Here is a 60,948-nt window from a genome sequence, read left to right on the forward strand (position 1 = left end):
CAGGTGTCTGTCTTTCTCTCCCCATCTTTCTTCCCCTCCTTTCTCCATTTCTCTCTGTCCTATCCAGCAACAACAACATCAATAACAACAATAATAACCACAACAATGATAAAAACAAGGGCAACAAAAAGGAAAATAAATAAATAAAATATTAAAAAAAAAAGTCAGGTTGATAAAGAGATGCAAAGCCATACAAAAGACTTCCTGCCATTTTCCTTTCTTTTTTCTTTTTTATGGGGGGATTAAGTTTATAGACAGTAAGTACAGTTATTGGTACATGTGTAAAAATTTCTCAGTTTTCTGCAAAACTACCCCCTGCCTAGGTCCTCCTCTAACATCATGACCAGGACCTGACTCCCCCCACACCCAACCAGAGTCCTTTATTTTGGTGCAATATACTAAACTCAGTGCAAGTTCTGCTTTGTGTTTCTCCTTCTGTTCTTATTTCTCAATTTCTGAGTTAGATCATTCCATATTCATCTTTCTCTTTCTGGATTATCTCATTTAACATGATTCCTTCAAGCTCCATCTAAGATGAAGTGGAAAAAAAATGAATTCACCATTTTTAATATCTAAGTTTTATTCCTTTGTGTATATACCACAACTTGCTCAGCCACTTATCTGCTACAGGACACTTGGGTTGCTTCCAGGTTTTGGCTGTTACAAATTGTGCTGCTATGAACATAGGTATACACACATCCTTTTGTATGGCTATTTTAGGCTACTTAGAATTATATCCCCAGTGGTCCAGGAGGCGGCACAGTGGCTAAGGCACTAGACTCTCAGGCATGAGATCCTGAGTTCAATTCCTGGCAGCACATGTACCAGAGTAATGTCTGGTTCTTTCTCTCTCTCTCCTCCTGTCTTTCTCATTAATACATAAATAAATAAAATCTTTAAAAAATTATATCCCCAGAAGAGGAATTTCTGGGTCATGGGGTAGGTCCATTTCTAGCCTTCTGAGAGTTATGGGGGATTGAACCTGGGACATCGGAGCCTCAGGTATTAAGAGTCTCTTTGCAAAATCATTATGCTATCTACTCCTGCCCTTGGAGCATTTTTTCATATGTCTGTTGGCCTTTTGGATCTCTTCTTTGGTGAATATTCCGTTCATATTTTCTCTCCATTTTTGGATGGGGTTGTTTTTTGTTGTTGTTGTTGCTGAGTTTGGTGAGATCTTCATATATTTTGGTTATTAGCCTTTGGCATGTAAAGATTTTCTCCCATTCTGTAAGGAGTCTGGATAGTCGTTTCTTTTTTTTTTTCTTAATATTTATTTATATGTTCCCTTTTGTTGACCTTGTTGTTTTATTGTTGTAGCTATTGTTGTTGTTACTGATGTTGTTGTTGTTGGACAGGACAGAGAGAAATGGAGAGAGGAGGGGAAGAGAGGGGGAGAGAAAGAGACACTTGCAGACCTGCTTCACCACCTGTGAAGCGACTCCCCTGCAGGTGGGGAGCCAGGGGCTCGAACCGGGATTGTTACGCTAGTCCTTGCGCTTAGTGCCACATGTGCTTAACCCACTGCACTACCGCCTGACTCCCCTGGATAGTTGTTTCTTTTGCTGTGCAGAAGTTTGTTAATTTGATGTACTTCCTGCCATTTTTCACAAAACCTAGTGCAGGAGGTGCATATGCTTGTGTACCCTGTATGCATGTATATTTTAATAATGTCTACTTTTTGAACACATGGAGGAGACCCAGAAAACCAGAGTAACTCGTGTGGCCCTTGACATGCTCTTAAATAGCTTTACTAGTACAAAAGAAGAAAGTGGGAGATCAAGGTCAGTACATAATTTGGGAGGTGGTGGCAGCAGCTTCAACTAACTTGTAAACACGAGGTCCTGAGTTTGGAACCAGAGGGATGCTCTGGTTCCATGTGTGTGTCTCCCTCTTTTTCTCATAACTAAATCTTTTTTAAAAAGTTATGAAGAGAGCAAAAGTAGGACAGAAAAATGTAGACCTGAGGTTTTAAATTTGAGGTGGTGCAGTGGGTCTCTCAAGCATGAGGTCCTGAGTTCACACTCTGGCATTACATATGTGTCTGTTTCTGTCTCTCCCTCCATATCTCCCTCCTTTCATCAATGTTTTTTTTTTAAAGTCCCAGGGGCCAGATGGTGCACACACATTACAATGTGCAAGGACCAGGGTTCAAGCCCCCAGTCTCCACCTGCAGGGGGGAAGCTTCATAAGTGAAGTAGAGCTGCAGGTGTCTCTGTCTCTTTCCCTATCTCCCTCTCCCTACTCTCTGTCTCTATCCAATAATAAATAAAGAAGAAATTTAAAAAAAGTTCCGGGGGTTGGGGGGACCAGGTGGTGGTGCACCTGGTTAAGCTCACATATTACAGTGTGCAGGGACCCAAGTTAAAGCCCCTGGTCCCCAACTGCAAGGGGAAAGCTTCATGAGTGGTGAAGCATGGCTGCAGGTTGTCTCTCTGTCTCTTTCCCTCTCTATCTCCCCCTCCCCTGTCAAATTGTCTCAATCAGTAATAAAATAAAAAGATTAAACATAAAACAATTCTAAAAAAAAAAAGTTCATAGGGGCAGGATTGTTGAGGAAGCTTCAAGAGTATTGAAGCAGTGTTGTAGGTGTCTTTTTGTCTCTCTCCCTCGCAATTTCTCTTATTAAGATATGTTATTATCTTTACTTATTGAATAGAGACAGTCAGAAATCAAGAAGAAAGGAGGAGATAGAGGAAGAGAGACGCCTATAACACTGCTTCACCACTTGCAAAGTTTTCCATTTGCAGGTGGGGACCAGGGGCTTGAACCTGGGTCCTTGTGCATTGTAGCATGTGTGCTCAACCACGTGCACCACACACACACACACATCATCATCATCATCATCATCATCATCATCATCATCATCATCATCATCATCTCTTCCCTAAGGGAAACAAGCCTTTATCTCAAAGGTAACCTTCATTCTACCTCCAGGAACCCCTTGCAAAATTAACTTTTTGAGAAAACATATTTGGGGGATGGCAGATTCCTTTCTCCCATACACTTGTATAAGATATGCATATGTAGGACCTAGGAAAACATAACCTGTTTCATGACCACTGAATATAGCTACTGACAATTGTAGCTATTTTGTTAGAATATCATTCTTTATTAGTGCTCTAACCTGAGAATTGAAAAATCCCTGAACTGTTAAATACCCTGAATTGTTCTAAACATTACTGAAAAGCACAACTACCATGTATAAATTTTATGGTAACACTTACTAATAGATTTAGTGTTTCAAGTGACTGTAGAGAACAATCATTGATAGAACCCCTTTTGTTGGTTTAAAAAATTATATTTATATATGATTCTGGACATTCTACGTTGAAAGAAATTTTTTAACAGAGGGTGAGAAATAAAGGAACAGACAAAAGATACCTACAGGACTGCACCACCTCTTGTGAAGCTTACCCTCTGCAGGTAGGGAGCAGGAACTTGACCCTGGATACTCACACATGGTAAAAATGTGCTTTATCAAGTGAGTCACCACCCTGAAATAAGTATATAGTCATCAGGGCTATTGCTCAGAGGGTCAGTGTTTGTATGATGAATTCATGCTTCTGTTTTTGTTTTTTAATATAAATTGAGGAGGGGTGGGGAAATTGAGGACAGATACTTGAAATACTACTCGGCCACTCATGAAGGCTTCACCCACTACAGATGGGAATTGGGGGGCTGTACCTGGGTCCTTGCACATAAGGTGTGCTTTCTACCAGGTGTGTTACCACCTGACCCTTGAAATAAAATTTTTTAAATTTATTTATTCCCTTTTGTTGCCCTTGTTTTATTGGTGTAGTTATCAAAGCCAGTCTGCAGGTGTGCTTTCCCCCCTTGCGACTTGTCTCAATTTCTCTGTCTCTATCCAAAAGAAATAAAATGTTTAAAACAAATGATACAGTGATGGCAAATTTAATTAGTGATTAGAAAATGGAATTTGACTGCAGTAAACTTGGTATTGACAGGATTAATGCTCTGTAGTTGTTTGTGTGTTTTTTTTTTTTTTTTTTTTTTGCTTCCAGGGTTATAACGGGCTCGGTGCCTGCACTATGAATCCACTGCTCCCAGAGACCATTTTTTCCCATTTTTGTTGTCCTTGTTACTGTTGTCATTGCTATTGTCATTGTTGTATAGGACAGAGAAATTGTGAGAGGAGGGGAAGACACAGAGGGGGAAAGATAAGATACCTGCTTCACTGCTTGTGGAACGATCCCCCCTTGCAAGTTTTTTAATGCCACAACATATAACTATTTAAGTTTGCCTTAATAGCCAAAAACTTAAAAATATTTCTTCAGTAGCTGGGGAAATAGCTCGGTTGGTAAAGCATCAGACTTGTGCCTGAGGTTCCTAGTTTGATCCTGTGTATACCAGGTGGTGCTCTGGTTCTCTCTCCCTCCCTCCTGCCTTCAATCTCATGTGACTCTCTTTCATATATAGTACACCTTAAAAATCCAGATAAATACATACATAAAAATATCTAGGATGAGAATCAGTTAAGTTTTAAGAAATGAGACATCAGACTCTGAGGGAAGTAGGTATTGTGCTATGTTCCTGGCCGTATTTCTTGTTTATCTTTACAACTACACGTTTTTGTGTTCTGTGCTGGTTTCTTCCTGATTATCAGCAGCTTTGCTTTCTTGCAGCTGTTTCCACTAAGAAACCACTTGTGATCATTCTTAACTCTATAACTGAAACAAGTTGAAGGAGTAGCAGTGTTAAAGAGTCCAGGATTTACTTTACTTAATGCTTTTACTTTGCATTTCTCTTATGTTATTTTGTTGTCTTTATTAATAAATGTCACCTTTCCTTTAACCCAGGTATTTGAGAATTTTTATGTTACATGTGTGAACAATGTTGGAAGTCATTTTTTAGAAGTTAAAAAACTGTAGTAAACTTGTATACTTGTGTGAATGATTTATCTAGTTGAAATTTCACATTACTCCTAGCATTCTTTCTAAGATAATGTCCAAACATATCGATAATTTGTTATGTAAGGAACTATAAAAACAAGACCTCTTGATCTGCTTTTACTAAATTATCAAATTAGTAATATTTTGGTTTATTTATTATTATTATTTATTTGATAAGAGAAATTGAGAGGGGGAGAGAGAAAGAGAGAGACACCTGCAGCACTGCTTCACTACTAATGAAGCTTCCTCTCTGCAGGTAGGCAACAGGGGCTCAAACCCAAGTTCTTGTGCATAGTGATGTGTTCACTTAGCCAGGTATGCTACTGTTCTTCCCCCTAGTTAGTAATGTTGGAATTTTCGCTTTAAGAATGTAGCTGTTGGGGGAGTCGGGCTGTAGCGCAGCGGGTTAAGCGCAGGTGGCGCAAAGCACAAGGACCGGCATAAGGATCCCGGTTCGAACCCCGGCTCCCCACCTGCAGGGGAGTCGCTTCACAGGTGGTGAAGCAGGTCTGCAGGTGTCTATCTTTCTCTCCCCTTCTCTCCCTTCCCCTTCTCTCTCCATTTCTCTCTGTCCTGTCCAACAACAACTACAACAATAAAACAAGGGCAACAAAAGGGAATAAATAAAATAAATATTTAAAAAATAAAAAACAAAAAACAAACAAACAAAAAAGAATGTAGCTGTTGGGTTGTTTGGAAAAATCATGATTTGTTTTTGTATAGAAAAATGTGCTGGTAGCACAGCAGGTTAAGCACATGTGGCGCAAAGCTCAAGGACCGGCAAAGGATCCCGGTTCAAGCCCGGATCCCCACCTGCAGGGAAGTCGCTTCACAGACGGTGAAGTAGATCTGCAGGTGTCTTTCTCTCCCCCTCTCTGTCTTCCCCTCCTCTTTTCATTTCTCTATGTCCTATCCAACGATGACAACAAGAATAAGTACAACAACAAAACAACAAGGGAAACAAAAGTATAAATAAATATTTTTAAAAAAGAGAAAAATGTGTCATGGGCAGGGGTAGATAGCATAATGATTATTCAAAGGCACTCATGTCTGAGCCTGAAGTCCCAGGTTCAATCCCCCACACCACCGTAAGCCAGAGCTGCTTAAATAAAGTCAACCCTTTAGAAAAGAGAGAAAAATGTGTTAGTGACTTTCCTGATAACCCAATAATTTTTGTAAATATTGGGTTTACAGTGTTAAAAATGGGATAGTAGTCTTAAGCGTAACAGGTGTAGGAAAGCAAAATCTGCCACCTTGTTAAACATGTCTTTAACAAAAAGTTAACTTCAGGGAAGCTCTACAAGTAGTGAAGTAGAGCTGCAGGTGTCGGTGTCTGTCCCTCTCAGTCTTCTCCTCCTTTCTCAATTTCTCTGCCTCTATTCAATAATAAATAAATGAAATAAAAAAACAATAAAGGGCTAGGTCAAGATAGCATAATGGTTATGAAAAAGAGACTTTCATGTCTGAGGTCAGATTCAATCCCCAGCACCACCATAAGCTAGAAGTGAGCAGTGTTCTGATCTCTCTGTGTATCTTTCCCTCTTTATCTTTCTCATTAAAATAAAATACTAAAAAACACACAAACAAAGTAAATTTCTTTGGAGGGTCATGGAACTTTTGATATAAAGTCGTCTTCTTTCAAAATGTAATTAAAAAAAAATTATTTGTTATTGGATAGAGACAGAGAGAAATTGAGAGAGAAGGGGGAGATAGAGAGGAAGAGAGACAGGTGGGGAGCCGGGGGTTTGAACCACGTATGCTTTGCGCCACGTATGCTTAACCTGCTGTGCTACCGCCTGACTACCGAAATGTAGAATTTTAATGTGGCAAGGGAGTGAGAGAGAATCCTATATTCTGTCTTTTAATACAAGTTCAAAGCTCTTATCAGAGTAATAAAGTTCTTGGTGTTATAATGAAAGGCAGTGTTTTCTACTTCCAAAAGTCAATTCCTAAAAAAATCTTGGGAAGATGGACACTAGTTTTACTAATCAGTGGTGCACCGTGTACCATATCTAGTTCTGTTGGGAGGACTTGACTTCTTGTGGATTGCTGCAGCAGTAGTATACATCTGAACTACTCAAAGCCCATTAGAAAGGGTCGATTCTAACTTTCCATTGATGACCTCTATTGGACAACAAGTGGGCTATTGGGGGCTGGGTAGTAGCACAGCAGGTTAAGCACACGTGGCACAAACCGCAAGGTCTGGCATAAGGATTCCAGTTTGAGCCCCTAGCTCCCTACCTGCAGAGGGATCACTTCACAAGCAGTGAAGTAGGTCTGCAGGTGTCTGTCTTTCTCTCTCCCTGTCTTCTCCTCTACTCTCTATTTCTCTCTGTGCTATCTAACAACATGCACTTAACCCGCTGCGCTACCTCCCAACGCCCTGAAGACTGTATTCTTTGTGATCCTTGTTCTGAATGTTTTTTTGGGGGGGAGAGTCTTGAGTTTATAAGAGTAAAATTATATAGCATACTAACCATCTTTGCTTTATTTTGAAGTAATGGTACTTAAGATTAAAAGATACACATTAAGTAATAAAATGTTATAAATCTGGTTACTATAAATTCCATCTATACTTATTTTAAAATAATTTTTTTTTTGCCTCCAGGCTTATTGCTGGGGCTCAGTTCCTGTACCAGGAATCCTCTGCTCCTGGAGGCCACTTCCCCCTCCCTTGTTGTTGTAGCCTTATTGTGGTTATTATGGTTGTTTATGTCGTTCATTGTTGGATAGGACAGAGAAATGGAGAGAGGAGGGGAAAACAGAGGGGGAGAGAAAGACACCTACAGACCTGCTTCACCGCCTGTGAAGCGACTCTCCTGCAGATGTGGAGCCAGGGGCTCAAACAGGGATCCTTTACCAGTCCTTGTGCTTTGCACCACGTGCGCTTAACCTGCTGTAGTACCGCCCAACCCTCTAAAATAATTTAATAGCCAAGTTTAACAAGGGGAGTGGAATTTTCTTGGCTATAAGTTTTTGTTTTATTCATTTTTAAATGGCCTACATTGTTATGAAGATTTATGTGGTCAACTTCTGTTTTTTCATAAAGACTTCAGATGAAAATCAATTTAGCTGAAACCTAATAGTGAAACTTTTGAAAACTGGCAGATGTTATCTTAAAGCAGGGTAAAATAGTTTGCTGTATGATGATCGTCTAATGGAAATTTTCATAAGCTTTCCTTTGTCCTAATTCAGAAAAGTATATGTCAGAGTTCTGGAATAAGTCTCTAGCCAAGAATTTTATCCACCTAAATATGTTTATACTATATATAAAGCAAAAAAAAAGGAATGTGACTAGAGAGCAGCAGTAGGGCTTTGCTAGTATTACCTGGTGTTTGCCAAAGAAACATGAAAGATGAATCATTTTTTAAAAGCACTATGGCATTCCCTCCAGGAGATAATAAATTTCAAGGGCAAGTAATTTATCTTTTGTGTCCCCAGCAACAAGCATAGTATTGCTGGGCATATAGAAACCTCTTTAAGAAAAGTCTAAAACACGCATGTATGTTTTGCCTATCCAGTGACTATCTGAAAAGCAGAGAACTTCACATGCGCTTCTCTTAAAATCTTTCATAGCAGCCACCATGGTTGTTAGGTTAAGTCAGTAAGCATATGCTTGAAGCCTAATTTTTACTGGATCAACACATTCTTCTTTGTAGAGGTCACTATACGGTGGGAATGTTCTGGCCCTAGTTCACACTATATTGAGATGCTGGACATAACAACTAGATTGTCTGGGTTTGTTTTCTGCTAAATGACGAAAATTTAGCAGGTTATACAAGGATGAAATAAAGCACCTCATATATGTAGACTACAAGAGGGTGAAGAACATACCTGGCATTATGGTTTGTACTCAGTCCTGCTTCCTACATAGCTGGTTCCAGGATGGAATTAAAAAGCAGGACATCATGGCCAGCTTGTAGTCTTCAAACATTTTAGGAAAACATGGTTTTGATATTCAAAATGGGAACACCGCCTTGGTCTAACAGACCATATATACTCAGGGCCACTTTTCTCCTAAAGAACATGCAGTTTGGTTTTAACCAAGCCAGAAGGGCTAGAATTCCCCTTGACTTTCTCATAAAGTCAAAGGCAAGGCCAAGAACTGGATAGTCTTTTTCAAGGAGAAACAGTTCTTGGTTTAAAAAGAAACCAATGGGAGGGATTGCCTAGGGACTTAGGTTCTATTTTGGAAGTTTCCTGGTATCTAAAATTAATCAGGAAACTTACTGTTTTTATTTTTATTGATTTATCATTCAAGTTTCTCCTTAAATTCTTAACATTTATGAATCTACTAACCTAACTTTGCAACTTAGTAAGTATGGTATATTGAACATAACAGAATCTCTGTTTATAGATTCAAGGCCACTTGGCAGGGATGCTGTAGAGAGGATTCCAGCATCAAATGGGCAGTTGAGTCACATAAACATTAAGATTGCCTTCTGATCTGACAGTCTGGAGTCTGAACAACTTAGTTGAATTTGTACTTATAAAACCAGTTGTCACTGGGCAGTATGGAAGTAGAACCAGGTATAGTCTGCAGGCAGTGGAGCCAAGATACTCTGGCTCTGCCACTTGCTAACTTTCGAACAAGTTACTTCTCCATCTCAGTTTCTTAGTGCAAAATAGGTATAAAAGTACCTCTATCCTAGGTTTGCTTGAGAATTAAGAGGTAATAGTTGATACTTGAACAATGTGGAGTCTGCAGAGCTCTGATACAGTTAGAAATCCATATAAAGTTTTATTGACTGGAGGTCTTACAGGTTAAATATTGTTTGTTACATGTGCTGTGTGTATATTGCTTAGCTCTGGCTTATTATGATGGTGCCAGGACTAAAACTCTCATCTCCCCATGAAAGTGTCTCAAGACTCTCTTCCCAACCTAGATTCTTTCTCACCATCATAGACCAGTATTCCAGAACCCCTCCATCCCAACCCTCTCCTTCCTTCCCCACAGCCCTTTGCTTTGGTGTAGCACACCAAACCCAGTCTAGCTTTCACCTTGTGCTTTCCTTTACTGTCCATGTTTAAGTTACACCTATGAGTGAGATCATCCGGCATATATCCTCTTTCTAGCTTATTTCATTCAACATGACATCTTCAAGTTCTAGCAAAGATGGCAGAGATGACCCTGTCATTTTAATAGCTGCATAGTATCCCATTGTGTACATACTAGCTTGTTGGCAAAGTCATGACACAATTTTGCATAAGACAGAAAAACTTCATGACTTTCCCGACAACTCAATATACTACAGCCACAAGAAGTTGTGGCATATATACATACTATATTCTTTTTTTAAAATTTTTATTTATTTTTATTTATTTATTCCCTTTCGTTGCCCTTGTTGTTTTATTGTTGTAGTTATTATTGATGTTGTTGTTGTTGGATAGGACAGAGAGAAATGGAGAGAGGAAGGGAAGACAGAGAGGGGGAGAGAAAGACAGACACCTGCAGACCTGCTTCACCACCTGTGAAGGGACCTGCCTACAGGTGGGGAGCCGGGGGCTCGAACCGGGATCCTGACGCCGGTCCTTGAGCTTAGCGCCACCTGCACTTAACCCGCTGCGCTACAGCCCGACTCCCACATACTATATTCTTAAAGTACACCAAAGATTAAAATCTAAAGAAAAAAAAAAATACATTTATAGTATTGTACTAGTTACTGAAAATCTCAATGTAAGTGAACTCACACAATTTAAACCCATGTCATTGAAGGGCCAACTAACTATACATCAAACATATTTGGCACAATGTACTTCAAAAAATCGAGTTCATTCTACTTTGTATTGCTTACCATGTACCACACTACCAGATACTGCTGTACAGTGTTTCCTTAAAGGCTTAAAATAAGCTGCTAGCATAGGATATAATTTACTATAAATTGAACAAGGAAATTGATATCCTCTTTAGATTTTATTTTGAAGAGACAGAATCAAGAGGGAAGGGGGAATAGAGACAGACACCTGCAGCATTGTCAGTGCTTGTGAAGCTTCCTCCTGCAGGTGGGGAGCAGGGGATTGAACTCAGATTCTTGTGCACTAAAATGTGTGTGCTCAACCAAGAGGACCACTGCCAGGCCCCAGAAATTGATGTTCTTATAGGATGAGTACCTTCCCCAAGGTCAGTACCTCACACAGGGTACATATCCAGAGCCCTCAGCCTCTCAGACCAGTTTGTCCCCATCACAGCAACGCTTTTCCCAGTCTGCCTTAATTGTGTGTACAAAGCTCAGTTACATTTATGTTGACCTAGTATCTACCCTGTAAGCAGCCTTCAATAATATTCCCTGGCACTTGATTTTTTTCAACAACACTCTCATTCTTAAGGCAGGGTAGAGAAGGAACTCCATTAGAAGTGTAATTAACCATGGTTTACTTATGCCATGAGTGTTAAGGTGAGTGAAGTTCAAGTAGCTAAATAAAACCCAATAAATTGTGACTCTTCTTCCACCTGTTTGTACTAGATCCTTTGTTCTTTGCACAGGACTACACAACTTTGCCTGTTATACATCCCAGATTTTTTTCATCTTTATTTATTGAATAGAGATGGTCAGAAATTGAGAGTAGGGGGAGATAGACCACTGCAGCACTGCTTCACCACTCTCAAAGCTTTCCCCCTGTAGGTGGGGACCAGGGGATCACACCCAGGTCCTTGCACATTATAACTTGTGCTCAACCAGGTGTGCTGCCACCCAACCCCCATTATAGTCCGGTTCTTTTTCTGGATCAAGTCCCTTGACTAGCACTATTGTAAGTTTCCTCTTACGATATGCTATTTAGGGTGCATGTCCTGCCACTCAAAAATGGTGACCACTGAACTCTTGCTATCCCTGAAGTATTTTATTCAGAAGTAAACATTATTGGGGTTTACAACTACTTGACAGTTTAGATCCCAGTGATCCAAAGCAGATGCTAGCAGCATGGTTTTTCCATTCTTCAACAGCAGTCCAGTAAAAGAGATGACATAAGAACCTTGAAAAAGAAATCCTACAAGACCAAAAGAAGGTCAAGGACTAGCCATGAAGAGCTTTGTGTTTTGGGGAAAAAAAAAAAAGAGGTGAAGCCTCAGTGAGTCTGGCAAGAGCAAAGATGGGTGGGGGGGATGGTATTTAGGGTGTAAAGGGAGGGGATTCTAGAGTTAAGGTGGGTTTGGATTAGAGACCTTATCCAGTTTTCTTTGGCTAGAGAACCTTGGTACAAGTCTGTGGGTGGCCTACACAAAAACAGGAAAAAAAAAATCTGGACACAGATACAAGTGGTAAGAAGTGTCATGTGGCAGGGAGTGGCAAGATTCAGTCCTAGATGCAGTCATTTGGGTACAATGTGCCCTTCAGTAAGGGCACGGTGACAGCATGGGCTAATTTACAGAGCCGCCAAGGCAATAACTCAGAAAGTAACAGTCTTCTCACAAAACAAGGCAGCCCCACAGTGTTTCATGGTGGTAAAAGTTGCATTACAGCATGCTGAGATCCCAGAACCAATGAAAGGAGACACATCTACCCAAACGAGTCTTGACACAGAGTACGTTTCTGGCAAATGCATTATACACTCATTCTGCTTGTGTCCTGGAGAAACTATTTAGTTTCCTTATATGGCCCTTCTCTTCAGCTCTCTCCTGTGTAATAACTAATGTCTTCTTGGAGAAACAAAGATAGAAAAAATAGGACTGTTTTGCTTGCCACCCTCCTCCCTCAGCTGGATGAAGGCTGGATGAGGGGAGGTGAGAAGTGGCTCATCACTGAGTGTGTCAGAAAAGAAATGTCAGCTTTTAAAATCACTTGCTAGAGAAGTTTATGTTGATGAGGAAAGACAAGAGAATACCACAGTTATCTATGCAGAATGCCAGAATTAAACAGCCTTGCTTTAACCATGACATATTTCTCTAATCCCATCATGCCTTTACTGCACTACACATGCATGGGTAGAAATACTCTGGTACACACAACCAAAGAAAATACCAAATGTCACTCAGTATTAACTTCTCATGTTGCTCTCCTTTCTAAAATTTTCAATTGCCCCTCATAGTCTTCAAATAAAGTCCAAACTCCCACCTCCTTCCTGTGACTTTCCTAAGTCACACAGCCCATTCCCTACCTCTGTTCTTCTTCCTGAAAATTCCTTTGTTACTCTACTTGGTAAAATTCTACTTATCCTGCAAAAAACAAAAACAAGTTCACGTGTTTTCTTCCATTCCAGGATTTTTTTTTTTGTTTTTATTACTATTATTTCATTTTTTTGCTTCCAAAAAGTATCACTGGGGCTCGGTGTCTGCACTATGAATCCACTGCTCCTTGAGGCTGTTTTTCATCATTGTTGGATAGGACAGAGATAAATTGAGGAGGGGAAGCTGGGGGTGGGGGGGGTGGGGGGGAGACATCTGCATACCTGCTTTACCACATGTGAAGTGACCCCCTTGCAGGTGGGGAGCCAGGGGCTTGAACTGGGATCCTTTCACCAGTTCAGTTTCATGCGTTTCACACCATGAGCACTTAACCCGCTGCGCTATCACCCAGCCCCCTCATTCTGGGGTGACTTAACATCACCCCTCCTCAAAGCTCTCAGGGAAACCCTGACTTTGCTGCTCTCTCACTTACCATACAGACTTCATTTCATTGGCTTGTCTCTTCCACTGGACCCAGAGGACAAGCCCCAGATCCTAGACTTCTCTTTTACCTTCTAGTGCACAGGCCAGCGGATATGGGGACATACACAGCAGGCATATAAAACAAAGGTTTTAGTAAGTAGAGCCAACTTAATATGAAAATAATTTTTTTGTTTTCTTTTTCATAAAATAGTACTGTTTACAACAAATTACTTTAAAAGAGTATTAACTTCTGGGGAGTCACTTCATAGGCAGTGAAGCGGGTCTGCAGGTGTTTATCTTTCTCTCCCCCTTTCTGTCTTCCCTTCCCCTCTCCATTTCTCTCTATCCTATCCAGCAACGACAATAATTACAACAAGGGCAACAAAAGGGAATTAAAAAAAAATTTTTTTTAATATTTTATTTATTCCCTTTGTTGCCCTTGTTGTTTTATTGTTGTAGTTACTATTGTTGTTGTCATTGTTGGATAGGACAGAGAGAAATGGAGAGAGGAGAGAAAGATAGACACCTGCAGACCTGCTTCACCGCCTGTGAAGCGACTCCCCTGCAGGTGGGGAGCCGGGGTTCGAACCGGGATCCTTATGCCGGTCGGTCCTTGTGCTTTGCGCCACCTGCGCTTAACCCGCTGTGCTACAGCCCGACTCCCAAAAGGGAATATTTTTTTTAAAAAATCTTAAAAAAAAAAAAAAGAGTATAACTTCTGAGTTAGGTTGGTAACATGTCAGGAAGCTAGCAGCTGGCTCCATCATATATCACATCGGGAAGAAAGCCACCATTTGTATACACCTATGTACTGTCACTGTATGTTGAATTTATGCTTGTCTTGACAATCTTGTCACTTGCTTGAAGTTCTATTTTGATTAAGAAACCTAAGGTGCAGACATTTACTCGAGGCCACACAGCTGGTAAGTGGTGTGAAAGCTGCTTGTACAAAATCAAACTGTACATTATGCAATGTCAGAACAAGCTTTTCTTATAAATGAACTAAACATGAGGTGTGAGGTAGCAAAATAATTTTAATTCTATAAACTGAATAAGCCCTGTCCATGTTCAGAGTATAATTGCAGACACTGCTGCCATCCTCTCACACAACAGACCCGTCATTCAGTTTAAAGCACCATTTGAAGACAACTTCTCATATTTATTTAACATGGATATACCATGGTCAAATTTTGTACAAAGAGGACAAGTCAGTCACTACTAGACTTAACCTTGCAGACAGGACAATGAGCAAAATGACCTCAGAGTTGCTTTTTTCAAAGAGAGGATGCGAACCAGCACTAGGTTTCCTCAATTCAAAATTCTGCTTTATTCATAAGGCCTGGGATTTATCCCCAGCATGACATATAAACAAAAAGTAAACAAAATCCAATTTTATTTAAAGACCACCCCCCCCATCAAAAATTAGACTGTTGCTTTAATTCTGGAAATTATCAAAAGTAGCCACTTAAAAATTTTTGGTTTTTTTCCCCTACAGGTTTATTGCTGTGGCTCAGTGCCTGCATCACAAATCCACTGTTCCTGGAGGCTACTTTTTTTCCTTTTGTTGCCCTTGTTTAATGTTGTGGTTATTGTTGTTGGATAAGACAGAGAGAAATGAAGAAAGGAGGGGGAGAGAAACATAGACACCTGCTGACCTCCTTCACCGCTTGTGACGCAACTCCCCTGCAGGTGGGGAGCCAGGGGCTCAAACTAGGATCCTTACGCTAGTCCTTGCACTTTGCGCCATGTGCGCTTAACCCATTTTTTTTTTAAAGGCCAGGCTTTCCACCTTTCTAATTCTAAAAAGAAATTAGTGGGGTGGGGGGTTTGCACTTGAATAGATTCTTTTAATTTATTTTTTTTTTTGTGAGAGATGGATAGAAAGACAGTGAGAAACACCAGAGCACTGCTCAGCTCTGGTTTATGGTGGTTTGGGGGACTGAACCTGGGACTTCTGAGCCTCAGGCATGAGAGTTTCTTTGCATAACCATTATGCTATCTACCCCCGACCTAAATAGATTTTTTTTAAAAAAGATTTTTATTAATGAGAAAGAAAGGAGAGAGAGAAAGAACCAGACATCACTCTGGTACATGTGCTGCTAGGGATTGAACTCAGGACCCTCATCCTTGAGAGTCCGATGGTTCATCCACTGCGCCACCTCCCGGACCACCCTAAATAGATTCTTTATTCAGTTAGTTGCAAACACAAAAGCCTCTGTCTTCAAATCCTAGATGTAAATCCAGGACTCACCATCCAAAGCTTTGGTGTTGATCACCACCACCTAGCAGCTACCATGGAAGTCCCTTAAGAGTTATCACTGGGATAGATGGCTCTTCATACTTCAAAATGAAAAGTGAGGGGGCCGGGCAGTAGTGCCGCATGTTAAGTGTATGTGGCACAAAGCTTAAGGATTCCAGTTTGAACTCCTGGCTCCCCAACTGCACAGGGGTTGCCTCACAAGCGGTGAAGCAGGTCTACAGGTGTCTTTCTCTCCTTTCTCTGTCCTATCCAACAACAAGGGCAACAAAAATGGCCTCTAGGAGCAGTGGATTTGTAGTGCAGGCAGAATCCCAACAATAACCTGGAGGGGTTAAGAAAAAAAAAGTGTTTGGGGCTAGGCAGTGGCACACCTGGTTGAGTGCATGTTACAATGTCCAAGGACCGAGGTTGAAGCCTCCTCGTCTCCACCTGTAGGGTAGGAAGCTTCACAAGTAGTACTATAGGTGCCTCTCTCAACTTCTGTTTCTATTTAAATTGTGTTTTACTTGCTCTTTATACCTACTAACAACTCAGTCTCTTCTTGGGGAGCCTGTACTTATGCAAGTGGGAATTTTAAATATACACAGGAGCAACATGTGTCCAAAATGTGTGCGCTTTTTCTTCCTGGAAGTAGGTAGACACCTACTTCCTACTGTTTCCTTGAGAAGTTCTAACTGCACACTTCTGTAGTTTTAGTTCATTGTATGGGTTTTACTGTCTAGGCAGAAAGAAGGGAAGAGATTAAAAAAAATCACACACAGAGTATAAAGCATGCCCTGTGTCAGCAGCATGACAAGCCCATCCTCTAATATCACCAATGCTGAGTAAGTAATTTCTGGTAGTGCTGAGTACATTTCTGTTTGTGCTTTGCCTGAGGTTTTCCCTTGACCACTAATTGTGAGTGATGGTCTAGAGAGCTTTTGCACAGGGGGCAAAATAGCAGTAGTGTGCTGGTCTGCAGCCAAGGGTCAAGGTACTTCACCGTGGAAGATTGCAGGGGGATTTGTTTTAGCCGTTAGTCCACTTAAAAGAATGGTTTTACACAGAAGTGTGGTAGAAGGGAAGGGATAGCCAGTGAGTGACAAATGCACTGACTAAAACTCAGGGATAATGACACCCACACAACTCTACAGAATACTTCCTAAACCATTAGGTGGGTCATGACAGAGGTGAGCAGGGCACAACAGATTAGCCAGTAAATGGCTTCAGTGAGAATTCGGAAACTTTTTTCAATTTATTTTTAGAGTTAATTTCTCCTATACAGGTCAAAAACTACTTGAAAATGTCATTAGAAGGTAAGTTTTTTTGTTTTTAGTATTCTGCTCTTGCCTCCAGGTAATTTCCTTTTGGTTAAAAACTAAAAGCAATAGAAATGCTACAGGATGTCAGAACAGTCTTTGGACAGAGGTGAGGCGCTCGATGAACTTACATAGTAAGTGAGAGTCTGTTTGTCTTGGTCTAGCAGAGAAGGCAGCTCACTTCTTCTGGAAGAAGCCAGTAATGGACGCTTGTCTACTGGCTTTGCCCAGAGCAGCAGCTCCTTTTTTGGGGCCCTTTCGTTCTTCTTTGGGTTCTTTCTTCACTGTCATGGCAGGGGGTCTGTGTATAGCAGGTGTCTTCATCTTCAGCTCCTCTTCACTATCTGTGCAGGATTCACTCTCATAGACTTTTTCAGTCACTTGTAAAATAAAAATGAGAAAAAAGAAACATAAATGAGTTGAGCCAGAACTTCACTTCATCCCCTCCTCTTGATCAAGTGAGGTGTACCAAAATGTTGATACTGGGAGGTCAGACGTAGTCTCTAGTAGGGGCTCCAATCCCATGTTATTGCTAATTTCTGAGGAATTTGTTGGGTATGTCTCTCAAACACATAAGCATATTAACACCAGGATTACTGCTATGGCTTGGTGTATGTATGACAAATCAACTGTGAAGCTTGCCTTCTGCTGGTGGGGAAGAGGGTCTTGAACCTAGGTCCTTGCTCATGGTAATCTGTAATCTTACCTTTCTGACCTATAGTGCCTGCCTTTCTCAGAGAACACAATAGTCTCAAGCAAATTCCATCAGATGCCAAACTTGATGGTTTTAAGAAAATAAGCACTAATTCCATTCCAAATAGTAAAAGAAATACTGCCTATGAAATTCACTAGAACTGTTAAAAGGATTATACCGGTGGGTCTCTTCAGTATTACCAAACACAGGAGTACAATGCCACCTTCCTGTGGCTTTAGAGAGCTGCAGCAAATGATACAGAAACAGTTTTCCTTAGCTGGACATCACATGACAGCTAAGTCTAAGTCCTTCTCTACCCAAAGTATTTTTTCTCCTACTAAAGAATAGTGATAGTAATTTCTAAGAAATATATCAAGTTTTCCTAGAGGCATATGCTTCGCGACCCACTATATGCGTGTTTTAATACTTTTTTTCACTTGCCTAATCCCCTGGGTTATGTTAAAATAAACATTGCTACTAGGCTGTATTTCCTGAGTTTCAGATTCAGGAGGAACCTGAGAATTAATGTGTGCTGAGGTTATGCTGTCAGTCTGGGCACCAGACCTTGAGAGTCACTCTTTCCTCCCTGTGAAGTGGATGCAACTATGTCTCATTGAATAAGTAGCAATACAAGTAATCTTTAGCAAATAGCTGCAATGCTATTTTTTTAAACAATTTATATGAAAAGTTTCACATGAGATAGAGAAGGGGGGGAGGGGGGAGCCACTCTGATAATCAAATTCCATGCCTGTTATCCTATTTCCCTAGGAGTCAGGTGGTAGTGCAGCGGGTTAAGCATAAAGCTGAGATCAACTGGCTATTACTACTGGAGTGTTCCTCTGCCTTATTAAAGTTGCAAAATTAAGACTTTCCCTTAAAAAAATCCTATGCCATTATTTTCAAGAACCCAGAATTCACTTTGCTGACTCTGGCCCACTTATCTGTGTTGTTTAGGCTATAAGTTTTTTAATAAGTGGTCTCAAAGGTCTTACTACTCAACTATGTCCTGCAGATTACAGGCATTAATCTGTGATGCTATCCCCAGGCCAACTAAATCAGAATTTTAACAAGATCAAGTAATGTTATAAACTATACTCTGCAAGGTTTAAGAAATGTTGCTTTAGGATTAACTTGGGGAGTTTTTGCAACATACTTACTAGTTCAGCAATTATAATCGATGAACTCCACCCCCACCTTGTATGAACTTTTAAAAGCATTATGTAACTGAGTTATTTACTCAGTGTCTCAAATTAGAGAAGTCTGAAGAACCACTAAGAAAAAAAACCAATCTTATTACTGGTTGTTGGTATAAGACTTCTTCATAGGCTACATAGTCTGTATTCAAATGGCAGCAGGTCTATAATATTAGACTTCCTTGCCAGTTTTGTATAAATTCACTGCTTGGACTTAAACCCATCAGGGCAGCACCAGCACCATTTCAGAAAAGCACACTTGGTATTCCTTAAGAGCCTTTCTATATGAAAGCTATAATTACTTCAAACTAAAGGACCTTAATTTTAGCTGAACACCACCAATTTTCTGGCCTGCCATTAAGAAATAAAGCCCTAGTTTGCATGGTTAACATCAGGATTCAAACCTTATCCACTCCAAATGTAACTCTGTTCACTTCAACTTACAAAAGACAGATCCATTTTTTAAAAGCATAGACCAAGGATTGGCTAAGCCCCTCTGCTGGTACATCTGAAACAGTCAGCAGAGAGGAAAGCAAAATGCCTTTGTTGGTAAAAGCCAAGATTAATTAGTCTGAACTTCTGCTAAAAATCTTAAAAGTGCTATGTGAGCAGTTTTCACTGTTGCATCCAAGTTGTTTTTTAATTATTTATTCCCTTTTGTTGCCCTTATTGCTGTTGGATAGGAGAGGAAGATAGACACCTGCAGGCGGGGAGCCGAGGGCTTGAACCAGGATCTTTATACCCGTCCTTGCGCTTTACCTGCTGTGCTATCACCCAACTCCCTGCATCCAAGTTATAACAGGCCTAAAACTCAAGTACTGTATTTTGAATAACCCATAGGTGATTAGTCAAAAAAATCTCAATGACCTCTTATACAAAGATACACTTGACACTTTTCTTTTGGGGGTAGACGGAGAAAATGGCATTTCTCTCAGAAAGAGAAACTCAAGAGTACTGACTGGAGGGGAGATAGCACAAAGGTAGAGTCTCAGAGGCAACAAATTCAATCCCGGTCTTTCATGAAAATCAAATCATATCCCATGTATTGTCGCACAGAAAAGTATCATAGCTTCCAATCCCTGTGGAAAGCAATCTGGAGAACTCTCAGTGGACCTACGCTACAACATGCAATTCCTCTCCTGTGGATCTATCCTAAGGAACTATCCAAAAAAGATTTATGGATACCTGTATGTTCATAGCAACACAATCTGTAATAGCCAAAACCTGGAAAACAACCCAGGTGTCTAACAACAGACAAGTGGCTAAGTTGTGGTATATACAATGGAATACTACTACTCAACTATTAAAAATGAATTCACCTTCACCCCATCCTGCACGGAGCTTGAAGAAATCATGTTAAGTCAGAAACAAAAGGATGATCTCACTCGTTGAAGTCGAAAAACAAAATCAGAAGAGAAAACAACTAAGCAGAACTTAGACCAGAGTTGGTGTAAGGGGTTTCAGGTCCTGGATCATGATGGCAGAAGTACCTAGTGGGGGTTGTTGAATTGTTATGTGGGAAATGTTATACATATACAAACTATTGTATTTTACTGTCAACAGTAGACCATTAATCCTCTAATAAAGAGAACACACACAACATAGCTTTTCTGACAAATTGTGTCATATGACAAATGAATCAGCCAATGGCTCAAAGTCTACACCTTGGTTTCTCTAGACCTCCCTAAAAGCATATGCTTTTTATCTAAGCTAACTTTCAAACAGGAAACAAAGTTAGTGATTTAGAAGAGTCATTCCTCATTTGTTCTTCAGAGGAGTATAATACCAGTCTCCTGACATTCTCTTCAGATACAACAATCTTGAGGAGCTTCTTTTTTATTTTCTGGGTCTTTAAACCACCACAGATACTGGCAAAATGGGTATTTTACAGATCCAGAACCACCTTCACCAAAAGTGACTTTTATCCCCATGGTTATTTTTGATAGATAGTATAATGGTTATGAAAACAAACTTTCATGCCTGAGGCTCTCTAGTCCCAAGTTCAATGTCACACCATCATAAGCCAGAGCTAAGCAGTGCTCGTAAAAAAGAAAAAACAGCTGTTCCTGTCCTGACTATATAGCTATAGTGTGATATATACAGTAGTCTTCAATATTGTTGTTTGGCTCTGGGGAACTCCAACTCAATGGTGGCATTTCTTTCTATATGGTGGAGATTGAGCTCAAACCTGGGTCACATACACAGATTTTTTTTTGGTCATATCCCTACACAAAAGGATACTGAACAAAATAGTTCTCTTACTGAGGTGAGCCAACTGCACATCAAAGTTTAGGCATACTGCTTTCCAACAGGAATGGTGCTTCTCTTTGCTAATATCAATTTCTAGATTTAGAGCCAAAACTTTTTCTTACCCATACTACCATCTCCGTCTATAAAGGTTTTAGATTTCAGCACGCGCTTCCGTCTTCTTTTGTTTTCTCCACTTGGACTCTGGAAGATTAAAGGACACATATTAAGTTCATCAATGGAGCTAGAGAGAGAGAAAAAAAAAAAATGAAAGTCTTTGATCAGTAACAACCATCTTCCACTATGGTAAGAAGTTGAATGAAGAGCTCTACCAATTCCCTTTCACAGCACCTACCTACCACACAGATATATATTCATGACCTACAGCCAAAAATTTCACTTCAGGTGAGAAGAGTGTGTTCCTTTGTACTACAGAAAGCAAAATGAGACAAGGGCCACCTGCTGGGATTTGTGAGCCATACAACAAACTGATTAAGCACAGCAGTCCTTGGGTGATATATACACATGCTTGATGGCTCACTTGGCTACCTGACATCTCAAAACAATGAAATAAGAACTGTGCTGGGGGAGTCAGGTGGTAGCACACGTGGCATGAAGCGCAAGGACTGGCGTAGGGATCCCGGTTTGAGCCCCTGGCTCCCCACCTGTAGGAGGAGTCGCTTCACAGGTGGTGAAGCAGGTCTGCAGGTGTCTAGCTTTCTCTCCCCCTCTCTCGATTTCTCTCTGTCCTATCCAATGACAGCAACAATAATAACCACAACAATGATTAAAAAAAAAAAAAAGAAAAACAAGGGCAACAAAAGGTCTCCAGGAGCAGTGGATTCGTGGTGCAGGTACCAAGCAATAATAACCCTGGAGGTAAAAAAAAAAACAAAACTGTTGGGTGTTGCAGGTATCATGGTGATCAAGGAACTTAGTAGAGGAGAGGGACAAAGGCTGTAAAAGAGGACATTAGCAGATAAAGCTATCATGCATGGAAGTTGCCTTGGTCACTTGCCCTTGCTGTTTCAGCCTTTATTCAACATTACATCCATCTAGCCTCAAGCAGGTTCTACCATGTTTCCTCTCCAGCAATTGAGGAAATCAGGGCAAAATTTAAATGGCATTTGTAACATTATGCATTCAAAGCTAAATTATGTTTAGAAAAGCCTTGTTAGCAGTTCATTATTATCTACAATAAGATGCAATGAAGAAAAACAATTGTAAGGGGTTTTATTCTTTTCACAAGCTTTGCTTACATGCGGGCAAACTGCAGTTTCAACAGAAATGTAGCAAGTCTGACAGTGAAAATCATGAAAAACTAAAACTGCTCTTAAGATCAATCCCTACAACCATGACCTACAGCCAGAATCTCAGTTAAGGCGAGAAGGGTATGTTCTTCTGTACTACTCCCCAAAGAGCAGAATGAAACAAGAGCCACCTGCTGGCATTTGTAAACTGTATAACAAATTAAGCACAGTGGCTCTAGGGTGATAAGAGGACACACGGCAAGGCAACTGCCCCAGTAAGGCTGTACCTTGACGGAAGGAGGCGCTGGCTCCATCTTTGGTGCTGGTTCAGGTGGAGAGGCATGAGCAGGTGGAGGTGGGGACGGAGACTCAGCTTCATAAGCCCCAAGAGAGTCTAGGATAACTGAAATAATGAAGTTTAGATAAGAGAAACTATAGCACTTCACTGATCTGAAGGTTAACATTCAGCAAAGAACATTTTACAAGCAGGAATTCAAGAATTATATATATATTATTATATAATTATAAATAATATATATAATTATATATTATTATATAATTATATATATGTCTATAGAATTATAGTCACACACATACATGTGTATATAAATTTGAATGTAGAGATTATCTTAGCTAATTAAGCCTTTTTAGTTCACAGATAAATCAGGTATAAAGTTTTATAGATACTGACCACCATGTCATGTATTTCACTTACATTATTTTGTTTTATCCTCATGACAATGGCTGAAAGACAAATATGAATATTCACAGAGTTGAGAAGGCTAGTTAATTTACCAAGGTCACAACTTGCTACTGAGACAGGAAAGTTTTAAGCTCAAGAGAGTCTAACAACTTTGGGATTCAAGAGATTTCCTTTTAAGATCAAGTGGAGATGATCCTATTACACCATATCCATGCCAGTAGGATTATTTGCAGTCACCTGAATTTATATATGTTTTTTTTTTTTTTTAAACCAGAGCACTGTTCAACTCTGGTGGTGGTGGGATTTGAACCTGGGACTTTGGAGCCTCAGGCATAAGAGTCTCTTTGCATAACCATTATGCTATCTACCCCCACCCCACCCGAGATATTTATTCGGCTGAAAGTTAACTGAAAAATCACTTTGAAATGATTGCAACTGTGGCTCTAACAACTAAGATAAGCTAAGTATTAATAGTATAGGAATGATTTCAAGTGCTTGCTCCCTAGATGAGGCTTGCTTTCTTCACTGAGCCTATCAAGACAGAAATACTGTTACGGACATAGTATCACCCAAGAGTGCATCACCAGACTGACTCACTCAGTCATTCCTCAACAGTTCCGGAAGTCATGGTCTTAGAATAAGGTCTATGAAAGGTGAAAAGCCTCAGCTGACCTATTTATTGTTTAATCAACCACAGAGAAAAAGACTGGTCAAGGCACTGGGGACCGCTTACCCTCACCTGCTTCCTGCTAACACAAGTCTTGGATCTAAAATTCTCCCAACTGATTAGGTCATTGTTAAAATTATGACAGTCGAGGTTCACAGCCATATGACCTAAAGAGGTGAAGCAGAACAAGAGCCAGAATGAAACAAAATTAAAAATTCTAAGTATGAATTGGGCCTGAAACTTAAGCTCTGGGGAAATGAGAAGTGAGAAACATTAAAAAAATAATAGTTAATAAAAAGTAGACCAGCTCTTAACCCAGCTATGGGAGGTTAGGACATTATGAGAAGTCCAGTAAGAGAAAAGTCAAACCAAAGAACTAAGCACCCATTTTCTTACAAATACAGCAATTAAGTGAGCTATGCTGGAAAGAAAGCTTGTGCAGAGTGAAAGGTTGCAAAGAAGAGTTTCTGAGTGCTCCCAATTGTAAGTTTAGGAGTTCTTAATCTAATTCTATAACCACTTAATCGAACACAATCCCCAGTGGCACCCACTAAGGCTCTTCTTCTCCTTGTACAGTGGAGTTGTCTATCTAAACTCCTGCCTCTATTCTAAAAGCCACTAGATATGAACTTTTTTTAAATAAAGGGATTATTTTTTTCTGAGCTAAATTTAAGGTAAGAGGCTTTGAGGTCCAGTAAGATTAAATAAACAGTCCCTTCCACAATTCCACAAACAGAAACATTATAACAAGACTGCAATGCCAGATAACCTCCCCTTTATTTCCTAGGAGGAGGAAAAAAGGTGAAAAGAAAAACACCAGTTAATTACGTGAATTAGAAAGGATTACAATCGGGAGTCCGGTGGTAACGCCACGTGGTGCAAAGGGCAAGGACCGGCAGAAGGATCCTGGTTCAAGCCCCAGCAGGGGAGTTGCTTCACAAGTGGTGAAGCAGGTCTGCAGGTCTTTCTCACCCTGTCTCCCCTTCCTCTCTCAATTTCTCTGTACTATCCAACAACAACATCAGCAACAAAAGGGGAAAAAAAAAAATAGCCTCCAGGAGCAGTGGATTCATGGTGCAGGCACCGAGCCCCAGCAATAATCCTGGAGGCAAAAAAAAAAAAGTTACAGTCATGGTCCAGGAGGTGGCATAGTGGATAAAGCATTGGACCCTCAAGCATGAGGTCCTGAGTTCAATCCCTGGCAGCACATGTACCAGAGTGATGTTTGGTTCTTTCTCTCTCTCTCTCTTTCTCATTAATAAATCAAATCTTAAAAGAAAAAAATTTATTTTAAAAAAGGGTTATATTCTATTATAAAGCTTCCCCCTCCAAAAAAATCATGTATATACATAAAAATTTATTTTTAATATCTTGATTATTATTTTTAAAAACTTTTATATTTATTTTCCCTTTTGTTGCCCTTGTTTTATTGTTGCAGTTATTATTGTTACTGACGTTGTTAGGACAGAGAAATGGAGAGAGGAGGGGGAGAGAAAGACAGACACCTGTAGACCTGCTTCACCGCCTGTGAAGTGAATCCCCCCTGCAGGTGGGGAGCTGGGGGCTTGAGCCACGATTCTTATGCCGGTCCTTGCGCTTTGCACCACCTGTGCTTAACCTACTGCGCTATGGCTGGACTCCCCAGAAGTTATACTCTTTCATAGTCTTTTGTTGCAAATAGTAGTTCTATTTTATGAAAAAGAAAACAAGCAGATGTCTATCCTTCTCTCTCCCTCTGTCTTCCCCTCCTTCCTCTCTCCATTTCTCTCTGTCCTAGCCAACAACGACACCAATAATAACTATAACAATAAAACAACAAGGGCAACAAAAGGGAATAAATAACCTTAAAAAAAAACCTCACATGAGGGGGTAGATAGCATAAAGACTATGCAAAGAGACTCTCATGCCTGAAGCTTCAAAGTCCCTGGTTCAATCCCTCACACTACTGTAAATCAGAGTTGAGCAGTGCTCTTGGGGGGAAAAAAAAATTCACATGAAAGTAGCCTAATAAGTATCTCTCATTTTAACTTTTTAAGGAAAATACTGCAGCCAGAGATATAGCTCAACTGGTCGAGTTTAGGACTTGTATGTCTGAGGCTCCAGGTATGGTCCCTAGTATTGCATATATGGGGTGGTACCGTAGACTTTCTCTCACACGTGAAACTCTTTACCTCATATGAATTAAAAACAAGTGCTATGTCAGTGCTACAATTTATTAGTACTGTTAAGACAAATAAATTAGAATTAAGAATTGACCTCTACTATGGACTTAATATGTGCCCTGCAATTTAACATTGAAACTCTAATAATCCCTAAGGAGATAGATATTGGAGGTAGTTTAAGTCATGATAACAGAGCCTTCATGAGTGAGATTAGTACACATTAATAAGGTAAGAGACACAAGAAAAAGGATTTTTCTTTCTGCCACATAGCAAGATGATCTTCTATGAAAGGAGCTCTCTCTCTAGAAACAGGATCAGGTTCAACTGAATCAGATCTTGATTTTTGGCATTCTGTCTTCAGAACCATGAGGACAAAAGTTCTGTTTAATCCACCTAGTCTATGGTATTTTTGTTATAGCAGATGTTTCATAGTATAACTATGCTCACCTTCATCTTCACTGCTGTCAGGTTCGGGAAGTTTGATTCTCTTCCTCTTCTTCTTCTTCATGTTTTCAGTTTCTTTCATTTCATCATCAGATAACTCCAGTTGCTTACCCCTGTGACCATCCAGGAATAATTTAAGTGTGTTACATAAAATAAAAATGGAAGTATTCATAAGCTGCTGTGAGTTTTGACTTATTCTCCTGTTTTTAAAGAGAGAGAGGGAGGAGAGCAGCAGAACATCACTCTGGCACATGCAATGCCCAGGGATCAAACTTGCGACCTTATGCTTAAGAGTCAACATTTTAAAACCACTGTGCCACCTTCTGGACTGCATATTATTTATGTCTTAACTCTAGAGAGGCAAAAAGGCCTTTTCATATTAATTAGAATCTAGCAACATATAAAAAAGAATAGTGTATCACAACCAAGAGGGTTTATCTCACGTTTGCAATGCTGGCCTAATACTTGAAAACCAATCAATGCAGTTCACCACACTGACAGAAATACCTATGGATCCTTTCAATAAATACAGGAAAAGTAACTGTCAAAATTCAACCCCTATTCAGGAAAAAAGCCTTTTCATCAAATAGAAAAGAAGTCGTGTCAGGTAAGAAACAGGGTACCACTAACATATACTTAGTGGTACAATACTGAATGCTGTCCTGGCAGTGACCATTAGCAATGAGTGTTGTGCCTGTGGCTGGAGATTTTTTAATCCATCTTTACTACTCATACTCAAGGTGACAGTCAACGAGCAGAGTCTTGATCTTCCAAAACGTCTGCATTTTGTTTTCTACTAAAGCAGTCCCGACCTTGCCACCAAAGCCTAGTATTTCTGGGCCTATCAGTGCTGACAGTGTCCTTTAGATTCTCTCTCAATAGGGTAATTCTTACCAGCTATGAGGTAGTGTCTCAAATTCCTGGATCCTTTTTTAATAGCTTATGTGCTTTTTATTTTCTTTTCTAATTACACTTTACCACTAGAAAAATAAACTCATTGATATAAAAAAGAAAACAAAGAACTTTTTCTCTTAAATTTGACTGGAAACAGTAACCTCTCACTTGTCAATTTAAGGTGAAAAACAGACACATAATCAGGCACAGTTTTCTCATGTCCACAATTCAAGTAAATTTAGATCTCTAGGGCACAAAAACCTAACTGTGGTGTCAAAGCATTTCAACAGGTTGATTCCACAGTCCTACCTCTCGAGATGAGCTAGGATTTACTCTCAACTGAGAAGTGCCTGCAGCTGATAAGCCTGAATAGATCTCAGCCCCGGCGGCCACTCTTCCTCACCACTGACATTTCCCTACCTTTTTTTCTCTTTCTGCTGCATCTTAACAGGCTCTACTTTTTTGCTGGATTTCTTCAGGACTGTGGGAGCTGCCAGCTTTGGTTCAATGACAGACACTGGCTGTTGCTCCACTGTTTTTTCTTCTTTCACTGCTTGCTCTGAGTCCAAACTGACTTTAAGTTTACCTAGAAATAAAGTATAGCAGATGATATATAACCTTACCATATAGTATTAATCTATCATTCCTTTGACAGTCTACTAAGTGCCAGGTAATATGTTAAGAGCAGGGCTAAAGGACTTTAAAAAATAAACAACCCACTCCCTGTCCTAACAGAGCTCATGGTGTAGTCAGAGAACATTTTCCTTTCTAAAAAGCACTCTAGGGAGTCGGGCTGTAGTGCAGTGGGCTAAGCGCAGGTGGCGCAAAGCACAAGGAGCGGCATAAGGATCCCAGTTCGAACCCCGGCTCCCCACCTGCAGGGGAGTCACTTCACAGGTGGTGAAGCAGGTCTGCAGGTGTCTATCTTTCTCTCCTTCTCTCTGTCTTCCCCTCCTCTCTCCATTTCTCTGTCCTATCCAACAACAACAACAACGACAATAATAACTACAACAATAAAACAAGGGCAACAAAAATGAATAAATAAATAAAATAAATATAAAAATTTTTTTTTTAAAAAAAAGCACTCTAGTTAACTGTTTTCATTTCTGCCGCCTGCTAATAATTATTCATTATATGGTAGCCCCCAGGTCAAATAATAAAAGAAGTCCACAGAAAAAAACTGACAGCTTGAGACAGGGTCAAGAGACAGTGCAGTTGTAGCATAGTACACTTTCATGCCTGAAGCCCCAGAAGTCCCAGTTCAATCCTCAACAGCACCATCTACCAAAGTTGAGCCATGCTCTGGCCTCTTATCTCATGAAAATAATTATATATATATATATATATATATATTAACTTTAGTAGGCAATCATCATTCTCTTTTGCTGAGGAAACTAAGAGTCTAAGGAATTAAAAGATGTTCCTTAGCAACAGACAACCTACATAATGACATCTGAAAGTCTGTACCAAGACCTTATTTAGTTCTGCTTTACTCTGGGCAAGTCATTTTACCTAAAGCCAATATTCTCTGTATAAACAGCAGTAGCACTGTCAAGATTAAGAGATCAGTATGTTAGGCTAAGTAGCTCACCCAAGATACTACTGATAGAAAAGCAAGGCCCAGAATTGGAACCTAAGTTAAACTCTTTAAATTGCTTACCCCCTTCTCTACACCAAGCAAAACACAAAATAACTGCTCAGCAGTGGACAGAGAAGTGGCTCAGTGGGTAAAGCATTCTCCTTCCATGAATGAGTTCATTAGTTTGATGTCCTGCTCTACAGATGACAGAGCAATTTCTCCCCCCCCCCATCTTCCCAACGACAGTGTAGTGCAGAGGACTGGGAAATGCAAGCATGAGGGGCCTAGTTACCTGAGAAACTACATAACAGCATTCATGCTTGACTTACTGATGTTTTTTCTAAGAAAAGTCACAAATATTCTTAGAAAGCTATAAACAGTATGAGGCTTTTCAATAAGCAGTAATTTAAACCACATTTTCTTATTGTCTAACTGAATGGGTAACTATATCATCTGGCAAAAAAAAAAAACAACCCCAAAACTCCCTTTTATGATCAAGAACATATAAATCACTTTTCAAACAAATAAAAAGTTAATAGACGTGGTCCGGGAAGTGGCACAGTGGATAAAGCATTGGATTTTCAAGCATGAGGTCCTGAGTTCAATCCCTGGCAGCACATGTACCAGAGTGATACCTGGTTCTTTCTCTCTTTTCTCCTATCCTTCTCATTAATAAATAAATAAAATCTTTTTAAAACGTTAATAGAAGACAAATTTTAGTTCTGTCACCAATGATGTATTTTTTTTAATTAAAATCCATCAAGGTTTTTGTTACTGAGATATGATCCACATACAAGGTTCAGGAGTGATGCCGTGGACAACCACTGGACTCTCAAGCATGAATCCTGAGTTCAATCCCTGGCAGTACATGTACCAGAGTGATGCTCTGACCTTTCTCTCCTCCTATCTCATATTAATAGAATCTGAAATAAAAAGATAACCTACAGGGGGCCAGATAGTGGTGCACCTGGTTAAGCATGCATTATTACCACACACAAGAATCCTGGTTTAAGTCTCCATTCTCCACCTGCAGGGAAGATGCTTCTTGAGCAGGCAAGCAGGTCTGTATGTGTCTCTCTCTCTCCCTTACTACTTCTGCGTCCCCTCTCTATTTCTCCTTGTCCTGTCAAGTGAAATAGAAATGAAAAAATAGCTACCAGGAGCTGTGGATTCATAGCATTAACACCAAGCCCCAGTGATAACCTTGGTAGCAATAAAAACATTTTTTAAATTAATGGAATCATACAATATGCAGCCTTTCATATGTTTTCTTTAATCTCACATGCCTCAAAAATCCATCTACTTTCTGAAACTGGTACATATCAGTCTGAATTCCTTGTATATTGGGAGCAGGGATTTGTGTAGGACTTCAACATACACAGCTGCACCACTGCTGGGCCAGCTGTTTCAGATGTATCTAGACAGTGAAGACACCAGCGCACCAGAACTCTCCCAATATCACGGCACTTTCACAATGCTGGGGTTAAATCCCTAGATTCACGGATAAGGTTCAGTTCCTCGACATCCTTAGCAACACTTGTGCAACATTCATTTTCAATGGCTTAAGTCTCATGCTCTCTTCATTCAACTCTCAAGCTCTACTTTTACTACAATCATCACATTTAGCCTGGAAAACAAGTCTGGTAAGCCATTTTATGAACCATTCTTTACTAAGTGACTATTTGATTCTTTAATTTTATTCAGGTCCTCCCCTTTCAAATACTATTACTTTCAATCACAGCACTATTACTCTCAGCCCAATTATAATCATTGACTTTTTTTTTTTTTTTAAACCAGAGCATTGCTCAACTTGGTTTATGGTGGTGCAGGGGACTGAACTTGGGACTTTGGAATCTCAAGCATGAGAATCTCTTTGCATAACCATTCTGCTATCTACCCCTGTACCATTTTACTTCTTTTTTTTTAATATTTATTTATTTATTCCCTTTTGTTGCCCTTGTTGTTTTATTGTTGTAGTTATTATTGTTGTTGTTGTTGTTGGATAGGACAGAGAGAAATGGAGAGAGGGGGAGAGAAAGACAGACACCTGCAGACCTGCTTCACCGCCTGTGAAGCGACTCCCCTGCAGGTGGGGAGCTGGGGTTCGAACCGGGATCCTTATGCCGGTCCTTGTGCTTTGCGCCAACCATTTTGCTTCTTAAAGATTTATTTATAAGAGGGGTGAAGGGGGGCAGGTGGTAGCGCACATAGTACAAAGTGCAAGGATCTCAGTTCGAGCCCCCAGCTCCCCACGTGCAGGGGTGTCACTACACAGGCAGGACTGCAGATGTCTCTCTTTCATCCTCTCTATCTGCCCCATCTCTCTCAATTTCTCTCTGTCCTCTCCAATAAAAAAAAAAAGAGTGGAGAGAGAACCTGAGCATCACTCTTGGACATGTGATTCCCAGGACCCAACTCAGATCCCCACACTTGAGAGCACACATTACCCACCACACCACATCCAGGGTGACTCTTTTTTTCTATTGCATTTACTGTCTGTCTCTCCCAGTGAAATGTAAAGGCCACAAGGGCAATGATCTTGTTTGCATTTATTTTCACTATTGTATCACCAGTGAATGATAGTGCCAAGTACTTAGGAGGTACTCAATAGATTCTAAATAGAGGCTAGAAAGTGTCTACTTCTATAGTTTGATTTTCTTACAATTAGCAAATGCCTGCGTGTTTTGTGCATATTATAGTAAGAGGAACTTTAAGATGCACTGTTTTTGAAGGCTACAAACATGTAAAGTAACAGCAAGTAAACAAGGACCACTCATCCAAGTTGCCAGAAACAACGCAAGTGACGAGGTACCGGGACTAGACTCAGCCGTGCAGACTAGTGACATGAATCAGCACCGTCTATTTCACAGGAGGAGGAAGCCCACTTTGAGTGTACTATGCCTGTAATAATGCAATCTTATGGGAGTCGGGCGGTAGCGCAGCGGGTTAAGTGCACACGGCGCCAAGCTCAAAGACCAGCGTAAGGATCCCGGTTCGAGCCTCCGGCTCCCCACCTGCAGGGGAGTCGATTCACAGGTGGTGAAGCAGGTCTGCAGGTGTCTGTCCTTCTCTCCCCCTCTGTCTTCCCCTCCTCTCTCCATTTCTTTCTGTCTTATCCAACAATGACGACATCAATAATAACAACTACAACAATAAAAAACAAGGGCAACAAAAGGGAAAATAAATATCCTTTTAAAAAATAATGCAATCATACTTCCCAATAACCTGAGAAAACCAAATTTCTCATATATTAAAATGTCTCGGAGTCGGGTGGTAGGGCAGCGGGTTAAGCGTATGTGGAGCAAAGTGCAAGGACTGGCATAAGGATCTCAGTTTGAGCCTCTGGCTCCCCACCTGCAGGGGAGTCACATCACAGGCAGTGAAGCAGGTCTGCAGGTGTCTGTCTTTCTCTCCCCCTCTCTCCATTTCTCTCTGTTCTATCCAACAAAGACAACTACAACAATAAAACAAGGGCAACAAAAGGGAATAAATAAAATATCTCAGAATACAAAAACATTCAAATGCTTTTTTTAAAAATTATTTATTTCCTTTTGTTGCCCTTGCTGTTTTATTGTTGTAGTCATTATTGGTATCATTGGATAGGACAAAGAGAAATGGAGAGGAGGGGAAGACAGAGAGGGGGAGAGAAAGACAGACACCTGCAGACCTGCTTCACCGCCTGTGAAGTGACTCCCCTGCAGGGGGGGAGCCGGGGGCTCGAACCGGGATCTTACATGGGTCCTTGCGCTTTGTGCCACCTGCACTGAATCCGCTGCGCTACAGCCCGATTCCCATTCAGGATGCTTTTTATGGCAAATTAAAAACTATCACCCAACCCCTTCTCCAACCACCAAATTGACCACCATGGAAAAGGAGAACTCTGACAAATTTTGTTTGCATTGGCATGAAATAAAATGCTTTCCCACAATATCCCTGATGATTGGAGAAAGTGTTCCACAATTGCCAATGGTCTCTGCATCTTCCTGGCATTCTGCCACATGCCCTCAGATGTGTATGAGAAACATGAAAACACCTGACTACTGATTCTTCCCATAAGAAATTTTTGTTTTTAGTAAAGGATATTTTGCTTTCTCAGAAAACAAGTATTTTTTTTATATTTACTTATTCCCTTTTGTTACCATTTTTTTGTTGTTGTAGTTGTAGTTGTTGATGTCGTTGTTGGATAGGACAGAGAGAAATAGAGATGGGGAAGACGGGGGGGGGGGGGAGTGGAGAGAAAGACAGACACCTGCAGACCTGCTTCACCTACCCGTAACCCGCTGCGCTACTGCCCAACTCCCAAAAACAAGTATGCTTTTAAAAGATCATCATTATTATTTTTAATGAGACATAGATAAGAGCACTGCTCAGTTCTGGTTTATTCTGGTGCTAGGGTTGAACCTGGGAGCTCAGTCTCAGGCATAAAAGTCTGTTGCAGAACCATTACGCCATCTCCCTCAGTCCTCTGGAAGTATTTCTAAATTGTCATTACTCCCTAGGTTCTTTTAATTCACACTGAGGTTTAGTAGTTCATTACTATAAGTAATCTATGAAAAGACTAAGGAAATGGCTCAACTAGTAAAACAATGGACTTGCATGCCAAGGCTCTGTGTCCCATCCCCAGGACCACATTTATCAGAACTGTGCTCTGGCTTTTCTCACAAGAATCCCTCCCCCACACACACAATCCTCACATGTGTAGTAAATAAAATTTTTAAAAAGAGAACTAAAGGGAGCCGGGCAGTAGCGCAGCAGGTTAAGCGCACGTGGCGCAAAGCGCAAGGACCAGCTAAGGATCCTGGTTCGAGTCCCTGGCTCCCCACCTGCAGGGGAGTCGCTTCACAGGCATTGAAGCAGTTCTGCAGGTGTCTTTCTCTCCCCCTCTCCATTTCTCTCTGTCCTATCCAACAACGATGACATCAATAACAACAATAACTACAACAACAATGAAAAACAAGGACAAAAAAAGGTGAAAAAAAAAAAAAAAATATATATATATATATATATATATATATATAAAAGAGAGAACTAAAGGACAGCACAAAGATTTGCTTTGCGGCCCTCTGGGAGGCAGGAATGACCACAGCAGGTAAACTGACCTCAATCAAGGTTTGCTAACCTCAACACTACCACCATCTAATCAGGCAGGCAGCTTCCCTCTAGTTTAATCATCTACTTCCAAGAACCCTATGAAACAAATATATAATTATTTTATTTTATTGCCACCAGGGTATTTGCTGAGCTCGGTTCCTATGCAACAAATTTATTGTTCCTGGTAGTCCCCCCAGACCCTTATTTTTTTATTTTTACTGATAGAAACAGAGAGAGGATGGGGTGGGGGGAGCCGGGAAGGAGGGAGAGACAGAGAGAGACCTGCAGCACTGCTTCACCATTTGTGAAGATTCCTCCCTCTGCAGATAGGGACCTAAAGTTTGAACCAGGGTCCTTGCTCATGGTGATTTGTGCACTCTGTTTGAGATGTGCTATCACCTGGCCTCTTAATTCTCTTTTCAAAGTAAGAAATGAAAATACAAGCAGAAAACCACTACCCAATAGATCTAAACTGCACCCAGCTCACACACAAAATCCATTGTTTTAACTGTCTACTTTCATTAATTATTCAGCAGACTTCAAATTTATGTTAGTAGGTTGGATGCTACGTGGTAGCATTCTGACTAAGTAAAAACAGAACAAAGGGGCTTTCACCTGGACACTCTACATTATTAGTCAAAGAAAGGTAAGAACATGCTTACTCATAGCAGCTTTCCCAAAAAAATTGCTCATCACATTCACTTTCCCTGGTGCCTTGCTGCCTGCCGAAGATGCCTAAAAACACAGACAAGAAGACACATAAGGCTTTTTTTTTTCCTAGAGTTTAAGCTGTTCAAGTTGCCATGATCAAAAACTCTAATAAGAACAGAGCATAGTTTTGTGGTACTGTCTCTATTTAACCATGCCAGAATGGGGTGTGTGCCCATTAGATACAAGAACAAATCCAGATGAATCAGTATCCAGTAGTAATCGTCAAAGCTTCTCATAGTTCTTACAGAATTATTACATGTGAATGTACCCAGATTATACTTAAATACGCAAGAATTAATAGGGGGAGAGAAAGACTGCTTGTGAAGCAACTCTTCTGCAGGCGGGGAGCTGGGGCCTCAAACCGGGATCCCTGTCCTTGCGCTTTGCACCACCTGCGCTTAACCCGCTTTGCTACCGCCCGACTCCCGTTTGTTTTAGTAGTATCTTAATGATGCCTTTCTGAAGCTGATAAATTTTAGGTGAACATAAAAAAATCAGGGAAGCAAAAGAAAGCAAGTGAAACTATAATGAGAGTATTAAGTATTATAGGAAGGCAGGCACACAGCAAAACTCAGAATGGAAGATGTTCCCAAACTGACACATTGCTGATACTCAATCCTTCATACTTCAGAGGAGAATCAAGACTTGAAGAGAAGCATTTTTCAAAGAAAAAAAGAACTGTTTTAGATGAGACTATCAAAAGAGTGAAACTGAAGTAAAAAATTAGATCTAAATATCAGAACCTTATATTAAACTATTACCACTAGAACTGTTAATGCTTTTCTAGTTACTCATTCTGACCTGGTAAGTCATAACTTTAAAGAAAATTTACACTTGGGGACTGGGTGGTGGCTTCCATTACTGTGCACAAGGACCCAGATTCAAGCCTCCAATCGCCAATTTGCAAGGGAAAGCTTCATAAGAAGTAAACGGCACTCCTCCCTCTCTCAAAACGGGAAAAAAATGGTCATCAAGAGCAATGGAGTTATGCAGGCACCAAGTCCTAACCCTGGTGGTAAATAAATAGAAGACTTACATTTGAGGGGGCTTTTTGTTGTTGTTGTGTTTTGTTTTTACCAGAGCACTACTCAGCCCTCCCTGGCTAATAGTGGTATGGGGGACTAAACCTGGGACTTTGGAGCCTCAGGCATGAGAGTCATTTTGCATAACCATTATGCTGCTTTCTCAACCTAGAACCTAGAAGACTTACATTTGTTAGCTCTTTAGCCTCTGTTTTGGTTTCTTTGTTGGTATCCTGGGTCTTAGAAGCAGCTTTAGAGGCAAACATTCCCATAATTCCTTTGGGCTGCTGGGAAACTTGCTTGGAAGTAGGTGGGCCGTGACCATTGGTGCTCAGCTCATGATTGGTATCGCTTGATACCTGAAGATTTGCCTGCTCAAACTTTTCAGAAGATGATTCAACAGGGGCTCTGGGGACTGCAGCTGCACACTTGATGGCACTAAACCTGAGGACAGGAATGTTACATTAAATCAATGTCAAACCTTGCCAACTCTTTTCTTTCACATAGCCCTTTCTGATCCTAATACTGTAAGATTATACAATGTTAGAACTAGAATGATTTCAGAAATTACTAATGTAATGGAGACAATTAAGCAAGTATTTGAGAGGTGACCTGCTCAAAGATATGCCTCTAGTTAGTAAGAGAACCACTATAAGCATATTGAGTGTTGTTTTCAGAAACACATCCTAATTCAAAACAGTAAGAACATACCATAGGTCAGGATAAAGCTTAGCCAATAGAACACACATTACCATGTTTAAGGATTCAGGTTCAAGTCCCTGTTAGCACATGCAAGCACCATGCACAGAAGCTTCATGAGCAGTAGAGCAATTATTTCTTCTTCTCTGCCTCTGACAATGAAAGGGGAGAGGGGAAGGAAGAGTCTACCAGGAGCAGTGGAATGTCTCTCTCGCTCTCTCGCTCTCTCTCTCTCTCACACACACACACACACACACACACACACACACACAAAAAAAGACCCTAGAAGGAAGAGTCTACCAGGAGCAGTGGAATCTCACACACACACACACACACACACACACACACACACACACACCAGAAGAAAAAAAAATTGAACAAAATTCCATTCGCCTGTGGAATATATAACAGTTTGTTATAGCAGAGGCTCTGAGGTGCCAGATTCAATCCCTGTCACCACCACAAGCCAGAGCTGATCAATGCTCTGGTTAAAATACAAACAAATTAAAAAACAAACATCAAGACCATAGTAAAACAAAAGACCAACTACTAATGAATTCACCACTCTTTGGAAACTAAATGGTTCTCCCTTCTTTTTAATGAGCTTACAGGGCTAGGTATGCAATAAGTTATTGACTGAGTGAAAAATGAAGGGATTTGAATATTAGCAGATTTTCTGGCAACTTTCCTGGTCAGAGCAGATGATGCTTTAGAATACAGAAGCTGGGAACAGTCACTGGCTCCTGTAACCACTTTGCAGTCATTTGTTAATAATTTCTAATATCATCAACTAATAGTACCAGACAGGTAGTCCCAGAGCCAAGTGAAGAAAATTACAAGTTTGCATGGCATATTCAAGAAAAGACTATTTTCTCCTTTCATTATTATGTATGTGCCTGTCTCACAAGTCTAGAATGTCCTCCTCCACACTATAAATTGATCCAGCTTGTTCAATAGGTTGTACTTAAAGCAAAGTTCCCCTACTTTTCCTAACAAAGAACAATTATTTCCCCATGTCTTTTGCTACTAGGGTGTATGTAAAAACTCATACAAAATAGGGAAGTGTTGATATTTATGTTGAAAGAATAAATATATAAGCCACTGAAAGGCTTCTGGCTTCTTCCCTCCTTTAGTGCATTACTTCAACTCAAGGCTGGAGAAAGGAGAAGCCAAGAAACTACATGGCACAGGACAGAAAATAGTCAATTGGTAGAGCTGGCAAGGCTGAAGTTCCCAGGTTTGATCCCTGGTACCACAGGTAGCAGAGTGGTGCTCTGGCTTCTTTCTCCCTCGTGAGAAACTCTAACATGTAATGAAATCAATCAGGGGAGAGGGAGAGGGAGGAAAAATTGTGGTAACGGAGGGAGTGACTACAATGCAATTTCAAGATGAACTGCTAAAATAACTGACCTTAGAAGAGATCTCTGGTGGCCCAGGAAGTGGCGCAGTGATAAAGCTTTGGACTCTCAAGCATGAGATCCTGAGTTTGATCCCTGGCAGCACATGTGCCAGAGTGATGTCGGGTTCTTTCTCTCTCCTCCTATCTTTTTCATTAATAAATAAATAAAATCTTTAAAAAAAAAAAAGATCTCTGATGACTGAATTTCTGAAACCTTTCACTGACTTGCTATGGCCCACACCAGAAAGCCCCACATAAACGCTGATGGTGCATCAGTTAAGAGCAGATGGAAATCACTGACTTTCACTCACTGCTTTTTCTCTTTGGACCTGCAAGGCCTACATCTTTCATTGCCAGCATCTAGAGTTGGTCCCAAGATACTCTTTTTTCCCAATTTGGTCAACATTCTACACCTTAGGGTCAGGACCAGAAATTGGCAATGAGAAAGAAACCTGGCTGGGAAGATATCTGAACAGAGAAGAATCTCTGTTGAAGCCTAAGATTTCAACTTTCTTCCTGTCACAATACTTCTTACAACTCATGAAACAAGAAGTCAGATCTCAGAAGGTCCATATTTCTCAGGAATGAACACAAATCTCTTTATTTGGAAGTAAAGCTTCATTAAATTTCATTAAAATACTTCCTATTACATGTCTCTTTGCCATGTTATTTTAGCAGTCCCTGTGAGGATTTCATTTTGAACTTCTGTATTGTTTACTTGCTAGATATGACAGAACTGACTCTTAGCTTGGCATGTTACATGACTAGAATTTAATAGATTATTTTTGAAATTGCATAGTGATATAGTTTATATAAAGTTAATCAGGGTGTATGATCCAGGAGGTGGTGCAGTGGGTAAAGCACTGGACTCTCAACCAAGTTCAATCCCTGGCAGCACATGTACCAGAGTGATGTCTGGCTTTCTCTCCTCCTATCTTTCTCATGAATAAGTAAAATCTTAAAATAAAAGTTAATCAGGGTGTTATCATTTTCTTATAATTCTTTCCTAAAAAAATACCAGACTTGAAGCCTAGGAGGTAGCAGAGTGGATAGTAGAGTGGGCTCTTGGGCATTTGGTCCCAGGTTTGATTTCTAGTATGTGACAGAATAATGCTCTGGTTATCTTTCTCCTCTTTCTCACTCATAATCTTAAAAATACCTCAGCTATTTTTTTTTTAATAATAATGAAGAAACTTGCAAATTATTACTCTTTGGCTATACAATTATATTTATTTATCAAACATTTGCTTATCAAACATGCCTGCTGTACTCAGTGTTTTGAATTAAAAAACATCTGTATCATTAACTTTTGTTTACTGAATGCTTCTATTTTGCCTGGTACTACACTTCAGGTCTGTAGTCTCTTCTCAAGGAAGTCACAAACTATTGCCTATTGAGCAATTGCCTCTATTGCTCCTTAAGCACTCAGCTCTATCAACTGCTAGCCTTTCTCCCCCAGATCTTCAGCCATCAGCCATAGCCTGTTATGATTCTCTTCTGACCTCTCTTCAACATCACAGCCAGAGTGATCTTGCTATAAGATCATTTATCTGCTGAAAGAAATCTTGAGTGGTCCCACAGTACTCAGAATAAAGTGTAGCCCCCTTAATAACACAGTCGCCAGAAACTCTCACTTCTCTTCCGGTCTTGTATCATCATTTCCTACATCACATTCTCAAGTTCTAGCTATAAAAGAAATGTGGTTCTGCCTTTTACATTGCTGGTGGGAATGTAAATTGGTACAGCCTCTGTGGAGAGCAGTCTGGAAAACTCTCACAAGGCTAGACATGGACCTCCCATATGATCCAGTAATTCCTCTCCTGGGGTTATACCCCAAGGACTCCATAACACCCAACCAAAAAGAGGTGTCTACTCCTATGTTCATAGCAGCACAATTCATAATAGCTAAAACCTGGAAGCAACCCAGGTGCCCAACAACAGATGAGTGGCTGAGAAAGCTGTGGTATATATACACAATGGAATACTATGCAGCTATCAAGAACAATGAACCCACCTTCGCTGACCCATCTTGGACAGAGCTAGAAGGAATTATGTTAAGTGAGCTAAGTCAGAAAGATAAAGATGAGTATGGGATGATCCCACTCATCAACAAAAGTTGAGTAAGAAGATCTGAAAGGGAAACTAAAAGCAGGACCTGACCAAATTGTAAGTAGGGCACCAAAGTAAAAACCCTGTGGTGAGGAGTAGACATGCAGCTTCCTGGGACAGTGGGGGGTGGGAGTGGGTGGGAGGGATGGGTCACAGTCTTTTGGTGGTGGGAATGGTGTTTATGTATACTCCTAGTAAAATGTAGTCATATAAATCACCAGTTAATATGAGGGGGGGAAAATTAATTGTATGTCTCGAAGTTTTTCAAAACACAATCTTTTCAATATATAGGCTGTGTAAGTGATATGTAGACTCTCTCAAAAGCCTAGACCAAGTAGATCAGAAGCAACCAATAGCACAGCTATATACAAGATACTGGGTACAGCAAACCCTAACAAAAGGACTTTTCAAAGTTAACCCAATTACCAAATAATGTGATGATAACATTAACTATCGATTGTCTTTTTGAACCCTAAGACAGCAGGAACCTCACATCTCCACTATGGAGCCTCTACTTCCTCCAGTCCTGGAACCATTGGATAGGGCCCACTTTCCCGTATGCCTCTCCCAATCCATATCAAATAATATTGCATCTGCCGATCACAACCTAACCAACACAACGATTGCCACCTCAACATGCTTCACTTCAGACTGTGTCCAGAGACTTCACGTGTGGAATGACAACCCTTCAACTCCATTACTCGGGTGAGACCTTTCCTTTCATAGTATACTCTAATTTCATCTCAGGTGGTTCACTTTCTAACAAAGTCCCAAAACCTAGATATACACCAGTTTCTGTGAGAGAAAGCATATGTTCACACGTATCCGTAAACTACTGCAAAATATATGCCTGAAAGCAGAAGTGCACTAGAGTTTGCAGTGAGTACCTCCCTAACACTTCCTCTCCTCTATTCCAAGCTTTGGGTCCATGATTGCTCAACAATTTGTTTGGCTTCGTATGTTAACTCTCTTTTCAGTCACCAGGTTCCAGATGTCATCAGGATGCCGGCCAGGCTTCCCTAGACTGAAGACCCCACAAATGTGTCCTGGAGCTCCGCTTCCCCAGAGACCCACCCTACTAGGGAAAGAGAGAGGCAGACTGGGAGTATGGACCGACCAGTCAACGCCCATGTTGAGCGGGGAAGCAATTACAGAAGCCAGACCTTCTACCTTCTGCAACCCACAATGACCCTGGGTCCATGCTCCCAGAGGGATAGAGAATGGGAAAGCTATTAGGGGACAGGGTGGGTAATGGAGATTGGGTGGTGGGAATTGTGTGGAACTGTACCCCTCCTACCCTATGGTTTTGTTAATTAATCCTTTCTTAAATAAAAAAATAAAAATTAAAAAAAAAAGAAATGTGGTTCTGTAAGAGGAATGTGCTTTCTCTCAGTTTTGTCCTTACATCTCATACTTCCATTGACTATCAGGTAGCGGGTACTATTCAACTCTAGAGTGTTAGAGGTACACTTCAAATCTTTGCTTAATTTAATACCTGTTAAGGTAGCAAGTCTTCTTTGGGAACTGACCAAAACGCTCAATATGACACCACAAAGTAGGCATTATTACATCTAACTTTAAGATGAAGAAATCAAAGCTTAAAAAGTTTAAGTAATTTGCCTTAAGTCTGAGGGTCATTAAGCAACAAAGTTCCTAACCATCAATTTCTAAAACCTATATGCACTACAGTCCATTACCTATGTCAGGAAGGATACAAAAGATCAACCAGATCTCATCCTGGCCAAGGAAGATCAAGAAAAAGTTGTTTTGAGATGGAAGGTAGACAGGTATCAAATTAGGCATAGGTTTCTGGAAGACAACATTTGAACTGGTTGTTGAGGATTTGGAGAAGTGGAGACCGGGGCAAGGGAGTAAGGAGGGGGCATGACAAACATTTCTAAAGCGGTGACAGGATAAATAGATGAGAAAGAGATTTATGGGGAGTCCACTGGGGCTTTCTGTATGGTTGTGGCTGCTATTTTTCACCTTATGATGTACTAATAAAACCAGGCATGTGTCTAACTGCAAGATAAATGGGGTTTTACTAGACTTGGCACTCACTCTTAAGAGGCAGCCACTGTGTAAACATCTTACAAAATCAATCTGTAAAGAAGTCCACAAGGAACATTAAGGAGCTCACTTGCTGCAGTTCTGCAAGTTGCTTTTAAGGATGTCATAGTCGGTATTGAACAGAGGCCCACTGTCCTTTAGCATGGCTTTCTGGATGCTGTACACATGGATGCTGGCAGTCACAGCTAGCTTGGACTTCACTGCTACAAGTCAACAGGAAAAGCAGTCTGTTAATACACAAACTTCATAGCATGTAGGAACTTTAACAAGAACCCTTCTGCATTAAAACCATTTGCAATCTGTCCAAAAAACTCTAAAAGGCCAAACAGCTACATATACAGTTAACATCAACTCTTCTGTCTGCAACGGGACATTATGACAACGTAGGTGGTGATGAGTCAGTTCTAGGGACAGCACCTGTGAGGGGATCACTCATCTAGCGGACACTCAGTAAATATTAATCGATGACTGATGATGGCTCTGATGTTCTTTCTTTTTCAGTCAGAGAAGAATCTTCCTTATACATATAATTAAAAGGAATAAATCATTACTATCTGAAGATTCATTTCTGTGATTCAATTTTAGAGAAAACAACTGTAACAAACTTACTAACTATATTAAGTCTGCAAAGAAAAAACACACAAGAGCATCATGAGAAAAAAAAAAAAGAAAATGAACCCATAAGGGAGGGGACTGTGTCTAACTTGTCCCATGTCCCTAATGCCCAGCAAAAGGCTTGTTGAAGAAGAGAAACTCAATCTATAGTCTATTAAATAGATTTGGTTTTGCCTAGTGCTGTGGGAAATTAGAAAGGAAAATCAGAGTATCTCCACCAATCACAGCTACTTCAAAGTAAATTTGTAAGAAATGACTCCATAGGCAGAAGTCTTTATGTACAAAGTATGACAGTACAGAGTTTGTCTTTAGACACAGACCTGAGCTAATATGGACTCCTACAATTTACTTTGAATTGAGGTGGCGCAGTAGATAAAGCATTGGATTCTCAAGCATGAGGTCCTGAGTTCAATCCCTGGCAGCACATGTACCAGAGTGATGTCTGGTTCTTTCTCTATCTTTCTCATGAATAAATTCTTTAAAAAAAAAAAAAAAGAAGACAAAAACAAAAAACCCCAAATTCCTTTGAACTGGATTTTGAAAACAGAACAGTAACATTAAAACTCTCGAAATAAGCGACAAATTTAAAAGCTTTATCAAATCTTTCTGACATAGGAAAACCATTCTTTAAATTTCATCCTTAAAAAGCTATTATTGGGGGCTGGGTGGGGGCGCAGCTGGTTGAGTGCACAAGTTACAGTATGCATGGTCCCAGGTTCAAGTCCCCAGTCCCCTCTTGCAGGGGGAAGCTTCACAAGTGGTGAAGCAGTGTTGCAAGTGTCTCTCTCCCTCTCTATCACCCCCTTCCCTCTCGATTTATGGCTGTGCCTATCCAATAAATAAAGATTAAGAAAGCTTTTTTAAAAAGCTATTATTGAACCACAACACTGTATTTAAAAAGTAGTCTTTTTCCAGTGATGAGATGTTTCATATGGCATTCATTTCATCACAGCCTTTGCATGTCTATCAAAAGGTTTGAAATAATGTTGATAAATATGCTTACTAATAATCACCAGCTCTTGGTGGTAAAAATAGGAAACAGGTGTAATATCACTTTTACCATATTTCAGAAACTATATACACACATTAAGAGGCAAATTAAAAAAAAAAAATCGGGAGTCAGGCTATAGCACAGCAGGTTAGCGCAGGTGGCGCAAAGCGCAAGGACCAATGTAAGGATCCCGGGTTCAAGCCCCCGGCTCCCCATCTGCAGGGGAGTCGCTTCACAGGCAGTAAAGCAGGTCTGCAGGTGTCTGTCTGTCTTTCTCTCCCCCTCTGTCTTCCCCCATCTTTCTCCATTTCTCTCTGTCCTATCCAACAATGACAACTACAACAATAAAACAAGGACAACAAAAGGGAATAAGTAAACATTTAAAAAATCATGCCTCCACTAATGTAAGAGAAGATCTTGCTCAAGGACTACTTACCCTCTAACTTGTCTTCTCTCACTACTGCAACCTTGTGGCACTGTAAGGAAACAGCACTGCATTAGCTTAAAGTAGCACAACTTGGAATTTTTTAATGTACTCAATAACTTCACTGAATTGGATGGAATTTATAAACATCAAGTTTTCCTGAAATTGTTACCATTTAATAGTCAAACCATGTTCAACTTGTTTACTTTAAAACCTCTCTATTTAGTTAGGGAAAATGAATATAGACAGCAATACATTTTGGGGGAAAAAAAATCAAATTAGTGGGAACAAAACTTTTAGTAAGTGGTGCAGAAAAATTACTGTATGGGGGCTGAGTGGTGGCACACCCAACTGAGCACACACATTATCAAGCCTGAGGACCCAGGTTCAAACCTCCAGCCCCTATCTGCAGGGGGAAACTTCAGGAGTAGGAAGTAGTACTATACTGCAGGTGTCTCCCATTATATCTACCTTCCTCCTCTTGATTTCTCTCTAGCTTATTAGATAAATAAAAATTTAAAAATATTACTGTATAATCACATGAAACCAGATAATCTGTTCCTCAGACAAAGCAACAGAATGAAGTCTAAATGAATTGACAAATGAAATGTCAAGAATGAAACCATGCAAGAACTAGGAGAAAATGATATAAATATGCATAAAATATAAATCTACTCATTTGTAAAATTGGAGCCAGAAATAGTTCACCAAGCATTGGACTTTCAGAAAAGTCCTAACACATTTTTGCATAGGAAAGTATGTCATGACTTTTCCAACAGCCCAGAAGATACCTGCATTGCCATGTGCTCAACCAGATTGAAGCCCTGGCACATGGGCAGTGTGCTGTGGCAAAGCTGTGAAGTCGCTCCCTCTATCTTCCTCTGAATGAAAAAGTGTTGAGGGCTGGGCGGTGGCACACACAGTTAAGCTTACATACTACCATGCGCAAGGACCTGGGTTTGAGCCCCAGCTCTCCACCTACAGAGGAGCCACTTGACAAGTGGTGAAGCAGGTCTGCAGGTTCCCTCTCACTCTCTGTATCCCCTTCCCTCTCGATTTCTCTGTTCTATCAAATAAAAACAAGAAAGAAAGGAAGGAAGGAAGGAAGGAAGGAAGGAAGAGAGAGAGAGAAGGAAAGAAAGGAAGGAATAGAGGGAGGAAGAAAGAGTAAGTGGCCCACAGCAGTGAAACCACATATCCGTGCAGCCGAGGGTGGTGGCTTAATGCTAGAGCACAGAACTTGCACGTGAAGAACTCAACTGTCAGTACCAGCACCACATACGCCAGAATGATGCTCTGGTGCTCTATCTAGCTCTTTAAACATTTTTTAAAAAAATAATATACATCATAATTCTAAACTTAGAATTTAATCACAAAAATTAAATTAACTTTTGGATAACAAAAAATAATTTAAACTTCAAATAAAGAACATGGACTGTGGTCTGGGAGGTGGCGCAGTGAATAAAGCATTGGACTCTCAAGCACGAGGTCCTGAGTTCAATCTCCAGCAGCACATGTACCCCAGTAATGTCTGGTTCTTTCTCTCCTCTCCTCCTTTCTCATTAATAAATAAAATATTTTTTAAAAAGAACATGAACAAATGATAAAGTCTAAGTTATATCACAAAGGGTTAAACTAAGTTTCTAAAATTGATAACGCAAAGACTAACAATCCTTTACAAAAACAGGCAAGTAGCAAATAGGATAAACATACTTATGTGTCAGTGACTGCACCATAAAGCATTAACCCCTTCAATAAAAAGATAAAATATAAACAGAGTTTACAGACAATGTTAATGATCCTGAAACATGACAGTGTGTGCCACGTAGAAGCTGGTGCTCTGGGGCCGGGTGGTGGTGCACCTGGTTGAGCGCACATGTTACAATGCGCAAGGACCCAGGTTGGAGCCCCCAGTCCCCACCTGCAGGGAGAAAGCTTTGTGATGGGTGAAGCAAGGCTGCAGGTGTCTTTTCTCCCTCACTATCACCCCTTTCTATCTTGATTTCTGGCTGTCTCTATCCAATCAATCAATAAATAAACATAAAAAAAGAAGAAACTGGGGCTCTCAGACATTGATGGTGGGAATGGAAAACGAGGTACTTGCCAACAGAAGCACATTTCCATGCAACTTCTAGAGGAATGTGACCTTAAAATGCAAACATGAACAAAATACATACTCTGGCTTTACTGCAGCACTATTTAATCGATTAAGATTGTAAATCACTAAAAATACTACCAAGAAGGTATATTTGTGGATACAGAATCACGAGGCTGGAGAATAAGGAGTGCTTCTGTAATTGCAATCAGTGATGCTGTAGGGCTGGAGAACAGCAAAGTGGTTAAGCAAAAATCATTCAGTGTCCAGCACCACCATAAGCCAGAGCTTTCTTTTCTTTTTTTTTTCCTTTTTTAAATTTTATTTTTCCTTTTGTTGCCCTTGTTTTTTATTGCTGTTGTAGTTATTATTGTTGTTATTATTGATACTGTCATTGTTAGGACAGAGAGAAATGGAGAGAGCAGAGGAAGACAGAGAGGGGGAGAGAAAGATAAGACACCTGCAGATCTGCTTCACCGCCTGTGAAGCGACGCCCCTGCTGGTGGGGAGCCGGGGGCTCGAACCGTATGCCGGTCCTTGTGCTTTGCGCCATGTGCGCTTAACCCACTGCGCTACCACCCGACTCCCCAGAGCTTTCTTTTTAATCCTAATTAAAACAATCAATCAAACAAAAAAAAAACATACAAAGTACAAGACAAGGTAGAAATATGAAAACTGTTAGCCCAATAAAAAAAGTGGGCAAATATCTATAACAGACACTTCTCTAAAGAAGACACAGATGGACCAAGTATATAACGAAATGCTCCATGGCATTTGTTACCAGAGAAATGCAAAATAAAACCTCACACCTTCAAAAATGGACTCTATATCAAAAGACTAGAAACAAAAAGTGTTAGGATGTGGAGAAAAGAGCTCTGGCACACTGTTGGTGGGAATTCAAACTGACACAGCCCCTATTGAAAGCATGGAGAGTTCTTAAATAAAAATGGAAATGCCACTTTAATGATGACTCTTTTGGTCACTACTAGGCCACCCCATCATCCGGGGCCCTTGTCAAGGAAGCCTGGGGTTCCCACAGAGACATGATGGGCCTAGGCCTTTAACAGATCCTTCTCACAATCACCATTCCTGGTCATCTCCATCAGGAACGGCATCGTGGACCCTTTTGTGGGCCTCTACTGGACCTTGCCCTCAAGGTGAAACAAAAATGGTATGGACTGCCCCACTCTCTGAAGGGAGCCTGGGCCAACACACTCTGCCACTCAAGAAGACTGGTCCTCAATTGGGTGCAGCCTAGAAGGTTCCTAGCTGTAACCATGGAATACGAGCTCAAGAATGCAGAGGTTACACAGGCTCCTATGTTGGGTCCATGGGTCCCAGATCAGATTGATGGGACCTACAGTTAAAGATATTTGTATACTTTTCCCATATTTGGGAGCTTACTCTCTGCCCTGATCCAGCTTTCTAGACCTATCTCCAACTCTGACACCATCGCCCCAGACAATACCTTTAGCCCACCTGAAAGTTAGCTGTTGGGCTCAGGCAAAAATTAGAAAAGTCATGGGCCCCCTGGAATATACCTAAAATAGACCTCCTAGGTCTTTCCAACATAAAGAACCCAACTCTCATCTACTATATTCTTACCTATAGATTCCTGATTATTAAACAAATTGTTCTGCTTTATTATCTTAATGCTTTTCAGCCATCAAGTTGCAGATGCTATCATGATGCCAACCTGAATTCCCTGGGCAGACAACCTCACCAATGTGTCCTGGAACCCCATCTCCCCAGGGCCCTATCCCACTAGGGAAAGACAGAAACAGGCTGGGAGTATGGATCAACCTGCCATCGCCCGTGTCCAGCAGAGAAGCAATTACAGAAGCCAGACCTTCCACTTTCTGCACCCCATGATGATCCTGGGCCCATGCTCCCAGGGGGATAAAACAGGAAAGGGGATGGCATGGAGAACTCTGGTGGTGGGCATTTTGTGGAATTGTGCCCCTCTTATTCTATGGTGTCGATCATTATTAAATCAATTAAAAAACTGAAAATGGGGGGGAGGGAGTCGGGCGGTAGGGCAGTGGGTTAAGCACACATGGCGCAAAGTGCAAGGATCCCAGTTTGAACCCCGGCTCTCCACCTGAGGGGAGTCGCTTCACAAGCGGTGAAGCAGGTCTACAGGTGTCTATCTTTCTCTCCCCGTCTCCCCTCCTCTCTCCATTTCTCTCTGTCCTATCCAACAACATTAATAACAACAACAACAACAATAACCATAACAATGATAAAAATATGGGCAACAAAAAGGAAAATAAAAATAAATAAAAAAATTAAAATGCCTTATGATCCAACAATGCCTCTCCTAAGACTATATCCAAAGGGTATGAAAACACTAATTTTTTAGGGACATACACACTCTTATGTTCATAGTTATTCACAAGAGTGGAAGCAACCTAAGTGTACATCAACAGATAACTGGATAAAGAAGTTGTAGGGAACAGGATAGAGCAAACAGTGGTTTCTGCAACAGACTTTCTTGCCTGAGGTGCCGGAGATCCCAGGTTTAATCTCCAGCATCAGCATAAACCAGCGATGTGCAGTGGTTCAGTTAAAAAATATTAATAAATAAGGGGCAGGGCAGTAGTGCAGCGGGTTAAGTGCACGTGGCGCAAAGTGCGAGGACCAGCGTAAGGATCCTGGTTCCAGCCCCCAGCTGCCCACCCGCAGAGGTGTCGCTTCACAAGCAGTGAAGCAGGTCTGCAGGCGTCTATCTTTCTCTTCCCCTTCTCTCTCGATTTCTCTCTATTCTATCCAACAGCAGCTATAACAACCACCACCACCACCACAAAGGCAACAAAATGAGAAAAATGGCCTCCAGGAGCAGTGGACTCTTAGTGTTGGCACCCAGCCCCAGTGATAACTCTGGAGGCAAAAAATAAAAAAAGATTCAAGAAATTTTTTTTAACGTTATAGGATCTATATCCAGTAGAATACTACTATGTTATTTATAAAGATAATACTGTAATGCATGGAGCAAAATGGATGGAAGTACAGGTGATCATGCTGACTGAAATGAGGGATGAAGTACAACTATGGGTGGTTTCATTAATAGGTAGAATATATTTATATAAAAGTGACCATCTCTTACACTTGGTAAGAATTATGGTTATCAGAAGACAAAGGGGCATGGGTACAGAGTTGTACATACATAGATGGCTATGACTAACTCTGAAGTCTTGTAGTTCTCAAACTAAGTTAAATCACTAATAAGAAATAGTATGAAAACTTTTATCTAAAAGGAAGGCAGGGGTGGAGGGACGTAGATCAGTGGTAGAGCACGTTTCACATATATGAAGCCCTGGGTTCAATCCTGGCACTAAAAAACAAGGGGGAATAGGAATATATATTTGCTTATGTTAAAAACCATACAACAAGGGGGTGGTGCACTGGATTAAGTGCACGTTACCATGTGCAAAGACCTGGGTTAGAGCCCCCATTCCCTCACATGCAGGGGAACTTTCATGAGCATTAAGTCTGCAGGTGTCTCTCTCCCTCTCCCTTTTCAATTTGTCTCTATTCTATCCAATTAAATATATACTTTATATATTTAACTGGATAGATAAAATTGGATATGATATATATCAAAATATACATTCATACAACAAAAAAATGTAAAGAGAACATAAAACCAATAAAGATAGTTACTTGTAAGGGAGAAGAAGGAATCTGAAATCTGAAATTAGGGGAAAATGAATATAACTTCATGAATAGTAAAGCATGTCTACAGGTGTCTTTCTCTCTTCCTCTCTATACCCCCCACTCAATTTCTATCTCTCCTATCAAATAAAAATAGGGAAAAAAAAAAAGAAAAGAAGAAAGAAAGGAAGGGAGGGGGGAGGGAAGCAAGAAGGAAAGAAAGGAAAAAGAAAGATAGAAAGAAAAAGGCACCAGGTGATGACACACCTAGTTGAGCGCACATGTTACAGTGTGCAAAGACCCAGGTCCCCACCTGCAGGGGGGAAACTTCATGAGTGTTCGTGAAACAGGGCTGCAGGTGTCTCTTTGTCTCTCTCCTTATCTCCCCCTTCCCTCTTGATGTCTGGCTGTCTCTAATAAATTTTTTTTTTACGTTTAAAAAAAAAAAAGGAAAGAGAAGAAAAAAGGGAAAAAATGGCCACCGGGAGTTGTGAATTCAGTTCCAGCACCAGGCCCCACAAATAACCCTAGTGGCAATAAAAAAGTTTTAAGATTTAATCATCTAAAAATTCCAAAATAATCATCATCTTCAAGTAACTTTTTAAAAGCTTTCATAATACTGAATCCTGTTTTACTACCCCCGCCCCATATTATGGTTTATAACAGCATTTGTTACTCAAACACACTGAAGTTCAGTATAAGAGTCTGAAAACTTACAGAAAGTCCATTCTGAATGAGACTGCCAGACACTAAATAGGTGACATGCAGCTGGGCTCCTGAATTTTCTTTTCGCTTCCTCTCGACATAATCATACAGCATCCTGTTACAAAGACACAAGTCATCAGTAAGAACTGTTATCTCATCAACCAACTCTCAGTTTGTGACTTCAAAGTTGGGTATTTTAAATCTGACAGTCACTAATCTTAGTCTACAGACAAAGTCTGAGACAGGACACAATGACTGTGGCCATCCTGTATTGACTCGGCATAGTGGCCAAGAACTGAAATGAAAGGAATTCAGATAGGCCAAGAGGGAATGAACCTACTTTCAAACCGCTAATGAGAGGGACCAGGTGGTGGTGCACCCAGTTAGGCATGTATATGATTATACACAAGGACTCAGGGTCAAGTCCTGGTCCCCCACATGCAGGTGGGGAAGGGGAGAAAAGCTCCACAATCAGTGAAACAGTGCTGCAGGTATCTCTCTTCCTTTCTCCCACTTCCATCTCAGTTTCTGTCTCTATCCATTAAACTAAATACTTAAAAACTAGCAATGACATATAATTAATAGAACACTGAATCAAGCATAAAGTTCAGTCACCAACTAGCCATGTGATTGTAGGTAAGTTAACAGATATTTCTGTGTCAGTGATTTTCTCAATCTGGGGTTTATATGGCATTCTATAGCCATCCACCACCAAAAAAATGTAAGCACAATGTAAGCTTTTTTGGAGGGAGGCAGCTTGGATTTTAAACAGATCCTGGGAAAGGTTCGTTCCTGTAGCACATTAGAAAGCACCACGTAGATGAGCACGAATGCTCAGCTCTGCAGCTGCAGTACAGCAGCTCACACTGCCTGGAGTTCATTTATTAGCTACCAGACAATGCACAAGTAATGTTCCTTTTTGTAACATCACTAATTCACTCTTATTCTTATTGGAAGTTGGCCTCCTTTCATTTAGTTTAACAAAAACAGCAAAAAAAAAAAAAAAAAGACAAGTTATTCGGTTGTTTTATTTCAGGAAACAATTGCTTAGCCTCTACAATATGTTATATATTTGCCAAGGTCTTCTGGAAACTCAAAACTTGACCACTGTCTTGGGTTCCATGAGCCCATGCCTCACCAAGTCTCCTGTAACCCCGTCTATCATCTCTGCTTCGTTTCCTGCACAGATCTGACTAGCATCTCCTATTCCACAGCTGCTTCGGTTCTTTCCTAAGGTACCTTTACATTCCATGAATGGACAACCATGAAGGCTTGTCTGGATGGGAGGATGGGGGATGGGGGAATGGCAGCTGAGACTTTTAGTGCGAAAACTGATGGTCCTGGGCACACCAGAGCTACTGCCTTACTATATATTCTCCTTGGTCTATTTCATTTATTCTTGACATCATCATCATCTGCTTAAGCTACCCAAGCCAGAAATCCGGAAGTCATCACTCTTCACAGCTCCCTAACCAATGAGTTGCCAAATCTCGTCAGTTCTCCCTCCCAAGTTAATTCTTGCCTTCATGCCCTCCAGATCTCTTGGCTATATAACAACACTGTTAAGGGTCAATTCCACTCCCTCATTCCCATTCAGTACTCATACCTGCCGAGGAGAAGCCTTTAAAACGCAAATCTCCCGGACAATAACTTGGATCAATCTGAATATCAATTTCAGGCTCAGGGGAAAACAAAACAAAACAAACAAACAAAAAACTAGTATAGCCACAGGCCCTTTGGAATATAAAACATGCCAACTAGCTATCTACAAAATGGAGTACCCCTCCAACTCTTCATCTGCATTATTCCAGCCTTTAAGTTCATGACTGATCAACAATTTGTTTGGCCCTGTATGTTAAGTCTCTTTTCAGCCACCAGGTTCCAGATGCTAGCAGGATGCCCAGCAGACTTCCCTGGACAGACACTCCACCAGTGTGTCCTGGAGCTCCATTTCCCCAGAGCCCCATCCTACTAGGGAAAGAGAAAGGCTGGGAGTATGGATCGACCTGTCAACACCCATGTTCAGTGGGGAAGCAATTACAGAAGCCAGACCTCTCACCTTCTGCATCCCATAATGACCCTAGGCCCATACTCCCAGAGGGATAAAGAATAGGAAAGCTATCAGGGGAGGGAATGGGATATGGAGTTCTGGTGTTGGGAACTGTGTGGAGTTGTACCCCGTTTATCCTATGGTTTTGTCATTGTTTCCTTTTTATAAATGAAAAATGTAAATCTAGTCACATTCAATCAACAAAACTTTATTGGACTGTTGGGAAAGTCTTGACAGATTTTTCTGTTTTTCTTTTTTTTAAAAAAATATTTATTTCCTTTTGTTGCCCTTATTATTTTATTGTTGTAGTTATTACTGATGTCATAGTTGTTGGATAGGACAGAGAGAAATGGAGAGAGGAGGGGAAGACAGAGAGGGGGAGAGAAAGATAGACACCTGCAGACCTGCTTCACCGCTTGTGAAGAGACTCCCCTGCAGGTGGGGGCTCGAACCAGGATCCTTACGCCCGTCCTTGCGCTTTGTGCCACATGCGCTTAACCCACTGTGCTACTGCCCAAATCCCAGATTTTTCTGTTTTTCAAAGCAAGAATGTGTCATGACTTTTCTGACAACAAAATACTTGTGACTAGGCTATAGGGATGACCGAGACCAGAACCCTGGCAAAAGCAGCAGTAATCCTCGTAGGTGAATTTGGAATGTATCTTAGAGGGAGAAAACATAGACGTTCTAATCCTAATTGCACAACCCTGAGAATCAAAAGATGTCCAGGGTTGGGGAAATAAGTTTACACAAGACTCATGCCTGATGCTTGGAGTTCCCAGGTAACCCCATAAGCCAGAACTACATCAGTGCTCTAGTAAAATAAATAAATAATACACACATTACACACACTCTCTCAAATGATCAGAGTAGCCTTTCACATCAAACTGAAAGCTAAACCACCTAAATGCCCATTAGCTGATGACTAAACAAAATGTGGTATATGCATAAGTTGAGCTATGTCTCTCAAAAAAAAAAAAAAAAAAAGACATTAAAACACTAACATAGATGTTCTAATCCTAATTGCACAACCCTGAGAATCAAAAGATGTCCAGGGTTGGGGAAACAAGAGACTGTGTGGTGGCACACCCAGTAGAGTGCACAGGTCACCATGTGTGAAGGCTGGGTGGAGGCCCCTGCTCCCCACCTGTAGAAGCCTCTTTAAGTGGTAGAGCAGTGCTACAGGTCTCTCTTTCTCTGTCTCTCAAAATGGTCACCTTCCCCTACATTTTCCCTCTTCTAAGAGTATAGACCAAAATTAATTTTGGGGTACAGAAGGGTTCAGTGTAGTTTTGATTTGCATTTCTCTAATGATAAGTGAAGTGGAGCATTTCTTATGTCTGTCTGTGGGCCATGTATAGCTAGCTCTTCTTTAGAAAACCATCAGTTTAGTTCTTTGGCCCACTTTCACTTCTTTTGTAGATCTGTACCAGTTCTGTAAAGATGTTTGACATAAGTCACTAGTCAGATGTGTGATGTGCAAGTATCTTCTCCCATTTATTGTGTTGCCTATTTATGCTTGTGTAGCTTGCTTTTGGTGTGTAGAAGCTTTTTAGTTTCATGTTTTTATATCATCACTAAAAGGGAAGCAAATCTGAAAAACATCAGAGGAAGTCGGGCACTATTTCGCTTATCTAAGACAGAAGAGGAAAAAGGAAGGACACCTATGAGAATGTCAAACATCAGAAAAGACAGAAACACCAACTGTTGGAGAGGCTGTGTGGGAAAAGGAACACTCACTCTTGCATTGCTGGTGGGAGTATAAATTGGCCCAAACCCTATGGAAAACAGTCTGGAGACTCACTAGAACTTTAGAAATGGAGCTAACTTATGACCCAGCAAACCTTCTCCAGGGAAAACAAAAACACCTACCCAAAAAGGCCTATATACACCATGTTCGTAGCAGCACAGTTTGTAATAGCCTAAACTTGGAAGCAACCCAGATGCCCAACCACAGATGAATGGATAAGAAAGTTGGAGGGGGGCAGTAGTGCAATGGGTTAAGCACACATAGCGTGAAGCACAAGGACCGATGCAAGGCTCCTAGTTCAAGCCCCCAGCTCCCCACCTTCAGGGGGGTCACTTCACAAGCAGTGAAGCAGGTCTGCAGATGTCTATCTTTCTCACTCTCTGTCTTCCCCTCTTCTCTCTTTTTCTCTCTGTCCTATCCAACAACAACAAGGGCAACAAAAATGGCAATAAATGGCCTCCAGGAGCAGTGGTTTCATAATGCAGGCACGCCCAGCAATAACCCTGGAGGCAAAAGAAAAAAAAAGTTATGGTGCATATACACAAAGGAGACAGGGCTGGGTGGTGGCACACTCGACTGAGAGCACATATACACCATGGAGTACTATGCAGCTGTTGGAAATGAGGAGGTCATCTCCTTTGCAATACTGTGGTCAAAACTTGAGAAAGTATCATGCTGACACAAGCCAGAAAGGGAAAAAAACAAGACTGAATGATGTCATCTATAGGTGGAAAGTAAGAACGAAGAGTAGGGAAAACATCAGGTGAAACTTGGACTGGGTGTGGCATATTGCACCAAAGCAAAGGACTCCGGGGAAGGAGGGAGAGAGACAGGATGAAGGAACACTGGGGTCCTGGGGTGTCTCCTAGATGCCAATCAAGGGGAGATGAGAGGTTGTACCTATGTGTTAAAAACTACTGTAAACAACCCACTAAATTTTAAAAATCGTAGTAAATTGGGACTTACTGTTTGGCCTGGTTGACATGAACTCCTAGTGTATAGCTCAGCCATTTGTATGTAACCTGCATAAAGAAGATTTGAAATGTTTTATTAGATAATTCACAGTGCAGCCCAGTCCCAAATATCCCAAATTCCCTACTCTCAAGTGACTATACCTTATAAATTCTGAAAGACGCTACCCTACTTTGGCCAAGAACCATCTGTCTCAATAGGCAGGACTGAGACAGTTATCTCACAGCTTGTCTCACAGACCAATCACTGCAAAAGATTCTAAAATGAAAGGCTGGATATACATATAAGTTGTCATTCAATATTACTAGTCCACTTTGATGTCAATTATCAAGCTTAAGCAAATATTACTAAAGTCCTGGGCTCCTAGATACATACCCAAAATAGATATCCTAGCCTCTTTCCATCTTAGGGTCCCTATTCTCATTGGCTCTACTCCTACTCCTTGGTCCCTGTTTGTTAAACATTTTGTCCTTCTTAATACCTTACTGCCTTTCAGTTTCCAGATTCCAGATGCTACTACAATTTCATCCTGACCTCCTTAGGTAGATGACTTCACCTTTCCAGGGTCCTACCCTTCTAGGGAATGACAGAGACAGGCTGGGGTTATAGATCGACCTGCCAACGTCTGTATCCAGCAGAGAAGCAATTACAGAAGCCATTAACTCCTTCCTTCTGCACCCCAAAAAGAATTTTGGTCCACAGTCTCAGAGGAGCATGGGATGTTAGAGGAAGATGACCAGAGGACTCTGAACCCCAGTTCCACTGGGACCCAGAACTTTTGTGACATGGAACCTTTGTTTCTGTACCATCATTGAGAGGAAAGAGATTCTGGAGATCACCTGAGGAAGTCAGGCAGTTTCGCTTATCTGAGAAGAAAAAGGACAACTACGGGATGATGTCACTCATAAGTGGGATACTGATAATTGAAACAAGGGCAGGGGGTAGATGGCATAATGGTTATGCAAACAGACTCATGCCTGAGGCTCCAAAGTCCCAGGTTCAAGCTCCCCGCACCACCATAAGCCAGAGCTGAACAGTGCCCTGGTTAAAAAAAAAAAAAAAAAAAAAATGGAGTCGGGTGGTAGCACAGCAGGTTAAGCACAGCTGACGCAAAGCGAAAGGACCAGCGTTAAGGATCCTGGTTCAAGACCCTGAGCCCCCACCTGCAGGGAGTCGCTTCATAGGCAGTGAAACAGGTCTGCAGGTGTCTTTCTCTCCCCCCTTTGTCTTCCTCTCCTCTCTCCATTTTTCTCTGTCCTATCCAACAACATCAATAACAACAACTACAACAACAATGGCAACAAAAGGGAATAAATCAATCAATAAATATTTTTTAAAAACAAGGAGCAGAGCCAAGATGGCGGCTTGGAGACATCTGGTGTGAGCACTGCAAGGAAGCTGCTTTCAACCTGGGTATCTTGGGAGAGGCCACCAGGTTCCAGATGATAACGTGATGCCAGCCCAACTTCCTTGGGCAGAGGACCCACCATGTGTCTTGGAGCCCCCCTCAGGAAGGAGACTGGCTGGGAGTATGGACTGACCTGCCAACACCCATGTTCATTGGGGAAGCAATTACAGAAGCCAGACCTTCTACCGTCTGCACCCCATAATGACCCTGGGTCCATACTCCCCGAGGGATAAAGAATAGGAAAGCTATCAGGAGAGGGGATGGGATATGGAGCTATGGGGGTAGGCATTGTGTGAAAATGTACCCCCCCTCTTATCCTATGGTCTTGTCAATGTTTCCATTTTATAAATAAAAGAAATAATATAGTAATAAACTTCACAGATAATTGAAACATGAACTTGAAGGAAAAAAATATATATGCACACCTATCTATATGTATGTATACACACACACAGTCAACCTATAACTATGATCTTGGGAAAACTATTGTGGTTACCATGGACACACACACAGAGAACTTTGGTGGTGGGAGTGGTGTGGAATTATACCCCTAATATCTTATAATCTTATAAATCACTATTAAATACCCAATAAAAATTAAAATAGGGAGTCAGGCAGTAGCGCAGTGGGTTAAGGGCACATGGTGCAATGTGCAACAACTGGCACAAGGATCCTAGTTTGAGCCCCCGGCTCCCCACCTGTAGGCGAGTCGCTTCACAGGCAGTGAAGCAGGTCTGCAGGTGTCTGTCTTTCTCTCCCCCTCTCTATCTTCCCCTCCTCTCTCCATTTCTCTCTGTCCTATCCAACAACAACATCAACAACTACAACAATAAAATAAGGGCAACAAAAGGGAATAAAATTTAAAAATTAAATTTAAATTAAAGGAAATCATTTCCCTTACACTTATTTCACTAAGGTTTTCTCTTCACATCTTTTTTTTTTTTTGGGGGGGTGGTGTCTCCACACAAGTCTTATCATGCCCACCCAGAAGCTCCATTTGTAGGGTCTGAGTCAGAAACATCTAAGGTACAAGCATAAAAACAAGCATTGAAAACCACTGGTGGTACAGGGTCAGGGAATGCAGGTCTAACACTATCAGAGGGGAAGACTGGCATCAGGCCCTGCTCTTTTCCATCTTTCCTCAAACTGTCCCTCTCCCAATTCTAAGCACGGAATGTTTAGTAAGCATGAGATGTACACTTATTAAGTAAAGGTAGTGCAGAACAGAAAGGTGGCGCAGTAAGGCATTGGACCCTCAAAAATGATGTCCCGAGTTCAATCCCTGGCAGCACATGTACCAGAGTGATGTCTCTCTCCTCCTATCTTCCTCATCAAATGAAATTAAAAAAATAAATAAAAAAGGGAGAGAGAAAAAAAAACAGAAAGGACAGTCCAAAGCGGGAAAACTGCCTCTCACTTACTAACTACAAAGCAGCAAGTTATATGGCCGTAGCACTTCAATCGCCTCTTACAACAGATATTTCCACAAAGCTCTGAGCCACTGACCGACCGTAATGATGAAATATCAACAATGAGTACTCAGTGCCCTAGTTTGGGCCGGCAAAATAGCTCACTTGGATAGTTTGCTGCTTTGCCAGGTGAGCGACCCAGGTTCAAGCCAGGCCCTCATCACACGGAAGAAGTTTCTGTGCTGTGGCTTCTCTCTGAATCTTGAAAACTGCGTGCCCTAGCTCACGGGTTTGCAAAGCAAATTCACATGGCCTGTAGACACCGAAATACCCGGGAACAAGCAACAATCGAATCAACAATTTGTCACTTATTCGGGTTGAATCATAGTCCCCCCAACTGTAAAATTAGGGGCTTTAAAAACCAACCACGTTATGGGGTGTAGAGAAACCTTAGAAATGTTGTCATTTCTAAATGCGGACAGCTAGCACAATAGTTATGCAAGAGTCTCCTGCCTGAGGGCCCAGGTTCAATTCCCGGAACCACCATAAACCACAGCTGAACAGTGCTCTGGATCAAATAATAAAAAGAAAAAAATAACAAAATACAGTTTAAAGTGCTACCGAGCCTGCTTTACCGCACTAAAATAGGAGACTGGGGGCGGGGGGTTCAGGTCCTGGAACATGATGGCAGAGGACCTAATGGGGGTTGAATTGTTATGTGGAAAACTGGGAGATGTTATGCATGTACAAACTATTGTGTTCTACTGTCAACTGCAAACCATTAATCTCCCAATAAACAAACCAAAGAAAATGCTACTGGCGCTGGCGCACCAGGTTGAGCGTACACATTACAGCTCAAGGACCCCGGTTCGCGTCCCCGGCCCCACCTGCAGGGACTGACACTTCACGAGCGGTGAAGCGGGGCTGCAGGCGCCTCTCTCCCTCCTCAGTCGCGCCCCCGCGCCCCCGCGCCCCCGCAGCCCCGCGCCGGCTCCTGTCCGCTTGCCTGGTCCCTCGAGGCCCCGCCGCCCTCGCCCGGCCCCCGCCCCGCGCCCGCGCTCCCGTCCCAGCTCCTCACGATTTTGTTTTGGTCCGTGACGAACTCGTCGATGTTTTCCAGGTAGAGCTGGTCCGCCATGGTGCGCCCCGCCGCCTCCCAGCACCGGCGCCGCCGCGACCCCGGTTCCCGCTGGCGGGAAACGTCTCTTCCGCTCCGGCGCAGCTCGTTTCCCACAGCAACGAGGGCAACGCGCTACGGCGGCCGGCCGGGGTCACACTAGCGCGGAGACGGCGCCCACTTGCGTAGGTGGAGCTAGTGAGGCCGAAGGGAGTTGTGTATCTTTGGCTTTAAAACTCACAGGTGCCACTTAATGAGAAACCTAGGACAAAATACCTAACCTCTGGGGGTCGCAGCCTTTCCATCTGTAATCAGATTTAAATAACCCTTGCTCTTTCGTAGTTTTCTTCAATAATATTAAGTAGCTGTCCTATTCTAGGCGATTCTCAGGCACACAGCCATGAGAAATAAGGGCAATCTGCTGGGATAAAGCGCTGCTCATGGTAATTAAGAAATTAAGGAAGGTTCTCCAGCTGGGATGATCAGGGGAGAGTTTCAGGTGGAGGCAGGGGTGTTGGCTGGGAAAAGTCTACAGCTGGGAGATGAGGCCAGGGAGGGGATATGATGCCAGGTCTAGCTGTACCTACAAGCACAAAGAGGGATGTGATAGGGGCATGACATTCTTGCTCTGGGAAACCTGGAGGAAAGTTTTTAGGTTGACAATGTCAACTAAAGTTTCCCTAAATATCAGCAAAAAAAAAAAAAAAAAAAAAAACCTTATAATGGGCATAAGCATGTGTAACCCAATATGAGGGCATAGTGAAAAACAACATGCTTTAGGGTTAGGCTCTAAATTTGATTCCTGCTCTTGGTATTTGTTATGTGAATTTAGGTAAGTTATTCGGTAAGCCTATTTCCTTAAATATAATATGGAAGCAAATCAGCAACCACTTCAAAGATTTATTGCAACGTGTGTTCTTTCAAGATATAATTAGCAAAAATCTGCCTGGGGCCAGGAACTGTACTGGGTGCTGGGAACACAGCTGTGACCAATAATATATGGAGTGTGTTCATGTGCACCTAACTTGCTTGTGAAGATACTTAAGTGAGGGGGTGGTGCTGGCTTGAATAAGCAGTTGTGGTGGAAATGAGAGAACTGGATGGTTTGGGCCTTTTTGTTATTGTTGTTTGTTTTTTTAGATTTAACAAAGATTTCATTTCAGACTTAGCGAAGTCCACTAGTGAACTAGGTGAGTGGAATGTAATAAAGACTGGAATCATGGAAAATGCCTTAGTTTGGAAAATCTTTAAATGTGGTACTCCTCATTACTGATTTGTGGAAGACTCAGAGAAAGAAGATGAGGAAATTAAAAAAAAAATTCTAGGACCTGAGAGGTAGCATATTATGATTATGCAGGAAAACTTTCATGTCTGAATTCAATGTCTCAGGCTCAATTCCAGTACTATAAATCAGAACTGAGCAGTACTCTAGTGAAAAAAAAAATTTGTTTGGTCTGAGTCATAAAGTAAATAACACTCATAAAATCTTCACCCCATGCCTGCAAACAAAGACAATAGTTAACTGATTGTTAACACTACTATATTCAAGGTACACCATACCAGGTGCTTTGAAAATGAGATTTCAAAGAAAAAAAAAGAAAAGAAGATTTCAGGATGGGGTAGATAGTATAACGGTTATGCAAAGAGAGTCTAATGCCTGAGGTTCCAGAGTCCCAGGTTCAATCCCCCCACACCACCATAAACCAGAGCTGAGCAGCACTCATGGCCCAGGAGGTTGTGCAGCATATAGAGTGCTAGATTCACGTGCA

General features: G+C 41.1%; 1 protein-coding gene across 2 annotated transcripts; it reads right to left on the reverse strand.

Annotated features, from left to right (window-relative positions):
* Positions 1 to 16,966: 16,966 nt before the first annotated feature.
* POLD3 (DNA polymerase delta 3, accessory subunit) lies at positions 16,967 to 59,296 on the reverse strand. 2 transcript variants are annotated; one of them, XM_007520240.3, is made up of 12 exons: positions 59,141 to 59,296; positions 55,240 to 55,295; positions 50,486 to 50,588; positions 44,032 to 44,071; positions 42,060 to 42,192; positions 35,901 to 36,156; positions 34,642 to 34,714; positions 27,730 to 27,895; positions 26,419 to 26,528; positions 22,727 to 22,842; positions 21,315 to 21,393; positions 16,967 to 17,435 (listed from the first exon to the last, which is right to left on the reverse strand). In XM_007520240.3, exons 1-12 carry the CDS (start codon positions 59,198 to 59,200, stop codon positions 17,233 to 17,235), a joined length of 1,395 nt encoding a protein of 464 aa, XP_007520302.1. In that variant the 5' UTR covers positions 59,201 to 59,296; the 3' UTR covers positions 16,967 to 17,232. The 2 variants fall into 2 exon arrangements, with proteins under 2 accessions (XP_007520302.1, XP_060032819.1); XM_060176836.1 differs by lacking the exon at positions 55,240 to 55,295 and having other exon boundaries at positions 59,141 to 59,268.
* Between the last annotated feature and the right edge of the window lie 1,652 nt (positions 59,297 to 60,948).

The sequence above is a fragment of the Erinaceus europaeus genome, chromosome 17, assembly GCF_950295315.1.
Source record: "Erinaceus europaeus chromosome 17, mEriEur2.1, whole genome shotgun sequence".
Classification (NCBI taxonomy): domain Eukaryota; kingdom Metazoa; phylum Chordata; class Mammalia; order Eulipotyphla; family Erinaceidae; genus Erinaceus; species Erinaceus europaeus.

Bases quoted from the DNA above. Each gene is read 5' to 3' on its own strand.
- POLD3 (XM_007520240.3), bottom strand. From the start codon at position 59,200: ATGGCGGACCAGCTCTACCTGGAAAACATCGACGAGTTCGTCACGGAC. The intron at 55,296-59,140 runs GTGAGGAGCTGG...TTCTTTATGCAG, and splicing joins TCACGGACCAAAACAAAATC to GTTACATACAAATGGCTGAG. The intron at 42,193-44,031 runs GTAAGTAGTCCT...GTTGACTTGTAG, and splicing joins GAGAGAAGACAAGTTAGAGG to CAGTGAAGTCCAAGCTAGCT.